A 72,089-nucleotide genomic window follows, 5' to 3' on the forward strand; every position below is an offset into this window, starting at 1 on the left:
ACTCGTTGAGTTGCAGCTGCTTAGCAGACTGTTCTAAAGTCAACTCTTGCTCTTTCTGTTCTTTCTTCAACTTCTTAATTTCTCTCTGTTTAGATTCTTTTCGCCAGTAACGGAAAGAATCAAACATTGCCGGCCGGGCTTTCTTCTTAAACAATCTCACTTCCAAATTATCAAGGACTTCAGGTTCAAAACTACCATGTAGTGGCCAACTAAGGACACCGTCTTTCTCTGTATATCGGATCCATACCTCATTATAAGATATAGGACCCACGCCAAACTTACAATACAACTCATAAAGAGGAGTTCCGATCGGAGGAACCAAACATGAGTCCTCCAACCGGGAATCACTGTTGCAACCAAAACACGACAACATACAATTCTTCCGACTTACCATTTTATAATCCGGAACACAGAACAAACGAAAACACAAACAAAAATGTGCACTCGAACCAAGAACTTAGGCCTACCAAAGCGAACAAATGTATTGATACCCAAACTAAACCAAATGATTATCGTAACCAGAACAACCAGTGATAATCTTACGAAACCAAACCAAACCAAGAACTGGAAAGGATTATCCAAACAGGAGCAACCCTTACGGAGTAACCAACTAGCAACCACTTAATACTTAACTGAGGCACTGAAGACGTCACCAAAGAGAAACCCGTCACGTCTCGCCGTACTAAGGACTGCACCTCGGGTCCAAGACAGGGGGACGGTCAAGGCAACGGACCACTGCAGCCGTCCTGAACGGGAACCCTCGTGGAAGAGAACGTCGGGCCACTTTTGCGATATGCCGGGATCGATGAAGTGGGGCGCCTCCCTCAGGAATCTTCACACGAAGCTTCTCGAACTCTTCAGGCTTTTGGACCGGTACCGAATGACGTCGCCCCACATTGGGCGCCAATTGGAGTTCTGGACTTTTTGGTTCCGTCCAGAGGTGTCAGGGATAACACCCGAAGACCCCTGAGTTCTACCTGTCTCGGTGCACAAATAAACAGAAACACGGGCTTCTTGATGGTGGCGTCAAAGACCAAAGGTTTATTACTGCAGGGACACAGAAGTCACAGAAACTACACACGGGCAGTATCTAGGAGCCTGTTCGATTTGTACAAAGAGGGTTGCTCCTTATATACTAAATATTAGGCTTCGGGCAAATTCTTTACATGTTAGTACATTCCTAAACCTTTGTGTCCTAAACAATAAATATTTGGTGTAGTACAGGAATCGTCAACAATATCTGATGTCAAAACATTACGAACGAGGGGTTCCCACTATTCCATCATAATCCCATGTCAACTTTTCATTCAAGAGCCGGACCGCCTCATCGTAAATTTCGTTACCTCCCCCTAATAAAGGCCCAGAAGGAAAGGAGCTGAGCCAGGTGCAGAAGATAGAAAAGCAGGATAAGAGATATTTGTGGGTCGTAAATGGGCAAGGCTACCAGCTTCGGCCGCCTAATCATGATCAGGCTAACGAACACGAGAACCAGTATAGCAGGACTGGCCTCAGGCAGAGGAGGCAGTTTTTCTCGAATCATGCAGCCATGGCGTTTTCTGTCTTAAGGTGCACGGGTCACTAGAGAGGTGAATCGCCGGCCAAAGCCTACGTGTCCTTAATTGAAATGAAGTAATCAGAGGTCATTACGTGTCCATTGACTATGTGAGGGCAAGGAATACAAAATGGCTGCCGTGATCTAAGATGGATGCCATGGGTAGATCAGAAATGTGTTTGTAACAGAAGTACTCTTGCTCGTAACATAGCGAAAACATCAGGATATGCTAAATGGATCATTTGCGGTTCACTGATACCAAAATTATGTATTTACGACAATGTTGAAAACACGGGTTCAAATCGTCACGGAACCTCATTCCGGGGCAGGTGCGCCTCGCAAAAGTGGCTGAGTGAAATCTATAAGATTTCACTCAGTCACTTTCAGGCCAATGCTGCATCAAAACCCTGCACCTGCTTGAAGCAGGCGTAGGTCTTGACGCAGCATTGTAAAGATGGGGCACCGCCGAGCCTTGCTGGAGCTGCGTGGCGCTTGCGACGCAACTCCAGCAATGCGTCACTTTTACGGCACAGATGCGTCACGCATCTGTGCCATTTTTGCCCAAAGGTGCGCCGCATTGTAAATGCAGCGCACCATGGGTGGCTGAGCAGCGGCGCAAAATAACTGGCGTATCCCTGGGGATGCCCCAGTTATCATAAATCTGCCCCTTAAGATGTATCAGACCACGCACACCTGTCCTACATGCATGTTTCACATTCATACACCCAGACTCTTATGAAGGAGTCAAAAAAGATCGCTAGGGAGAGCACACATGGGTCTCAAGGTCATAACTAAAGTGGTCCTCAGTTTACACGCATGACGGTCCTTTACGCATAGTTTTCAAATGGATGTGACAATATTGAGTTTGGGTGTAAGTTATTGCATGAGACCCTCCCTTCTTAAATTATTTCATAAATGTACGATAATAATCATCACTTGCCGCGAATGATTTTTTATCTTACTCTTTAAACCATGGTAAATTAAAAGTGTCACTAAGTGAAATATGAATTACATTACTTAGCATCCCAGGATCTGTTGTATAATCTTACCCCTGCCTTGTTTAAACAAAAACATGGATTGTTCAACCTGTTTCAAACAGAGGTTAATGAAGGTTACAAGTTGAACATGAAATAATTACTGGAATGCCTTAGTACTTAACGTAATTAACTAAAAGACCAATAATGTGTCATGTAAAGATTTGTCTTTTCGCAGGTTTTTTCTCCCCTTGGTACAGTATGAGATGTAGGAAAAATGCAAAAAGACACCTATTACATTGACGCTGTTGTTAACTCGTGGTGCTGGATAGAAGGTCATCCAAGAGAAAAGAAATAACAAGCTAACTCCTAGGACCACCGGCATGCGATTTATTATCTTGTATTTTATTGCGGCGCGTACTAGGCCCAGGGCTTTGTACATCTTTGCATGAGCTGGCTTTAACCTGGTTCCTCCCATATGTAGGGGGTTTCCTCTCTCATGCCAAAGCTATCTTCAATGAGCTAGCACCAGCATTTTGCTATGGGTGCCCCTTATGCCAAGGAAAAAATGCTGTAGCTCGCATATTAGAGGCAATTGTCAGCTTGACATACATCTGTGAAAAATACTGGTACGTTCTGCTGGATGTAATCAGCATGCTAGTATGAAGCATATTTAACAGAGTTACCTTCAGTATGTCAGGGACAACGGCTGACTAGCAAGCATAACACCACATTCTCACTCACTCAGTCACTCGCTCACACCCATTACCTCCTCGTCCGTCTTCATAGCCCGAGTAATTAACACAAGAGCATTATGCACCCACAGAAACTCTAAGCAATATCAGTTAGCCTACTACTCTCCCATCCCTCCAATATGGCCCCTCCAATATGGCCCCCACCGTCCTCCACCAATCCTCCACCAATAGGATAAAAGGATAAAGCACACACATCTACCACCCCTGTTTTGTTTCTGGACTGCTCAGAGTGCTGTTTTCCATCTTTGTCGTAAGTAGGGATCAAGGTCCTGCTGTAGCAAACACTGGTATCCCCAGGGGTCGATGTGTGTTGGGCATGCTGAGACAACCTCTATGAGTTTTCTGCCTTTGGTTTATTCCGATAACATACTGTGCTGATCCGGTACCGCGCTGTGCCAGTCTTGCTCTGCCTGAGCAGACTTGCCAGTGATGCGCGGTATCGGTCCCTGGCATTTTGCCTGGGACCTGTCCTCCCTGTCTCTTCCCATGTCTGGGTTCCTTTGGCCTTTCCCCTTCCTGCTTCTATTTTACCTAATTATTTAGGGGTAGGACCCTCGATGGGATGCCCACCATCGTGTTTTCAATTGGCGGGCATGATCGCGTCTCCGCTCCTCGTCTTCTGGTGGGGTGCATGGGGGCGTGGATATCGACAGCGCCGGTACCCATTCACTGGCGGTCCTAGTCAGATTTTTCTTGTTGTCTTTGTGGCATGCACGCTTTCTATACCAACCGTGACATTTTTTAAACGGCGTGTGTTAGATTAGTATGTGGTTATGTTTGGCTGTTCTTGCTGAGGTGCTGTGCGCTGATATGGAGTCAGGGGGAAAGGCTCTGGAACAATACCACAATGTGGAGGAGGTTGTACCATCAGAACCTCTCGCTTCACTGGCTATTATTCAGCAGATGATCCAGGCTGCTGTAGCTGTTGCCTTTAATGACAGTGAGGCTGTTCCTTCTTCAAAGAAATCGAGGATAGATCCTGGTACTGTAGTGTAGTTCCTATATTCCCAATAGGCTCTGCGCATTGGAATAATATACACTATAGATTTGACATAGGACTGAGATCAGTATGTCTCTATCGAGTATACTAAACTTAATTGTGAGTGCGAGCTAGCTCAAAGGTCACTAGAAACTTTCATGAATACACAAGAAGGGATTCGTTTCTGACAACCGCATAAACATGACAACTTTGTTTACCCAGGAACCAAAACATATCTTCAGAGTCTTGAAAACAATAGATAACTATTTTACTCAGTCAATTGTGCATGCTTCGTTTCTACAGAGTTGTATAGAAATAGAGAGACGGGCGTTTCAGTAAAAAGGGGTTTATTGAACAGTCTTCTTTCTCATGCAAGAGAGGTGAACTGCTACAATCATTAGACAGAATGCAAAGTATAATGCGTACAGCGTAAACAGTAGTATAAAATAATACTGTAATAGCATTGTTTGTTGCTGTGACATGTAAGAATACATACATAAATACAACAGGGTAAAATACAGGTAGGGTTCAGGTTGAAGGACGCCTTTCTCTCTTTGTAGACAAATGGAGGTGCTCCATTTCGGATCAGTGGGTACTTCAAGTGGTGTTGGAAGGTTTCCGCATTGGTTTTTCAGTGAAACCCCCCTGACAATTTTTTAATCACACCTTGTCCCTGGGATGGGTTGAGAAGGAAGGCACTCCTGGCCGGAGTTCTGCATCTCATTAAAATGGGTGCCATGGTTCCAGTGCCCCCAGTGCAGGTGGGGCTCTGTGTTTATTCCATTCTTTTTCTAGTCGAGAGGCATACCGGAGACCTCAGACCCATGTTGGATCAGAAATGGTTAAATTGGTTTATTCCCATCGTCAGATTCTAAATGATGTCCCTGCAACTGATTCTTTCCTTAATCAATCAAGGGGATTTTCTGGCTTCCTTCAACCTGCAGGATGCGTATCTCCATGTCCCAGTCCATCGGGAGTCCCAGAGGTTTATACTCTTATTGTCTTTTGGTCTGTGTTCCTCTCCTCACGATTTTACTAAAGTACTGGCTCCTCTGATTTTGCTGTTGCATGGGAGGGGGATTAAGGTTTTCCCTCACCTGAATGATCTTTTGATTTCTGCCTCTTCTTTTTCTAAGGCGGAGCGTCATGTCCAGGACGTTTTGCCAGGAACTGGGCGTCAATGGATTTCTGGTGATTTTAAGGAAGTCTTTCTTTGTTCTGACTCTGGATCTAACGTATATTGGAGCTCGATTCATGACTCTGTTGTGAATGGTGTATCTGCCTCAAGTCTGAAAATTGATATTGATGTTGGAGATTCATGCTTTGTTGTCCATGCCCTTTACTCCTGTGAGTCATTGGTTGAGGGTGCAGGGTCTGATGTCCACTTCCTTGTAGGTGGTTCCCTTGGACCGCCTGCCTATGTACACTGTTGAGTACCATATTTTGTCCCACTGGCTCCCTTATGGTCAGGATTTCATTCAAGGGGTGCCGGTGACTTCCCAGGCCAGGGAGGATCCGGAGTGGTGGTTGAATAAGGTGAACCTCTCCAGTTTCTGTGGTTTCTTCTCAATGGGTGACGTCGGATGCCAGTCTGCTGGGTTGAGGTGCTACCATGGGAGAGCCACCGGTCCGGGGCAAATGTTCCAGGGTTCTGATATCTTGTTCTTCAAATTGCAGGGAACTGAAGGTGGTTCACTTGGGTCTCTTGGTCTTTTCAACTCCGCCGGAGGGTCACCATGTGTAGGTCAGAACAGACTACCAAGTTGTCATGTTTAAGCAGCTTGTTTTACCAGAATAACACCTCCTGAATAATGAATGAAAGAGAACCACAAAGTTGTTATGTAAAAATACATATGCATTAATATAAAACGTTCTACTATCCTCTACACGAGGTTAGACTACAAAGCACACAATACTGGATCAATAGAACAGTTGTAAGTAGCACAATACACAGCGGGCTCCAGGGGGAGACGGAACCATATACTAAAATAGTGGTATAACAATCATGACTTGACTAGGCACAGTGCCTAGTGCACGTAGAATCACTGGGACCCCAAGAAACCACCCAAGGTGAGGGCACAGCAGACCCACGGAGGAAGGGTGCAGTGAGGAACCACGACTGCGTACTCCGTACAACGCTATGGGAAAGTCGCTGTTGCAAAGTTAAAGTTTAAGGACCCTTTTAGGAGGACTTTGAGCAAACCCTTTGGAACCTAAGAGTTTAAAGAGCCACCCTACCCATAGATATAATAGTATCGGATTTACCTATCCCACGGAAGCTGGGTGCAGAGGTCTGCAGTGGCGTTGGAAACTCTCATCATACTCTATGGAATGAAGTGAAGCAGCACTGCTGCCGTGAAGGTGAAAAGGGTCCGGTGGAATCCAAGCCTGGATTCTATATGGATGGAACCTGAAAGCAGAGGGGACAGTGTCTGGGTCACTTCAGAGTGACCTGAGGCTAGGTAGACAAATGCCCACCGATGTCTGGTGCTTCAGGTGCAAAGAGGGGATACTTGACTCTGCAGCCACGAGGTCCCAGAGGTGTTGAGGACAACAAGGAACTGGAGGTGAGCATTCCCTTGAAGGATGTTGAGTGCTGAGGGGTGAGTGTTCGGCGGGAGTACCAACAAGCCTTGGCAACAGCAATCCATGCAGGATGACAAACAGGTTAGAGTGTCAACCAGGAAGGTCCAGGCAATGGAGAGTTAGGACACATCTGGAGCAACCAGGAAATCCCAAGAACAATTGAGATGACCCTCATGGGGATCCACAGGCCAAAGGACCAGGAGTCGAGAGGAGACCTCAAGCAAGATTGCAACACACCAGCCCATGGTGCACATGGTGTGAGGAGGCCAGAGTTCTTTGGTGCAAATACTGCACCGGGTTAGGACCACACGGGGTTCAATGCACAAGCTCAGGAATTGCCAACAAGCATATGCACTTGCAAATGGACACAGTGCACAGGGGTTCTTGTTATGCAGCCCCCACGAGGGATACTGGCCTCAAACACAGTGGGAGGGCAACTCAACCCCAGGGACTTTCAGCAACTCACCTCCTGTGTTGGTGAAATCTTCAAAGTCCACGGGAGCTCAGGAGCAGCCACCGGTCAGTTGCGATTTAGGAGTCTACAAAGCAGGGGAGTGACTTCTTCACTCCAAGGGAGATTCTTCTGTTGTCTCAAGTGCCCCTCAGGTCCTGCACAGAGCCTGTATGGAGTTCTTGGGCTTGGCCCTTCTGGCAGGTTCACCCCTAAACTTTTTGCTTTGTGAATGTGAATTGGAGGTAGTGATTTTTGGTTTCTGCGCACTTTCACTGTGTCCCAGTGGAAAGTGCGTGCGCACTCTGAGTCCGTGGAGTAAGGTTGGCCTGCCCTCCCATAGGAATGCATGGGGAATGTATGTGTCCCTGGTAGTTCCTGATGCGTGGGGTGTGCATGCTCGAGTTTGGTATGGCCAAACTCGTGCGCTTGAATGCTTCGCAATGATGTATGTGGCATGATTGTGTCTTGTGCAGAAGTGCCACTTCTAGGAGTTGGCATATTAGTGTAAAATGTGTCTGGCGTGGGATTGGCTGGGGCTGGCTGGGAAGCCAGGCTCCATGAGTCATGATGGGTCTGCCCGGTGGTGAGTGTGAGATTAGCATGCTGATGGCTGGGGAGGAGTGCACCTGGGTCCTGAATAGGGCTGGGCTTTCCCCACACAATGCTGGCTCCACCCCCTGTGGTGCGACTGATGACCCTAGCCCTGCCAGTGAATAGAGTGAGGGGCTGAGCACATCAAGGGTGCTCCAAATCCATCTGTGACTGGTTTCTCCCCTCACCCTGAAGTAAGACAAAGGATTTATTGGTATAAAAAGGGGCTGTCTCCCCATAGAAGTTGTTCTCTGCCAGGATCCTGAGGGGGCTGCTGCTGTTGCTGGGGACAGGAGGACCGCCGCTTGGATTGTCTCCCTGCCTGGAGACCCAGTGAGCTGGCTCTGGGCCCAGCCTTGCCCCCTTGCCCACCTGAAGATCTTTTCTGGACTTTTTGTTCCCTTGAGCGCTGGGAGCGCTTGATTCCTGCTTTGAGGCGCCTGGTAGTGCTGTACCTGTCCGTAGCGCTTGGGAGCACTTCGTGTGCTTTGGCCGGTGCCCACCCGGCATTTCTTTGGCCTGCATTTTGCGTGAGGAGCGGCGTGGGAGCCCGCTCCGCTATTTTGCCAATTTTAAAGCCCCCCTTGCAGGTGCCAACCCTGAAAGGGACATTGCCGCCCTCTTAGAGAGTGCCCAACCTCTCTTTCTTATTTTCTCACGTCGGGAGCCCCCGGATTGCGCAGAGATTGTCCCCTCCGCCCAGCGCCCGAACCGGAAGTCAGGCAGGCCGGGGGCAGGACTTCGGGACCACAGGAAGTGGCCGGGAGCCCACCCGCCTCCTCTGGAAGCTGCCGTGTCAGGAGTGCCCACTTTGTCTGGGGAAGAAAGAGAGCCCCGGCCACCAGCAGAGGAGGGTGCTGTGCCCCCCCCCGGAAGAGCCCGGTAAGGAGAGGGCCTCGGGTGGGTTTCTGCTGTCCCTGGAGCGGCCCCACTGGATAGCGGGCCGCTCCCTCGAGGCTCCACCGCAGGCTGTCCTCAGAGCCCCGAGAGGCTCAAACCGCACCATTACCTCTTCAAGTCCCCAGGAGGGGGACTCCAGCAGGCGGGGCCATTTGTTGTCAGAGCCCCGAGAGGCTCGGTGCCCCATGTGTTGAGGAGCCCTGAGAGGCTCCAGGCGGTGCTGCATTGGTCACGGGTCCCCCGGGAGGGACCCCGCTGGTCTCAGGGAGCCCCGAGGGGCCCAAGAAGTCTCCATTTGTCTTGAGAGCCCAGAGAGGCTCACAGCGCCACATTTGTTTTAGAGCCCACGAGGGCCCCGGGGCACTCCGCTGTTTTTGAGTCCCCAGAGGGGGGACTCCCACAGAAAGATGCCACAGTTGTCCTTGGGAGCCCACGAGGGGCTCAGGCGCCACAATTAACTTTTAGAGCCCAAGAGGCTCCAGGGCCCCACAGTTGTTGAAGAGCCCAGCGAGGCTCCAAGGGGACAGTTGGTTGGGCAGAGCCTGCGAGGCTCCAGTGTAGGCCCCAGCCTTGTCTCACACAGCTGCCCAGCACTTCGTGGGCAGCTGCCACGTTTAGGCCCCCCTGACACTGGGACACAGGGCGTCCTAGCCCCAACAAGGCCAGTTGGCCTAGGGACAATCACAGGTGGTGACTTATGTGAGTTTGGCGCAATTGTTCTTTTGCTGCACCTCTGAATGTGTTTTTATGTGTCATGTGCCATGTTTTTACACCGCTGAATGTAGGTTCTGCATCATGTGTTTTCCTTCCCTACACCTCTGAATGTGTTGTGATGCAGCATGTGTAATGTGCTTATACCCCTACAGGTATTGTGATACTTAGGTGGTTGTTTTTCTCCTAGTACAGGTGTTGCTAGTGAGGTCCTGGTTCCCTGCGTAACCTGTTCCTAAGGTGGTTAGGATTGCGTAGGTGGTGCTTACCTGTTACCAGTGATTACTGTGTGTGTGCCTTATGTTCTATTTTGTGCTACAGTGATTTATATTCTATATTCTAAGTGCTAATTCTACCAAGTGCTAAGTTCTAAAAGTGCTGATTCCTGACAGTGGTCCATGTGGCCCTGTCTTGTACATATCCCCTGTAAATTCTGCCCGTGCCTGTGGCACATTGTAAAGTGTGTGTTTTATCTAAAGTGTTTTGGTATAATACAAAGGCTATTTTTATATATAACCTTGTGTGGAGTTTCCTTTGTGGTGGGCCTGGGTTGTTGTTGCTGGGTGCTTCGCAAACACTTAACCTACATAGCCTCCAAGATTAGCCTTACTGCTCGTGCCACGTTACCTAGAGGGTGAGCAGGGGTTATCTTGGCGTGTAACTCCCTTGCCCTGACTTGGGAGTGGTGGTCTCTGACTGACTTTGGTGCAAGCCCTTGCCAGCCAGGGATCCCATTTCTAACAGGAGTCATGGCACAAACTAAGCTTTGGACAGAAAGAGGGACAAACTCAAGCCCAGTCGAGGTCCAGCAAAGTCCAGGTGTCCAGGTGTTTCTTCTTTGTAGAATCTTGTCCACCTAAAATCTAATGTCCTGTAGCCAGGTAACCTATTGTATACCCACAGGAGAGGGTTGGACAGATTCAGGGAACACTCCTAGGGGTGAGGCATGACACAGGGGTGGCTACACCCATGTCCTTTGTCCAGTTTCGCACCAGAGCTCGAGCAAATGGCTCCCAGAACTGGTTTGAGCTGGACAATGCACAGGGACACCAAAATGTGCCTCCAGTGCAGACTTTCAGGCACTCTCAGAGTGCATCCACCCAGCCCCAGTACACTAAACCCTGTCTGGAAAGGTGGTCACACCTCCCTGTGATAGGATGCCTATTTTGCTGCCTTCCTCTGCTCGAGCTTGGCTCAGCAGTAGGAGGCCAGAAATGTGTCTCTGGCTGGCAGCATCCATTTTGTGCTGTCTGGGTCGAGAATGCTGGCACCGGGTAGACTGGAGACCCCATGAAGCTCACTTCAGAAGGGTGGAATCATACCTCCCACACCAGTTACTTATGTGGAGGTATGATTCCAAGGTGTTTGATAACAAACACAATATGTTTCTATGCAGCCATTTTCGACATAGCATTTACTGCAAGGTTATAATGTACCTCTACCTATATGTCTGGCTGATTCACAGACAACATGGGAGAATGGTCTCCGAAGGTTGAACAGGGCCTCTGCTCATGCAGGGGCACCCTCTCACCTAAACCACAGCACTCTGCTCTCAGGAGCGATAAGGCCTGCTACTGGGTGACATACGTTTTAAGTGTAGTGACCATTAGATATTGTTAACTTATATCTAAAGTAAGTGGTGCAAGCACCATCTTACACAGGCTGCAGTAGCAGACCTAAAGTTCATTTTGCCTGGCTTCTCATGGGTGGCATAATCCATGCTTCAGCCCATGGGAGGACTCTGGGGTTTCTATGCCCTGGGTACATCGTGTACCATATACTAGGGACTGATAAGGGTCCCTGGTATCCAATCTAGAGTGTCATAAAGTACATGTATGTCTGTTTAAGGGAGCAAGCAGATAGGCTGGGTTCCTGATTAGAAGGATCCCAGCCAGACTAGTCAAAAACAGTGAGACATCAAGCAAAAAAGTGGGGTAACCATGAGAAGCAGATCCAACTTTCCTACACCAGTGATATCCCTTTGCTTTACTTTTGAAAACACATGATGGCACTTTCTGTGACACACTTAAAGGCAACTTCATTGGTTGCAATGAGTGCAAGAGGGAGCTGAGCATATATAAAGTACCCTTGTAGAGTAGTTAACATGGATGCTACGTTAAATTGTGAGGTTGATAGGTTGCTACGTTAGATTGTATTAATGAGATGAGCAACTGAAAATGTATAGTGAAAATCGAAGTCTCTCCTCTACTCTCCTTCCCCCCTCCCCTCCCCTCCTCTCTTCTCCTTTTCTCTCCTCTCCTCTCCTCCTTTTCACCTTTTCTTAAATTAGTACTATTCCCTCTCTTATTTCTCCAGCTCTTTTCTCCTACTGCTTCTCCTCTCAACTCTCCATTTGCTTCTTTCCATTTCAATTTCCTCTCCACTTTTTCTCCTTTTATTTCTTCCTCACTTTGCCTCCTTGCTTTCTTTGGTCTCCCTTCTGATCTCCCTTCTGACCTCTGTCTCTCTCTCTCCTTACTCCTCTCCTCTCTTTTCCTCACCCTCTTTTTCTCCATCTTCACATCCCTTACTCTCCCAAATATTTATTCCCTTATATCACCTCATACCAATCACAGTGACATGATTTTCACAATATACTAGTCACGTGAATTTATTTCACACACGTTAACCAGCTCCAATTGCCATACCATACCAAACATCCACACAATACTGCATATTGGACCCCTCTAACTCAGAACACATTGCAGCACCCAGAACTGCAACAAAACACTGTATCAGTCCTCATCTACCCACATTATTATAACAAATCACCACTCAACATAACAGTACATTCCCTATAGACACAACATAACCATAATCCAACACATCACTCCATAGAACAACAATCAGTCCATTAAGAGAATACCTTGCATCTAATACTCAATTGTTTCTGAACAGCAAACCCCACCAATCCTACTCACACTCCTAAAATATGCCTACACCTCATAGTGCCTTTTGTCCCATGTAATATTTTCTGTATACTGACTTAAACAAGTAGTATCCATTTTCTCTATGTGTGTTTGATATAAAGTGCTCAGACGCCATAATCTGGAATGAGAGGTGCTCTAAAACAAATAAAATACATGTGAGAGAGGGGCTATGGAGAGATGAGTGGCACTGTTGGAGGGTGCTAGTGAGGGAATTGAAGAGTCCCAACAAAGATTGTTGTATTCTGCTTCACTGAAAGCCCATCATTTACTATGCTTTTAAAGCAAATACTATTGAATATATAATGAAAAAATGTGTTGTAAGAATGTAGGGGCATATTATCAAGGACCGGTATTAAAATTGTCGCCGTTTTATCGGCAGGAAACTGCTGATGAAACGGCAATAATGGGCTTGATAATTCGCTCTTGTTAATTTCCATAGAAGCCCATGTTCTGGTGTTAACATGGGCTTCTACGGGAATTAACAAGAGCATATTATCAAGCCCATTATTGCCGTTTTATCAGCAGTTTCCTGACGATAAAACAGCGATAATTTTTACACCGGTCCTTGAAAATATGCCCCCCACTATTTTTGCCGTTTTCCCCTACTTTTCTTTGGGGGAGAACACCCCCAAACCCTCCTTGTAGTAGTCACCTTCGCTCGCTGCGCTCGCTCGCTAAGCAGCATAAAGGGGTGGTCTGACAAAATTGCCAGGGCTGCTTTGAGTTCCCAGTCCAGTCCTAGCACCCACATACTTGACTCACAGGGAAAACTGTTACACTATCAGAGCTGAAAGGTGTACCTTACTTCTAAATCTTTACTTATCCTGATACTTTGCTGGCATCCCTCACCGATTGGCAGGGGCCACAGATGCAAAAGCCTGTAAGATCTAAAGGGGGATGAGGATTACAAATGTGAAGGCTCTTTCAGCCCCTGTGGTTACCGGGATCTAACTGGTACGATGTGTGGAATGGACTGACCTCATCCTTTTATATTTTGCTAGGCCATATATATATTTACATTTGTCCTTCTGTACTTATGTGACGCAATAATACTAATGAGATGTGGTGCACCAATGGTATAGAAGGTGCATCTATTGTGTGTTTAGAAAAATATCTGTGTGAATATTAATGTTTTTTCTTTTCAGAAACATCTTGATTGCTGATATTAATCTTTTATAGGTTTAGATTGGAAGGCGGTGACCTAAAATGCATTTAATGTAGTGCATGTGTCAAGGATTAGTGAGAATAAATCATATGTGTATTTAATGCTTTCTTTCTAAATTGTGAGCAGTTGTAGTTTTTGGTTAAAATTAGGCCTTGTCTAGCCGCCTTGGGCCAAACCCCTTCATTGAAATAACCTATAAGAGTACAGTGCAATATAGCTTAATTCATTATTAAATATTACATTTATTGGATTATATGTAGGTTGTAGAATTCAAATGTTTCAAAGAGAAAATATTAAGTTAGCATGATTGTGGGCTTTGAGCTTACAATCGAGACAGTTGATAATGTGATAGTTGTTTTTCTGCATGTTTCTCACTTCTGCAGGTGCAGACCAAAGGCATTCACTACTTAGTAAAAAGCACATTGTATTTCAGAGATAGTGAGGCAAGGAAGAGTTGGCAAGGTCAAATGATTTTAATGAAGAACAAAAGGAGTGTTACCAGTTAGTACTATCCGAAGGGAGGAACCAAGGACGCTTTGTAAGCGTAGACTGGAATACGGGAGAAGTGTTAAAAGTGCCAAATTATTTTCTAGGAACTGCAAAAACATATTATGATATGTATGAGGTTATGTTTTCTCAATTTTTCTTTGTGCATTATAATCAGTGAACCCACTTTGGGTTTATACAGATTCCCTTTAGATTTGGAGAGGTACAGACCTCCCTTGACATCTCTGATTGTGTGATTTTCTTGTAATACCTGACTCCTTTGTTATATAACTTCTACAGAGGTTCTGATGCTGAAACCTTTCTTGCTACCTTTATTCCATAGTGTTTCCCCTAGCCTTGGGTTTGTGCAGTGTTTAGTAGAAATGCTGCAAATCTTTTCCTTGTACAAGGGGAAAGATCAAAACCATTCGATGAGTCATCATATCTTTTTCCTTATTTTTTGTACACTGCTACTGAGATCCTTATATGCCCTATGATGTTGAGGACCAACATTGTAAGATGCTTTAGCCTTCCTTTGATATTTGTATACTTTTACAGTATGTTCTTGAGATTGATTTATATTAGTTTGGCTTGAGTTTCTAATAAACCTTTTTTCACTTCAAGTTACTGACTCAGACGTGTATTATGTGGTCCTAATGATCACACTGTACTTCGAGATTTAAATTGTTGTAAACGGATCACTGAAATAATATCAAGAGACAGAATATCGACCATCAAGAATATTGTTGACAAAATATCGACTGACAAAATATCGAGTTTCTATTTACAGGTAAGTACAACAATATCGAGTTAAAAATATCGTTTACAAAAATATAGTTATAAAAAATATCGACTTTACTAAAAACAATGTTAAATTAAATTAATATTAAAAATTAATTACTAAAATATACTTAAAAATACTTAAATTACCTTGTAATTATTAAATAATTAATGAATGTAAAAAAAAAATCATATTTTTTAAAACATATATCCAGTGGGTGCAACAGTAGGGAAAGCGTTGGATAGCGTAGGGGTTAAAATTACTATTCCCACTCCAGTGGGTGCAACAGTAGGGAAAGCATTGGACAGCGGGGGGGTTAAAATTACTATTCCCACTCCAGAGAATACAACATTAAAGAAAGTAAATATTTCATATATTATTCAAAAATCTAAAAATTAATATCTATTAATAGTTAATTAAAAATAAATAAAAATGTTATCTAATATAATAATTAATATTTTAAAATTACTAATTAACAATAATTATTTCAATTAATCACCTATTAATACAAATTAATTAAACATTAACAATTAATTATTTAATAATTAAAAATTATTTAACAATTATTTCCAAATAAATACATTTTAATTAATTTTATTATTTAATTAATTATTAATAAATTACTTCCCACCCTATTCCGCTATAAACCCACAACCCGCTACAGAAATTACATTAGTAAAATGTACATAATTACCAATTAATCAATTAATAAAAATTAATTAACAATTATAAATAAATTAATTAACTAATATAAAGTAATTAACAATTAATTACTAATTACTATCAATAAATAAATTTACATTTTTAATTAATTATAATTAAATTACTTCCCACCCTATTCCCCTATAAACCCACAACCCGCTACAGAATTAAATTAGTAAAATTTACATAATTACCAATTAATCAATTAATAATAATTATTTTCCAATTACAATTAAATTAATTAACACATATAAATAAATTAACAATTAATTACAAATTACTATCAATAAATAAATGTACATATTTAATTATTTATAATTAAATTACTTCCCACCCTGTTCCCCTATAAACCCACAACCCGCTACAGAATTAAATTATGCAATAATTATAAAAACAAAATTCATGAAATAAAGTTATTTATAACATAAATACACACTTTTCACACATATTATAACATAAAAATACACTAGAAAAAATTCTATATTATAAAAAAATCGATATTTTAAACTATCTATATTATATACTTCGATATTTTAACTATCTATATTTTTAACAGTCGATATTACTTCACTTACCTTAAAAACAATATTTTTGTTATCTATATTCTGTCCTGTCGATATTTTGTCTAGTCTATATTAAAAACTAGATATTATGTCCAATCGATATTTTGGACTCGATATTATGTCTGTGCACCCTTGTAAACCTCTCTTCCTCTCAGGCTTTTTTCAAGGTTTATTGATCAGAGGCGAATTGAAAGAAGCCGCCCAGAGCATTTTCATCTGCAAGGGGAGTGCAAGACAACTATGGAAGATCACTACAAACATTAAAATCCACACCTGAAGGGATCCCCATTTTAGGTTGAGTGGCCATAGAGGAGGACAGGTGCATCGCGTCAGCACATCCTGGGTCTAAAAAACCTGTGCCCCAATGTTCAAGCCCTGCTTCCAAGTAATATTTCTCTCGAATTGTATGTGTAATATGATGCCCTAATATTGACTACTCAGCTGCAACTGTGAACTCTGACAGATTATCTTATTGCTGCATATTTTGCATCAAGTCTGGCGGTTTAGTGGACTAAGGTATCTTAGTGGACTAAGGAGCCTGTGTTAGATCTCATGGTCACAGGTAAAATCCTATTGGGTCCACTCAGCCTTTCATCCTTCTGAGGTCAATAAGATGAGTACCATTGAGTTGGGTTACAGTAAACATCTGTTATTCAGTACCAAGATACTCTTGGATGAATATGCACTTTACAAATATACATGTTATGTGTCTGAGGTAGTGAACATTTTTGTGCTCTAAATCCCCAGGAATCCACATTGACTGTTGTTGGGCATTCTTCCATAAAACAGCTACCCTCGTTTGTGAGAAATTTGCAAATCTATCCCTCCTCTTCAGTTGTTCTCAGGTGCTATGGGGCCTGAAATGTATATGTGATTGCTGGTTTCATATTGTAAATGAGCTGGCTCTTGTCAAGTTGAAACCCCTGGAAAAAAGGACGAAAATTTGATGTGGATACCTTATGTAGAAAAAGGTTATCAAGGTGTAAGATCGAAGTACGCCAAAAATAAAAGAAACTTACTGACCGTTGGGGGTGGAAGAGCTTCAGCAGTGAAGGAGTTAATAAACGTAGCCATAACAATCCATGGAAAACTACTAGTAAACAGGTTGAAAAAGGAGTAATACCAATCGCAGTGCATCCCTTTTGTATCAATTGTTTTCTGTAATTCTTCTCTTGTGCACACTTGAGCTTCCTCTTACACCTTCCCTGGCGATTATCTTAGATGTAAGGGAAATACACTGGAAACTATTGATAAAGGTATTTTGAGGACTGATGGCCTACTGCTAGAAGGAGCCACTAAATTGTTCAAAAGATTAAAAATAGAATTCCAGCTCACACTGACTCAGAACTGGAAACACTACCATTGTCTCACTGACTCAGTTGTTTGCTAGGACCATTCTCTGTTGATATGCGGCAATTGGCTATTCACAGCTACTTACTGAAAAGAAGCACTTTCAGGACAGTGCCTCCAGCCTGTACCTAACACTTCTTTCAACTAGTCACAAGGACGCTTATAGTCTGGAGGGAAAACTGCCTCTCATTTCAACTTTTGGATGAGGACTAAGACTAGGGGCCCCATTAGGATGGCGGGCGGGCTTTGCCCGCCCGCCATCCTATCGGAAATCGGGGCCGCCCGCCCTACGGGCGGGGGTCCCACACGCAGCATTAGGATTGCCCGCCACTGTGGCGGGCACATCCTGTATTTTTAGTATTGTGGCGGGCGGAGCTCTGTGCTCCGCCTGCCACAATACTAAAAATGCTGTGCAGCATTCACATAATCAAAGCGGCAGGCACCACGCGGTGCCTACCGCTTTGATTATGTAAATGCAGGTGGGTACCTGTAGTACCCCCCGTGTGCCACCCCCCTTTGGCCTTCACTCTGGGGGCCCACAGGGGGCCCCCAGAGTGAACACCGCATGCCTTTCCGCCAATGCCGCCACGGAAAGGCATTGTAAAATGCCCATTGTAATAATGCGGGCGGTGTCTGACAGACACCGCCTCCATGTTACTCGTTTTCCGCCCCGGCCGCAAGGCGACCTGGGCGGAAAAGTGGCGGGCGGTGTTTTGCTCCGCCGTGGTCCCCCCCGCCATTCTAATATGGCGGGGGGGGGGAATACAGGGAAGGATGGCGGGCGGATTTCCCCCACCAGGCTGGCGGTGGCTACCGCCAGCCTGGCGGGGTCAATCCGCCCGCCATCCTAACGGGGCCCTATATTTTCACAAATCAAGCCCGAGCAAATGCTTAAAATAAGATTATTTAAAAAATTTACATCAGCGGCATTAGTCCACAACTTAGTTGCAGACGTCAAAGCTGTCCCCCACTTCAGTATGCTGGAGATGTAAACTACGAGGGTGCAACATAGTTCGCATTTTGTGGCATATCCCACTTTAGCAAGTAATTGAACCAAGACTTGGAATGAGATGAAAATTAAATTTGTTAAAGTGTGTTTGCTACATGACCGTTCTGATTCCCCAAAACCTTAATTCCATGTTAGGATATGGTCCTCCTTGTCTCTATCAACAGCCTTAAACAAGCATCTTATTGTAATGGAGAAGGCAAGTCAAAAATTAATTCCCTTTGGGCGAATTAACGTTAATACACAAGTACTTACAGACAAATAAAAAACTTATCAAAAACAAATAACAGGGAAGCAATGACAATAAGTGATAAATTCAGTACACGTGAAAACACTATGGTAAAATTAAGTATTCAAACAATACATTTGATAATGTAAGCCCTAAATCCCCGAAAGGGCAGGGTACATAGTATTCAAAAAGCAGAATATGTATATTTAAAGTTTTACACGTCCTGCCAGTGAAAACCCTCTGAAGTTGTTTTACATTGTAGCAAGGCTTGCTCTCCCAAAAGGAAACACAGGTTTACATGATAACAACTTAAAATGCTTAGTTCTGGTTTGGGAGCAGCTTAAAAAATTATTGAAGGAATTGTTTTAACAGTAATTTAAAATTCAACTTAATGGTAAAATCTTATTATATTGTACTATTTTGAAAATTCCACTTTTAGAAAGTTATCATTTTCATGCCTAAGCCAAAGGTGTGTTTCTGCTAGTGTCTCATGTCACCTGACTGATGTTTGGCTTATCTTTGGATTGCTCCCAGACTGTGAACAAAAGGCTTGGGTTTGGAAAGGTGTTCTCATCCTTGATCATATTGGCCTGGGGGTTGTGCCCAGCCCCTTCCTGAGCTTCAAGAGTTCCTATCCTGCACTGTCAGATGTAGCTCACACCTAGGCCTACTTCTCTTTGTCTTCCTAGTCACTGTGGCTCCAATCTCAGTTTGAGAGAGCTGTCTCAAAACTGGTTTGGCATGACCACAAGGGAGGGCTTTCCCATTATCATAACCACACCTCTGGCAGGGCACAGGGAGCTCTGACCTGAGTAAGAAGGAATCAGCCATGATGGATTTAGGCGGAGAAGCGCACTGTGGCATAGCATACTGTAAAACACAGAAGAAGTGTAGCAAAAGTGGGTAAAGTCTTCTTCCAGCGACGTGAGATCCATTGAACCACTGAGCCGATCTGTCGTGCCATCTAATTGACTGCCGTCACCGCAAGGTAAAGCGTCGGTCCCCAGAAGGTGGAGACTTTGAGCCCATCAAAATCACTCAGCAGGATGATCAGAGCTAAACCAGCACCAGCAGGAGGCAAGGTAGCGTACCAGAGTGCAGTGGTATTAGACACTACTCGCAGAGTGTGAGCCCAGGCCTCCACGAAAGTGGCACATCCAGGTTTGGGGTTGGCCTGCAGTCAGCCCGGTGTGCTCCTATTCGTGCCCTCTCATTCCTGTCGGACTCATTTTCCTGGCAGCCTGTAGTTAGGCTTTCAATTTGTTCTGAGCTCTGTTTTGAGCTTTGTTAAATTCTTTTTAAGCCCTTCCTTTAAGCCCTTTTTCAAATTTTCTTGTGAAATTTCCTTCAAAAATCTAAAATATTCTGAAGTTATCTTTTGAGCTCCTTTTTGAAGACCTTGGCCAAAACAAATTATGTGGATTTGTGGTACGGCAGGCTAAAAACCCTATTTCTATTCACTTTTTATGCTGCAAATGTCATTAAGCTCTTTGAGAATGTTTTACGTTTGTGTTCCAGTGCTACTCCAGCATTTGTTGCCTTTTCATTGAGTGGTGTTTGCGCCCCCCCTCCTTGGGCTATCGCATGGATCTAACTACACAGGGGAGTTGGGGTAGTATTGGAGGGCTATGCAAGAAAGGAGAACAAGAAGAGGATATTGAGTGCTGTCAAGCAGCATACAAGCACACCAAAAAGGCCACCTGGTTCACCACCGACCTCCGAGAATCCAAGCGCCTGTGCCGACGACTCAAGAAATCCTACAGGAACAGCAAAACCCCCAAAGCACATTCAGCCTACAAGACCATCATAATAGAACACCAGCAACTCATAAGAACAAAGAAGAAGAATTTTATTCAGAACGCAATCCTCACCAGCTGCAGCAATTCTAAAGAACTGTCAAGCATCATACAAGAATTCACCAAACCCCACCAGTGAATCATCCGATGTTAGAACCCTCTAGAGCAACTTCGACAAGCAGAACCTAGGCACCGCCTCTACTCCTACAACCGGCAACTCAACCCAGTCCACCATCACCGCCTGGACCCCTGTCACCACAGAAGGCACCTCTGAGACCATGCGTAGTATACACACAGAAGTCCCCACCGACACCTGCCTGCCCCACACCTTCCACAAAGCTGTCTCCACCATAGCAGCCAAACTGTGACGTACCATTAACTGCTTCCTCGAAACTGGCACTTTCCCTGATGACTGGAAACATGCTGAAATCAAGCCCCACCTCTAGAAACCCACTGCAGATCTAATGGACCTCAAGAGCTGGTGACCCATCACCCTCCTCCCCTTCACAGCCAAAGTCACTGAGAAGATCGTCAACTACCAGCTCAACAACTTCAAAGAGGCCAACTAGGTCCTTGCTCCAGATTCCACAGCAACTACAGCACCGAGAATGCCCTGCTAGCTGCCACAAACTACATCTGCACCCTCCTCGACCAGGGCCACATGGCTGCCCTCATCCTACTTGACATCTCAGCAGCTTTTGACACTGTCTCCCACAGCACCCTAACCGCCAGACTCCATGACGCGGGCAGACGAGAAGCTGCCCTTGACTGGATCCGCTCCTTCCTCACCAGCTGAACCCGAAGAATCAGAGTCCCGCCATTCTTCTCCGAACCCACAAAGATCTGCTATGGAGTACCCAAAAGATTCTCATGCTCTTCAACATCTACATGGCCCCTCTTGCCACCATTGTCAGAAAACACAGACTCAGCATAGTATCCTACGCCGACGACACCCAGCTCAATCCTCTCCCTCACTCAAGTACCCGACATCACCAGACACAGCTTCCAGGAAGGAATGAAAGACATAGCCTCCTGGATGAGCAACTTCTGCCAAAAGCTCAACTCAGAGAAAATGGAAGTCCTCATCCTCGGATCCACCCGCTCCGCACCGGACAATTCTTTTTGGCCCACCCCCACGGACCACACTTGGAACCTCAACATCATACTCAACTCCTTGCTCACCATTAACCGCCACATCAACGCCTTGTCTTCCTCGTGCATCAACACCCTGTGCATCCTCCACAAAACCTTCAAATGGATCCCCATGAATCCAGAAAGATCATCACCGACGCACTCATAACCAGGAGACTGGAATACGGGAATGCCCTCTATGCTGAATAAACAAATCCCTACTCCTCAAACTCCAGACCATCCAGAATGCTGCAGCTGGACTCATCCTCTGCATCCCACAATAACACCACATCACCCAGCACCTACGAGAACTCCACTGGCTCCCTACCGCAAGATTTGTGACCTTCAAACTTCTCACCCACGCCCATAAATCCCTCCACAACATCGGACCCCAATACCTCAATGAAAGAATATTCTTCTACACACCAAAGAAAAGCCTTCGATCTACCGATCTTGCCCTGGCCGAAATCCCTTGCATCCATAGAACCAGAGTAGGAGGGCGATCCTTCTCCTACATCGCAGCCAAGACCTGGAACTCCCCCCTCAGCATCAGGTGACCCCCACACTGCAAACATTCAGGAAGAGCCTCAAGACCTGGTTCTTCAGATGAAACACAACTGCCCGAAATATCCCCCCAGTGCCTTGAGACCCTCATGGGTGAATGTTGCGCTTCAGATATTCCTGATTGATTGATTGAAGGATGACATAAGCAGTAAGCAACCGTCAGCAAGAGGGAGGCGTGACGCTGACATGGTGTGTTGTGTGTTGGGGAGGCCAAGGCTGCAGCCCCCCCAATTGTGCGAAAGCAGCTAGTGTTAGACTGTTGTGGTTTGTTGCCTCAGGGTGGCGGTCTGCTACCTGTACACACACTTATTCTTCACTAATAAGCCCTTCTACACTCTCCTGTTCACCCTTGTGTGTCCATCATGAGCCCCTGCTACACCCTCTAGGAAGAGGGTAGCATATATTGTGAAGTTGAAGAGAAGAGACATAGAGTGAACAAGGGAGGGAAAGTTGGCAGCAGGCGTTTGTGGCATCAGTGGTCAAGTAGACACCCTTGGATATCTGTGGACAACCACTTTAAGGTTTTTATATGGGGTTTTGAAGATGCTTTCTAGGTGCCTGCGTTCTGGTGGAGTTTTAGGTCGACCCTTCAGTTCAACTGGTCCTATAGCTAATCACAGCAGCTCCCCTAAACTATTAAAAACTATTCATCAAAAGAAGCTTCAAGCCCATCTGTCCCTCTGAAAGTCTCATTCCTCTGTATTGTCTCTGTTTTCTAAGGGGCAGAGGGGTAGGAAGCAAGGAGTTGGGGATGCCCACAGACACGATTAAAGAAGGGGAGCTGGGTATAGTTACTGTCCTCTCTCAGGGCACAGCCCCAGATCAGTTTAATCTCTTTCTGCATAACCCAGTTCAGCCCAATCCCCAAACACAGCTCATTGAGCCATGTCACACAGAGGAAGCAGTGGAAGAAATTGACATGGAGGATACAAAGGCAGATCCCGGTGCTCTGGTCAGATCACTTTTTGATATCCTTTCAAATTGTCGCGGTCGGTAAGCCTGTGTGTGTCGCCACTTGTCCATCGGGGCAGCCCCGATGAGCCTATCATAAGATCTCCCTTGAAGATTTAGGACAGGCCTGCCTAGACTATCCCTGCCGGTTGTCGGGAGACCTGGAGTCCGACCTTGTCCAGCTGCAAGTTTGGATCAGGGAGCGACTTAATGAACTTGCTCCCGAATCCTCTCCTCGTAAAACCCCTAGGCGGTCCTCGGCACCTTGGTTTACCGAGGCTTTGGCCTCTTCCAGACGCACCTGTAAGAGTGCTGAAAGACGGTGGCGCCATAGGTACGAGGATGCGGCCAAGACGGAATACAAGATGGCTATAAAAGCCTATCATGCTGACATTCTTCGGGAAAAACGGCACTACTTCACGGCCCGAATAGAGTCAGCCTCTAGCTCCAGTAAGGAGATCTTCGCCATTGTGAAGGAGTTTATGTCACCTAAAGCAATTGCTTCTCAGCACGAGTTCTCTGAACTGTGGGTGACCGCATTAGCCAGCTTCTTCCATGATAAGATCAAGCTGATCCAGGACTCTTTCCCAGCCCCTGTCATCGGGACTAGGATGTGCCAGGAGATCCACGGGAATTTGACGGAAGATTCTGAGCGTACTTTGTCGGAATTTCCACCTTTATCGATCACTGCGTCGCTTGATTTGCTTTCTCAGCTTAAATCAGGTTCACCTGCTGACCCGTGTCAGGTTTTTGGCAGGTTTTTGGCAAGGACGGCGGAGGTGGTCAATCCTCTTGTGAATCCTGTGCTGAATTGCTCCTTGACCAGTGGCGTTGTTCCTGGTGTTTGGAAAGAGGCGAGGGTGGTTCCGCTTCTCAAAAAACCGGGCCTTGATCCTGACCTTCATGCTAACTATCGCCCGATCTCTCTCCTACCTGCTTTTGCCAAAATCGTTGAGAAGCATGTCCATAAGGTCCTCTCTGCCTTTCTTGAGTCACATAGCCTGCTGCATGCTACCCAGTCTGGCTTCCGCACCAACTTTAGCACTGAAACTGCGCTTCTCGAAGTCAGTGAGGCTATTAAGGATGTGCTGGATTCAGGGGGTAGGGCCATGTTGGTCATGCTTGATCTGTCGGCGGCCTTCGACACCGTCCCTCATGAAGGTCTCCTCCGCAGACTGTATGAGATTGGTCTGCGTGGGACAGTGTTGAGGTGGTTTCAATCTTACCTGTCTGGTCGCCGGCAGGTGGTCTGGGCCCCCCCTTACTCAGCCGAAGTGCCGCCGCTGGAGGTTGGAGTACCGCAGGGCTCCGTGTTGATCCCCACACTTTTTAATATCTTTCTGACCCCTTTGGCGGTGCTGGCTGAGTCCTTTGGGGCCCAGATAATATCATACGCCGACGACACCCAGCTCCTTTTCACGTGTGCAAAGGGGGCTGAGTTCGATGGAGAGAGTTTTCGTGGTTGCCTGGGAGCGGTATTTGAATGGTTTCAGGGCAATAGTCTTAAGTGTAACCCTGGAAAATCTGAGGTGCTCTTTTTTGGGTGCCAATCTGACCTGAGTTGGCAGGAATGGTGGCCGCATGACATGTTTCCACCGGTATCCTCCTCCACCGTGGCGAAAAATCTGGGGGTCAAAATTGATAACGGCCTGACGATGAAATCCCAAGTTCTTGGCCTTGTGGGCGTTTGCTTTGGCCTGCTTAGGATGCTTCGGAGGTTTCTCCCTCTGCTCTCAATTGACCATCGCAAAATTACCGTCCATGCCCTCATTGGCTCGAGACTGGACTACTCCAATGTTCTCTACCTGGGTTTGCCCGACTACCTGCTGCAGCGTCTTCAGGTAGTCCAGAACTCGGCGGCCCGCGCCATTTATGGTCTTCCCCGCCGTGCCAGTGCCTCTGACCTTTTATCCACCTTGCACTGGCTCCCTGTCAGAAAGCGCATTGCCTTTAAGACCCTTACTTTGGCCCACAAGGCGCTCTATTCTACGGGAGCAACCTACATTCGGAAAAGGCTAGCCTTTTACAAACCTACTAGGGCCCTGAGATCAGAATCTCTCTCTCTTGCGGTGGTGCCAGCGGTAAAGAAAGCCCGGACTGGTGGACGTTCCTTCAAACGGCTTGCTCCTCAGCTCTGGAACACTCTTCCCTTATCACTCCGCAGCACTGCCAATTTGCTTGCTTTTAGAAAGGGACTTAAAACCTGGTTGTTCTGTCTTTAGTTTTCTGTTTTCTTTTTTTGCCGGTCCTTTTTCCTGTTGTGTTATGTGTTAGTTGCTGACCTGTTGGTCTGAAAGCGCCGGGACACTCCTTTGGAGTAGCTGAGCGCTATACAAAACCCCCCTATAACATAACATAACATAACATAACATTCAAATACCATTGGTATAAAGTTGGACTCCGAGTCTGTGCTTATGTCTGGGCCAAGGAGTCCTGTGGCCTTATTTGGTGCCCTAAATGTTAAGTCCCACTTAAAGAGGCATCTCAAGTGACTCACAGTGGATTATGAGGCTTTGTGTGTAGCCGTGAGCTTGATGTATTGGGGGACATTTCTTTGCCGGACATTGCCATTCTCATGGAGAAAAATTGAGTGGTGGAGGCTAATTGAAAATCACCAGTTCATCAGACATGGCCTTGAGTCCATCTTCTGCCTGTCCTTTCAGTCGTCCTCTATTACCAACTTTGTATAACAGTACACCTTCCTCGAGTGTTTCTTTTTTAGGCTCACTGAAATCCTTGAAATCTGATGTCTCTACAAGCACAGGAGCACAAGCCCCATGTGGTCATCAAACGTGGATATCGATGGGAATGGTGGGGGGAGGGCTCACTCTGATATCCTATATTCTTTAGAGAGGATTTTTTCCTCAATTTGGCTCTGTTGGATAATTCAGTGGCTAACTCTGATCCTAATGTTTAGAAGCATCAGAATTCAACTTCTTGGAGTTATATAATATTCAAAACATGTTTTATACTGTTTATATTCATGAGACACCAAAACCAATACCTTTTGTTTAAAATGAAAACCTTCACATCCTGATAAATTCTTTGTTATCTTTATTCAAGAAGTCTTCAAGAGATTAGACAAAACAGTTAGACATGTCCAAACAAACAGCCTACGTGTTTCATCACTATTCACACGGGACTTCTTCAGATTTGTCAGAAAGAAAAAACATTAAAACACCAACCAAAGAGTCTACATTTAACATACACAAATGTACGTTCCTGAAAACTGTATTAATTCTTACATGATTTATATACCATAAATTGATTTTATTCATTGTTCATATTAAAATCTAAATAGGCAGGAATTAATTTTATACAAGCAATAAAAATCTTGAAAGATGTACAAACATTATACAACAAACACTTATTCAAAAGTACAAATGGTAAATTCATGTAATTCTTTGTTTCAATGGGCCATTTGTCCTAGCACCCATTTATACACAAGTATGATATACTTGTATCACAGTATTCTCAAGTATACTGGCTCAAGATTGTCATATTAATCCTATAAGTTCTGTTATACTAAACTCCATCCTAGAATATGAATTCATTCCTGTCCCCCCTATCTATTGTTGTGATGTCTCTTTTCCGATGTTCATAAAGGGCAGTATACTCCTACCTGTATGTCATATGATCAAGTAGACAAGTAAACAAACTCAACCATTGGTTTAGTATGTAATCATAGGTACACCAAGTTCCAAAGTGGAGTTACATACCTCCTCAAATGTATGAATGACAACTTACCAAAGTTTCTTTTATATTGAGGTGATCTTAACTTTAAAAAAACAGGTTTCTTTATGTTTGCCCTGAAGAGTGAGCATAATTCAAACGCTTAGGAAAAACAGTGTGCAGGCGAATCTTAAGCCATAACCGTGTTGCTGCATTTGTATTGCTAACTTCGATCATGTTTTGGATGTGTTGTCCCCCTTTCTTAGAGGGGTGCAGCACCTCACCTCTGTTGGTTTATGTCTAGGGAAAGCAGAAAGGTGTTTTGAAATGAGATCTCAGTCTTTTCAGACTAAGATAATGGTATTAAAAGCGGTGGTAGAAATGGGTGTGCGGGTGGGTAACTCTGATGGTCCAGAGACCACCTCTATTGGGTAACCCAAAGATATCCTTGACGCCATCAATATGTCTTGTGTCTTCTTCCATAACCAGGTACCTGGGGCCCAACGTCAGGCTGCTCAAGGGAAGAATGTAAATGCATCCATACTTAAGAAATCTCCACCTGTTCTCCCGATTTTTTTTAAAGGGGTTCCCATCTGGCCCAGGCTGCAGTCTTACAAAATAACCCTCCTGGTGTTAAACTGTCAGGTTAAACAAGATGATGGCTCTCCCCTGAAGGTGTTTCTCTCCCTTGGGTTTTTAATAGGATTAAATCCTGGAAGAAGAAAAAGAAAAGGATCCAATGCATAGCTAAGTGTACACCTAAAAAACTGAGTTTTTTCAGTGCCCCTGAGGAGTTTGATTCCATTATTAATCCTCAAAAAGTAAATGAGTTGATGAAGGCTGGACCTCTTACTTGTGAGGAGTCTGAGTCCCTAGAAGTAAATAACCTTCCCCCTATTCTATCATATCAGAAGTACCAATTTCAAGGAGAAGGGTATCACAGTTATGGGGGTAACAAACCATAATAACTGTGGTGGGTTGAGCACTGGAACAGTGAAGAATGATGCTGGGATAGGATTTGTAAAACTGGTGAGTACAGAAGTTGAAGTTAATGGAGCTCCCCTAGAGGGAGGGCAGATCTTGGACAGATCTCCCACAGTCCTCTCATGTGTGAATTCTTTCCCTGTACGGATTGATCTAAATAATGGGAGGATTCTTAATGGGGAGGCTGCCCCTTTTTTCCCAGGTCCAGGGCCATGCTATTTATCTAATACCCTGAACTTTGTCTCCCTCTTTGCTAGTAAAGATATTGAGGATTTGAGTCTAGTATCAAGTAGAGACATTCATAGCATGTTCCTGTATCCTCGAAGCAAACTTCCAAGTTCCAGAGTAACATTCAGTTCTAGCATTATTGTAATGCTAATTCTGGCTAATGTTGATTATTTCGGGAAAGAGGGGATTGATCTCTTCCCATTTGAGGATATTGTTGAGGGTCAGTTAGATAACCATAGGGTGGGCATCAAGGTTAGAGTTGTATCTAATAGCAGAGGGACTGTAAATCTGAAGGAAATCATAATCTCTATTGGTAGTGTCACAGGAAGTTGAGTGAAAAATATTGCGGGATATGAGGACAAGAGTGTCACAGAATCTAGACTGGGAGATTAGAGCCGGGACCCCCAGGATGTCCCCTGCCCCAACCTCATGCAATCCCACAATCAAACTAGCCAGTCCAAGGGTGTGGGTAAAATGGCCATATTTAATAACCATCAAAACAATAATAAACATGACAAAAAGAATTTATAAAATTCACATTTAAAATTCAATATTCACACTTTTAATATTTACATGCATTATAACTGATCATAACCAACAGTTATGCAATAGCCACTTTCTCCAGCACCAAGGGGTCCTCTGACTTGCATCCCCTATCTGAGAACCACGCAAGGAGCAACCCACTTGCGTCCTTGAGCGGTGAGACCCTAGCCCTCGGTCGTTGTCCGTCATTTCGGGGGACCCACTCCTCTACAACCAGGCTGCCAAGGAGGCTTGTGGGACCTGGCACCCTTGCCTCCCCAGCCGGTGTCACCATTCTCCCTGTGTAGAGCTTACCATCTCTCCCCTCAGTCCTGGCCTCGGGAGTATGTAAGCAGGCCTCCCGTTAACCCTGAAAATTAATGTTCTGTGGCCTCTTTTCCGCCATTCCCCCTCATAACCTCCCCCCAAACCACTAATCTCAGGGACTAGTGGGTGGGAGATCGATTTCGTTCCACTGATCCAGGAGTCAAGAGTGGGAAAAGACGAAGTGCAGGAGTGGACCCAGGGCCTAAATAGCCCCACCTGGCTCGCCTCTAATGTTCCCTGCTCCGGCCGGACGCGTGTCATGGGTGACCCGGAAGTACTTCTTCCGGCCAGTCGTCAATCAGGCTACTGGAATGGACTATGGGGGTGTGGCGTGGTTCCGGGGGGCCGGGCCCTAAAGGAGCGCTCACTGAGATCTTGTGCTTGTCATTGAGCACAGACCCTCCAGGATGTCCCTCGCTCCAACATCATGCAATCCCACAATCAAACTAGCCAGTCTAAGGGTGTGGGTAAAACGGCCATGTTTAACAACCATCAAAACCTTCAAAAACATGACAAAAAGGGTTTACAAAATTCACATTTGAAATTCAATATTCACACTTTTAATATTTACAAGTATTATAACTGATCATAACCACCGGTTATGCAATAGCTGCTTACTCCAGCACCAAGGGGCCCTCTGGCTTGCATCCCCTATCTGAGAACCACGCAAGGCGCAACACACCTGCGTCCTTGAGCGGTGAGCCCCCAGCCCTCGGTCCTTGTGGTCATTTCCGGGGGCCCACCCCTCTACAACCAGGCTGCCAAGGAGGCTTGTGTGACCTGGTGCCCTTGTTTCCCCAGCTGGTGTCCCCATTCTCCCTAAGGAGAGCTTACCGTTTCTCCCCTCAGTGCTGACCTCGTGAGTATGTAAGCAGGCCTCCCGTTAACCCTGAAAATCAATGTTCTGTGGCCTCTTTTCTGCCACTAGGGTGACCAGGACCCACAGGTCCTTCACCCTTCCCACCTGCAAACACGTTCTGAACAAAAGACCAAATCCCTTTGATCCACACATCTGTGCCAATGTCCGACAGATGCACGCTGTCATGGTGAAACATCAGGTCTCCTGTGATTAGTCTATGTGGAATATGACACAAGCGGGCCGGGCCTGAGCACAACTTGACCAATTCACCGTTGTGGCACCTCACTGACACGTTCATAGCTCGAAATCTGACTCCAGTGGCCCATGTCCCGCAATGTATCATACATGACCATGCAATACGAGCATTAGGAAAAGCTTTCCTTATCCAGGCAAATTCGGTCAATAAGGCTTCCCTGACTGCCATGCGTCCCAACTCTACCATGTCTTTTCCGCCCAAATGCAGGATAACCAAATCCGGGGACTGGTGTCCCTCGTGCTCTCTCGTCTCTTCAATCAGCTGCCGCAACTGCCGAATTCACAGGCCGCCCACGCCTCGCCATAGGAAAGCTGTTCTTTTTAAACCCGGTGGTTTCGACACTCGCTTCTGCCGTAGCCGAACTTTGGCACGCCGCACAAACGAATGTCCCAAAACCCATATCACCTTTAAGGACATACTAGTAGTAGAAAGAGAAATGGAAACGTCAGCATGGTCATACCAATATATCGATCCGTTGTTCTAAAGTAATTCGGGCCGCACATAGCCCTTAAAACAGGCCGATGACCAGCGCCGCATCGTTTTGACCGCCTCAGCTGGTAAGCCACGCCCGCTGCCAGCGTTGCCGCCCCAATTCTGAATGAGTGTGACAAATACCCACTAGAATCCAGACCCAGACACACCAGCGCCCGCTTAAAGACTGCCCTGATTTGGTACTGTCACAAGCATTCACCCTGTTCATGTATGAACAGTGCCTGTCCAGTCCCTGATGGACGAATCACCAAGTATGTTTTTATCCTAGCTACCGGACAAATTCCCTTCCCCTGTGCGGAGGACAAGCAAATCGTGGCTCCCTCCCCAACGGGTCTGTCTTGGATTTCCTCAAAACAACCACCAGGCCCCCTTGGACTAAGTTTGCATCCTGCCACTGGAGCCCCCCGCTTGATCTGATTTGGAGGTCCCTACCAACTCCCCCAGTCGAAACGCACCACAAAAAGCTAAGGTAAATGCAGCCCCAAAAAGGATGTTCTCATAGTAAGAGGAGCATACCAACTGTAGTACCCCAAGAATGTCCCCCAGGGTCTTCACATCCAATGGCCTTCTACTATCTTTTTTGGCCCTTCTAGCCTCGCCCAGCCTGACAGTGCTTTCCTCACTACAAAAGCTGCACCGGGGTCGCGCTGTCCTGCTAATTCCGCAAAGAAGCCTATCGCTGTCACGTGCGCCCTGGTCTCTTAGAGCGAGCAAAAATTTGCAGAGCGCCCCTGTGGAAAAGAGAGCCACCCGGCCAGTGTGCCTAGTAAATATCATGTATGCTTTGAACTCTTGTTGGTAAGTTCTTCTAGTGCATTCGCTCAATGAAGCTCCTACCAGCACAGCTAGGCCGGGGCTCCATTCCTACATAGATGTCGGGAACACAGTCATCTGCTCCTCTGCCTGAGGTTGATACCTTCGGAAATCCTGCAACTTAGAGCGAGACAAAGCATCAGCAGCCTGATTTTCCACACCTGGAATATGTGCCACTTTATAAAGCAGATTGAGCTTTAAGCAAGCCAAAACTAAATGTTTTAACAGCCTCAAAACAATGTTTACTCCCTGCCTATTGATAGCTTCTACCACCGCCATGTTGTCTGTCCAAAAACGTATTGACTTGTTTTTAAAGAATCCAGCCCAAATGTCAACTGCCACTATAATAGTAAATAGTTCCAAAAAGGCTATGTTCCTGGTCAAGCCGCTCTCATGCCAGGATGCCGGCCAATCGCCCCTGCACCAGTGGGACCCCAACACTGCTACAAACCCAATGCTACCTGCTTAGTCAGTGAGCAGCCCAATTCCATGCTGGATATTGCCGGCTCTGGCCAAATTACCTTATCATTGAAGTCACTCAGGAAACTAAGCCATACCCTCAGTTCCTCCCGCACATCAGCCTGCAGTCGGACGTGATGATGCTTTTGCGTCAACCCCCCATTGCGCGTGCAATTGACCTTGAGAAGGGGCGTCCCATTGGGATGATCCTCAGGGCAAAATTCAACCGGCCCACTAAAACCTGAAGCTGATGCAGCGTGACTTTGGGACCCGCCAGAGCAGAATCTATTGCTTATGAGAAAGCCTTTACCTTGTCCGATGGCAACCTGCATTCCCCCACTACTGTGTCAATCGCAATGCCCAAGAAAGACATGCTAGTAGCCGGACCCACCATCTTGCCGGGGGCCAATGGCACCCCCAGCTCTTCAAACATCGCTACTAGCTCGCTCAAGACCTGGCCACATTTTCCTGATGCTGGGGGGCCCATGGTCATAAAGTCATCTAAGTAGTGTACGTTGTCCCTGTGTCCTGTTCTGAAGACAAACACCCACTGCAGCATAGAGTTGAACATCTCAAAGTATTTGCATGACACCGCACAACCCATTGGCATACACCTGTCATAATAAAATTGGGAGTTCAGCTGAAAACCTAGCAAATGATAATCTTCGGGGTGCACCGGCAAGAGCCGGAAAGCTGACTCAATGTCAGTCTTTGCCATGAAGGTGTTGGGCCATAAGTCGCGCAGCCTCTGAAGTGCTGTGTCAAAGGAAGTATATGTCACTGAGCACAGGGACGGATCTATGGCATCATTCGCTATTGCCCACCTTCGTTGCTGATAAGTTATGAATCCTCCTGAACAGGCCTGGCTCCTGTATAGGAACCACGCCCAGAGGTGAACACACAAATCCTGGCAATGGAGGAGCAGTGAATGGGCCAGCCACCCGCCCCACCACCTTTCCCTTATCGACCTTCTGCGACACCACCATAGGTTGCATGCGCGCTGACAATAGAATATTGCAATAATCCACTGGGGGGACCCCTTGTGCTAGAATGTGGAAGCCTGTGGAGAACCCTTCATACAATGTCTTGGCTGCCTTCCTGTCAGGGTACTGATTCAGCCAGAAAATCAGCCTCCATATATCAACAGGCTTGGGTAGCTTACTGTTGAGGTGGTGGCTTAGACTCCCTCCCTTTTTCTTTGGACTTCTTAATATATTTAAACTTGGGATGGGAAGGGTGGCCGCAGTATGCACATGCGTGTTTGAACTTACATGCACCTGTGGGCCAGGTAAACGTCTTTCGGTTAAAAGCCCACCACGTTCCTTTTTTCTCCCTTGCGCCCCCTTGGGAAGTCCAAAAGGGATGTTTCATGGACAATTTATTATTGACGCTCTCTAACCATACATGTACCTCTGTCTGATCCCAGCCCATGTCAGGGTCATTTACCTTGGCCCATCTAAAGTCCCTATCATAATCCAACCATGCTACTCCCCCATACATTGTCTGCGCCTTTAAAATCTTAGTTGCATAACATATCAGGGGTATAGCCAATTCCGGCTTCTTTTCCAACATTAAAATGGAAAAAAACATTGAAACCAAACAACCAGTTAGTGATTGATGCTTCTACCCTTGGTTTTCTATCTCTGAAGGAACCTTCTTTCCCTTCCTTTTCTCTAGACTCTACTTCTCTCCTCTTTGGTCTAATTAAGGAGAATATATCAACAAATTCACCCTTCGAAATCTTCTCTCTTGTTTCCAGCATAACATGTACTGCCAACTTACCACGGATGGATAACAGAGAATCATGACCAACAAGTGCTGCACACCCTTTAGCTACTTCTTTGCCTGAGCACTCCACTGCCTTACCTGCAGTGGAGCCTGTCGTCACTGGTTGCGTTGGGGCCACTTGACCCGCCACCCCAGAGGGGCGGGTTGAAATCCTTTTCCTGTGCTTTGCTCATGAGGGCTACCTGTTTACTTAACTCACTGAGCACTCCCCACTGTGCCCGTCGGCTAAGCCCATGGTGCTACAGTCGCGCTGCCAGTCTGATTCCATACTGTGGGTGCACCCAATTGCGCCAAAAGAGTTGTTACTGTAACCAATATACTAGCTGCGGGTGCTTGCCCTCCCTCCGCTGCTGCTCCCGGCTGTCCTTGGGTGGTGGGAACTACTCCACTCGGTGCTCCCCCCTGCGGGATTGGCACTATCACTGGTACTACTTCTGGTATTATGGGGATTGGGGGATTGGGAGCTGGTGTCAGGGCCTTCAAAACCCCTCTAATCTCTGCCAATATTGTGCCAACATCTTTCCGTCCCTGTTCTGGTAGCACACTGATTGGCTGGCGCTGTACATAAGGAGGAGGCTGAGGAGCCGGTTTGGGCACCGGTTATGAACGTACAATGCTTATGGGCACAATAAGGTCCGGAGCTGGCAGCTCTGGACGCAATGGCAGCACTGGTTCTGTCAGTTGAGTGTTGGCGCTGCGGGCCCACTACACAGCGGGAGTACTGGTGCAGAGGGGTTGCCGGGGGGCAGGAGCAGGAGGTTGCTCATCCGGTTCCCTGCCTCCCTTCCTTTCTTACTCACCCTGGGCTTCTTTACTAGTGGAGGAAAAACAGCCGTTGGCGGGACTATGGTTCTATGAGGGCGAACCCCCGCCACTGTCTCAGGGACCTCCTTACTGTCTGACACCGGAGCCTCCCCGCTGTGCTCCTCTTCACTATCATCACCCCTGCCTAGCACTAGCTTTAGTTGCTGTGCTATTTCTGACTCGCCCTCCTTTCTCTTCTGGTTGCGCTTGGGTGGCATTCTGTGTTTATTCACCACCTCACGAACGGTGCGTGAAGTCTAAGCAGGTCAGCAGTGAGCAACTTGCTGAATCTTTACCAGCACGTAAGGCAGAGCTACTACGGGACCCCGTTGTCCTAAAAACAGATGCCTGGTGTCACTACTGGTTAGCGAAGACAAAACTGCAAATCAACGAGACACACTAGTTCCAAATGCGCTGTAAATCGGCGGAATGCCCAAGACAGCCCACAGCGAGCTAATGCTGGGTCCCGAATAGCTGATGGATACGAAGGACGTCCGGGCCTGAACTCTTCTCTCTGCGAGTCTATACCACTCAAAAACCCGCTGCTAGCATGCTACTCCCAGGAATTACAAGCACGCAAAGTATAAACCCCCACTCACCAGTATCTGCTGCAATTTAAATTAATGAATGCCCGACGCGCGACAGCCCCCACAACACTACCACTGTGATAAAAGCACGTGAACTACACCCCTACTCCGCGGCTCACAACGACTCGCCGCCCACGCTTAGCGCGCCCCAGACAGTACCCCGCACACGAAACCTGGATCACAGAGAGAGGCGTTGAGTCAACGAATTACCAAACACACACCTAACACCAGGGAGTCACTGTACTGCCACCAGGGTCCAGCAGGGGCCAAGGGACCTTATAACACTCACCTCTGGCCACCCACCATGCTCCAAAAGCTGCTCAGCACTCCCCACAACCCCAGACACCTCACCTCCGGATCCAAGACACCCGAGATGCTTCCACGACAGCCGACCGCAATCCGACATTCCACAAGGAGCGATTAACCCTACGCACACAAGCCGACTGCGGTTCGAAGTCCACCAAGATCGATTTCGCTCCACTGATCTCACGCTTTTTAGAGTTGCCTCCCTGAAGTTGAGGAGCAGGTACACTGAACGCCTCCAAAAGAAAAATAAAACTTCCTATGCTGCAGCAGTAGGCCCTGGGGCAAAATTCTCTCCTGGAATATGGCAGGCTTCGGAAAGCCTAACTCTGAGCTAAACTTTTTAATGCAATTCCATCTAATGATAATTTTCTTAAAGGAAATCTGGATTTGTTCCGATTTTAAATATGAGAAGTATTTTGTTTTCACTTGTGCAACAAAACCTACAGTAAACGGTCACACCAGTGGAGGTTTCGATATTTTACTTAGCGTCAGTATAAAGTGGAATCCTCTGGTTTTTGGCCATCCCTCCAAAATTTGCATGTGTATAAAGTTGGCTCTGGGTAATGTTATAGGAGGACTGTATTCATCCTTTCTTTTGACAAATATTTGTATTCCCCACGGGTGGTCATCTGACTCTCTAGTTGTGTCTATGTTCTCTTTTGTTTATAATATAAGTACATTAGAAGAATGCACACTGATAAATGTGGTGGGAGATTGTAATGCTGAAATCTCAAATTGCTCCTTTTCGACCTTTAGTAACCCGGAGCTAGACGATGTATGGAGTGTCCCAGAGGCAATTTTGCATGGCTATAACAAATCAGGCAAGTGAGGTTTACATTTTTGGTGTTGTCTGAGAAGAAATTACTTTGTTGCTTTAAATTGGAGATTCCCAGAGGATTCCTCAGTTTCTTTTACTTTTCATTTCTCTGGAGGGAAATCACTAGTTGATTATATTATGGTATCCTACCAAATTTTTGGTGCTTGTACACAGTTTTTGGTATTGAGGACGAATCTGAGTGATCATAGTATTCTTTATATGGTCACAATTTGAACCTCAAGGTGCCCGAGTACTGGAATCCCAGAAATGGCACAATTGTCTAATATAACAAATGGGTGCACCTTTTGGTCAAATAAAAATTCTATACACTTGACAGGACTTGTTAAAACAGCGGGTTCCGGTCCTACACAAGAAAAACCTATCGCCTGATTTGAGAAGCACATAATTTTATTTAGATCATGTGGGAATAAGAATCGAGCCACTAGCTCTAAACTCTTGGTAGCTACCTCTCAGAAGGTAAAAAAAGCTAAATCAGGAGCTAAACTTTCTAGTTAGGGAACAATTTAGGCAGTCATCACTACTGAGGCAAAGGGAAATCCATTGATTAAAGTGGGGAGAATGAGACTGAAGGTGCCCAAACGTAGAGGAGAGGAGGAATAAAAATGGATTAAGCTGAGAGAGGTTGCACTTTCTGGTGACTCGCGTAAATCTTGGGCAGTAATAGACGAATACTGTGATTGCAGAGTTATGGCTGGAGACATTTTAATATCCGACGCAGAATGGATCCAATATATTTCATAGAACTATGCATCAATTTCAAGTGGCAGGTTTCATTTGGAATTCGATTAGTGAGCCTACCTTACTGAATGTCTATGGCCCTCCTTCCTTTAAGGAGATAGAACGTTTTATTAAAGGTGCAAGGTACTCTGAGGCGATGTGCCATGATGATCTCCTGATATCTCTTATTAAACAAGATATTTCCACACATCCACATGGGCCCTTTTTCTCCAGCCGGTGTTGCAATACTGTTGTGTATATGGGACTATCCCGTCCTCCTGGAAAGGAAGCAAAGTGCCATATTTATACAAAAAAGGATCTTAAAACCTCTCCTGCCAGCTTTAGGCAGATTGCATTATTGGATGGGATTGGGAAACTGTCCGCCAAGAGTATTCTTCTTCACCTTCAGGAATGGACTTTTGTTAATAATTTTGTTCCTGTGGAGCAGGCTGGCTTTCCTAAGCATTGTAGTACTCTAGACAATATCAAAGCCCTCCAAAGTTTGAACGAAAAGTATCCAATAGGTAAGGGTATGCCTTATAGGCTGTTTTCCGCGATTTCGAGACCTGCGAATCTCGCGAAATCGCGGTAAAATCCGCGAATCAGCGGGGACGAATTTTCAGCCAAGCAAGGGTTACAGCAGCAGGTGCGAAAGTTGAACCTAATTTCTTTGTAACCTTTTACAAAAGGGTTACAAACAAATTAACTTCAACTTGGACACCTGCTGGTAATTGCTTCCTGGCGCCTCGTTGCCTACTTGCAACTATTCTCTGACCCTGCTCTGACCCTTGAAGCAGGGTCAGAGAATAGTTACAAGTAGGCAACGAGGCACCTGTCCAAGGAATTAAACCTCATCAGGAAGCACTTACAGATATAAAAAACAGGAAGAAGGGAGAGGATGGCAAATACACCCATTTTGAGTTGTCAGGAGGGGTTAAACTAAAAGAGACCTTTACAGCACAATTTTCATATGCATTTTGCTAAAAATAAAAAGCTGTATGTTCTGTAGGGGCAACTCAGGAATCTGGCCCTTCAGAGATCCGGCCTCTCTTTCTTTCTCTCGTTCTCTCTCTCCCTCTCTCTTTCCCTCTCTTTCTCTCTATCTATCTATCTATCTATCTATCTATCTATCTATCTATCTATCTATCTATCTATCTCTCCCTCTCCCATAAACGACTGCATGGGTAACTTCGCTATGCAAGCGGCTCGCGAAGACGCAAAAAGCCCCGCGAACATGCAAAAAACCCTGCGAACACGCAAAAAACCCCGCGAACACGCAAAAAACAAAAATCCGCAAATTCGCACAAATTCGCGAATTTTGCGGATCGGGAATTCGCAAATCCACAAATTCGCAGATCGCGAATTCGCAAAATTCGCCCATGCTTAATTGCAGTATTTAAATTGCCTAAAGCTGATTGCACTGAATTATACTGAAGTACTGTACTAGAGTTACACTGTTGTCCCTGCTATATTCTTCACGTTGATCAGGTTCCGCATTTCTCGCTATTCAATAGTGATTTTGCACTTTATTAGCCAAGGCTTTTTTATATGTGTGTAGTGTGTTTGTACATTGATTGTTTCTGTCATATATATTACTTTGTATATAATCATCTGTGTGATCTGTATACTGGCTGTTTCAGGCATGTATTTTATTTGAATGTATGACGTTGCATTGCATACATTAACACATCAGTATTTTACATTGCATTCGTTACAACGCAAGTCATTACAACGACTTGCGCTGGAAGGCACTGGACTTAGGAATAGTGGGGCAGATGTATAAAAAAAACATTTTGCGAGTCTTAAATAGCAATTTTTTGTGAATCGCTATATCGGAATCGCAAAATGGTATGTAAGAAGAATTCTGCGATAAAATAGCGATTCCTTAAAAATCGCAGAATATTCTGCGAATTATTTGCGATTTCTAAAATAGCGAAAATCGCAATTTAAGAAATCGCAAAATCGGGAACCATGCAATGCAGGAACAGGCTGATGACATCACAACCAGGAAGTTCCAGTGATTGCTTGCACCTGCTACCCAGAGCCACACCCAGTGGCAGTTGGAAGAGTGTGCCGAGGCAGAGCAGACCTGTTTGGAGAGCAATGGAGTCACAGAAGGCGCATAAGGAGCAGGCATTGGAAAAGAGGAAAAGAAAGCAGAAGTTTTCCGAAAAGGAGCAAGAAGTGCTCATAGAAGAAATGGTGTGTAACCATGAGGACCTGTTTGGGAAAAAAGCATTGAAAGTACCTGACTCCAGGAAAAGAAAAATCTGGCTGGAGATCCAGGAGAAAGTTAACTCTGTAGGAGTCCCCACACGCTCCATTGATGAAATCAAAAAAAGGTGGTATGACATGAGACTCAGATCTAAAGAAAGACTTGCTGAGAGGATCAAGGAGGCAAACCAAACAGGTGGTGGAACTTCTGTTGTGGACAAACCCACACCCCATGAGGAACTGATTGAATCCACACTGTTACCTGAAAGTGTGAGTGGAGTGGCTACCATTGACAGCTCTGAACCCACAGCAAGTCCACAAGGTAAGAGGACTGCAAATTGCATGCATGTGTGTGTACAAAGAATGTGTGTGTGTGCTCTGCATGTCAGAGGAATAGTAGTCCAGTCATACTGTGAAACAAGAACTGAGCAATGCATTATGGGAGTGGTAGTCATTTTGACATAGTAACACTCTCAATCATAGTCACTCATGTTATTTTCATGAGTAGTACTTCGGTATGCTGCAGCAATGCAGTACAAGTAGTAGTCTGCCATGAATTAATTTATTTTGTCATGAACACAAATTCATATTTTGAACTCTACATCCACATGACATACAAGTGAGGCCAGGACTGATAATGAATTAGAATTTTACCTCCCCATGTGACGTCAGAAAATGAAGATGAAGTCACTAATGCCCCTGTGCAACATGTCACCATTCAAAGGAAGCGGCGATGTGTACCACCTTTAGAACCAATGGTACAGGATGAAAATTCAGTTGTTGAATCATTCCCAAAGAGACAGTCACAGTGTCCTCCCAAGCCGCACAACAGGAATCCCAAACACCAAGGCTGGCACGCTCATTCCGTCTGGATGCATCTGGAAATAACACAGGACAAAGTGAAGGAGTCACAGTGTTTGCGGGGCTTGAGCAGAACATGCTTCAGGTGCAACGCCAACAACATAAGGCACTGAGATCCATTAATAGGCAGCTACTGAAGTCAAACAAAAACCAGGAATGCATGGCTGCTTCCATTGACAAACTCTGCGTGACACTTTTAAAAACAGAAAAGGCACGAAACAGGGCTGCACAGGCTGCGCAGAATAGGATGCACACATACACCAAGGCCATCAACAGGCTATGTGCAGTCACCAGCAATTTCACACGTCGCAGCATCAACATGCAGTGTGAATTGAGTGACTGCACACGTGCAGTTGTAAAGAGTGTGGACAAAATAACATTGGTCCTGGAAACCATGCAAACCACTCAATCAGGTGCAAGCGCTCTCCTCTGCTCTGGAGAAAGCGAGGACAACTCCAGTAGGAGTAGTAACAACCCCAGCCCAACTAACATCATGGTGCAACGCAGGAGTGGAAGGCGTTCCACTACCGGACCTGAACAAGAGGCCATTCCTCCACAGGAGCAACATGCTTCCACCCGCCAGCGTAAAAAATGACTTTAGGGGGGCGTGGCCAAGATGGCGGCGGAGTAGGACGCTCTTTCGAGTCCCTCCAGCGCCGAGCCCGTGCTTAGCATTGTTCCAGCACTATTGGCGGCCTGCTTTTCGCCTGCTTGGGTCCCGCTGTGCTCCTGGAGACGAGGGGACAGGTCCGGAGTCTCGGTGATAGCCGCGGAGGCCCGAGAGTGGAATCGGTAGCGGCGGCGACCTGCGGCCCTGCAGCGGCCTTGCAATCCCCGGCCTGCCGTGAGGGGAGACGCCGGACTTCCGGTCCGCGGCGGAATAGCACAGGCCGGGTCTGAGAGGAGACGTGGAGCGGGCGATCGGCCCCACGGAGTAACGCAGTGCCTCAGCACCACGTTGGAGGCCGGGACCGGCGGGGGGAGCGTGGATCGGAGCGGCGAGGCTGGTGAGTGCTGCGGGCTTGCGGCTTCCCCTCCCCCTGGCCCGGTCTCTACGATCTGGCGGAGCGGCCTGATTGTGGTTTCCCTGCCTGCTTCTGCCCTTGGAGAGTACCCGGGCCTGGAGCTGTGACTGCTGGTGGGCCCGCTGACCTGGAGGTGCGTTGAGGGAGGTCCCTGGACCCCTAGCGGCCCGGACTCGGGGGGGTTGTTTGGACTTGGGGGCCAGGCGGACCTGGAATCGGGCGGCAGCACCCCACAGGAGGGGACGAGGAGAAGGCCTGAGGCGGGAGGGCCCTGATCCTTGGGGCCTGAGCTGTCTGGCCGCGCAGTACCTGGGGAGCTGGCCCGAGAGGAGAGCGGGTGGTCACTGTTGCCCGGCGGAGGTAGTTGCTGAAGGCCCAGCAGCTTGTGGGGGCCCGGTTACATAGCTCTTCATCCCTCTGGCTCTGCCCAGGGTACTCCGAGGCGCCCTGGATGGTGGAGGGGCCCTACTGGAGCGCTACTCCTGAGAAGTTGGGCATCTAGCTGGGGTCTGCTTGGCCCTGCCTTGGCGCTGAATACCTGGGTCAACGGAGTGATCGGCCGCAGCCGCGCAAGAGGGGAGCATCAGAGTTTGGCTTTGACTGGAGTGGTGGCGTTTGTGATTCGTAGGCCTGTGATCCCCGGCCTAGCATTGAACCTGGGCCTCTTCTTGCCGCACTGCAGAGCGGAGTACCGAGGGCGCCTGGAGTGGGCACTGGGACCACCTGATGAGGGCCGTTGCGGGGGACTGGATAGCGCAACTTGGGTGACGCACCAGCACTGGGCGATGGTGAGAGGAGGCGGACAGTTGGAGTGCCGGAGTCGTCCATAGCAGCGAAGGGCTCACTGCGCCCCACGAGATGTGCCGCAATGTCGAACGCATCCCGCAACAAAGGGAAGGCGGGTAAGGACGGCGCGTCAAAGTCTACCTTGCACCCGGCATCCCCGGGGCCAGCGCATCGCCTTAGAAGTCGGATTCATGACGGAGCTTTTTACCTCCATCAAGGAAGACATTTCGGAGCTGCGTGCCCAACTTGCATCGGACCTCCGAGAGGTGCGGAGGGATGTGGATGGTATCGGGAAGCGGGTGGCTACTCTGGAGGAACATGATCTGAGTGTGGCAAATGATGTGCACCAGTTGCAGAAAGACATCATCCGACTCACTGAACGAAACCTGGACCTCCAATCCCATACGGAAGACCTGGAGAACCGTTCTCGAAGGAACAATATTCGCATTCGAGCTGTACCGTGCAACGGGGAGGCGGGGGACCTCCAGGGCTATGTCCAGGCCCTTCTACTGCAGATGCTGGGCAATGACGACGTCCAGGAAATCAGGATGGACAGGGTGCACAGAGTTGGATTGCCAAGGAGAGGGGGCCGCCACGGGACATATTAGTTTGCGTTCATGACTTCCAACTGAAAGAACGCATTCTGCGGAAGGCCTGAACCATCGCTTCACTGCAATTTAGGGAGCACAGGCCGCAGCTATACCAAGACCTGGCGGCAACGACCCTCCAGAAGAGGCGGGAGTTTCGCCCTGTGACTACCTTTCTTCGGGAGTGTTACATCTCCTACTCTTGAGGCCATCCATTCCGCATTATTTTTCGGTGGGAGAACAGGCTGGCGCAGATCCATTCCCTCCAAGTGGCGAAGGATCTACTTGGCTTGGATGATGTGCCTCCATCACAGGCCGCGGGTGGCTCTCCGTCCAGGAGGCGCAGGCGCTCCTCCTCTTGGCAAAGGGTGGGCCCGGATTTGGATACCAGACGGCCTGACCGCTCGACTAGCCTGCAGGAGAGGGGGGCGGCTGTAGCTTCAGTGGCCTCTGCGACTTTGGCGTCCTCCCAACAAAGCTCAGGAGCTGCTTAGTCTTTGACCAACAGCAGGCAGGCGCCGGATGGGCACGTGACTTCGGGTACCGTGGGTTTGAATGTACTTTTGGAGAAGACACCCCGGTCCGTGGTCCCTGGGGGCGCCTGATGTGGTCTCCCGGCCCCACCCCAAGAGGATTCTTCCGTTCTACCTTCTACTGGGAGTGTTAAGTACACTGGGTTGTAGTGCCTTGAGTTCTTTCCTATTGTTTTTTTTGTTTCAGGGGGGGTTGGTGGGGTGGGCTTGGGGGGGTTGCATGGGGGTTTCATGGTGGCGACGTGAATGCTCTTTGGCTTCTATGGCCGGGATGGATGTGGGTGAGTGTGGCGTGCGTGGAGTGGGAGGGTACGGTGCCACAGTTAATGAAGGCTATTTGCCAGGATGACGGTGCCGGGGGGGGGAGAGATGAGTCGCCCTTCTGCATTGCCTTTGACTGATGGGTTCTCGAATATGGGATGGGAGATTCATGAGGTGGCTGTAGAGCGTCCTGATCTGTTATTCCATATGCCTGTTAGTATAGGGACTTGGAACGTTAAGGGCCTGAATTCTCCGCAGAAGCGACAGAAAGTATGGAAATATGTGACTGATCACCAGTTGGATGTTGTAGGGCTCCAAGAGACCCATTTAGCGCGCAAAGACGAGCTGCGCCTTAGGCATAGGGCGTATCCCCTTATATACAGATCTTCGGCATCCACGAAACATAGGGGGTTGCGCTCCTCTTCCGCGCTGCGCTGCACTTCCAGCCTGTTGCAGTGCGCAATGATAAGGATGGCCGCTGGCTGATGGTGAAGGGGCTCCTTCAAGGGCGGCTATGTACCTTTGTGGTAGTGTATCTCCCAAATGCTGGCCAAAACAAGTTCCTACAAAGTCTGCTGCAGAGAGTGGGTGATTTTGCTGAAGGGCACTTGTTCCTTTTGGGGGACTTTAACTTGGTATGGGACAAAACAGTGGATAGCTCTGGGGCCATAGGGCTGACACGGGATGTTTTCTGTCTCATCGCAGCAGTTGGTGGGGGAGCTAGGGCTGGTTGATGGTTGGTGCTTTTTCCATCCTACCTCTCGGGACTACACATTTTTCTCTCATGTACATCACTCCTACTCCCGACTGGATCACATTTTCCTTATCCAGGCTCTTAGAGGGGATGTTCTTGATTCCACCATTCTTCCACTTTCCGTCTCTGACCATAGTTTGCTGGTGCTTAGCCTTCGTTGGTCGCCGTCCGGTGACGGGCAACGGAAATGGTACTTCCCAGCCTCGGTGGTAAGGGATGATACCTCTAATAAGGCGTTACGGGAGGCTATCCGGGAATTTTTTTAGCTTAATCCAGCGTCCGACACCTCGGTTTCCAAAACTTGGGACGCCTTTAAAGCGCCCGTCAGGGGCACATGCCTGGGCCTCAATCCACACCTCAATAGGTTGCGGCGAAAGGACCGGGAGGACCTGGAGGCTGAGTTGGCGAAACTCGAACAGGCTCACAAGCTCAAACCCTCGAGAGTGACCTTCCGACCCCTGACGGCAGTCCGAGGGAAATTGTGAGCCCACTACAATAATAGGGCCGAATTCACACTATTGAGGTTGGGAAGACAAACTTACTCTTGTGGGAACAAGGTAGGCAGACACCTGGCGCATCAACTACGAGACAGGAGGGAACGAGAATACATCGGTGGGATTCGAGATGCGACGGGTGTGGTACAACATCGGGACGAAGCGAAAGCGGCCATTTTTGGCTGCTTTTATGCGGACCTCTACACGGGGGACAGGTTGGACACGGGAGCTCAGAGGGAGTATTTGCGGTGCTTGCCCCTCCCCCAGATATCTAACGAGTGGAACGAGCTTCTGGGGGCCCCGATTACCAGAGAGGAAGTGCTTGAAGCTAGCAAGAATCTAAAATGACACAAGGCTCCTGGGCCGGATGGCTATACCGCCGTTTTTTACAAAACCTACGCCACCGACCTCTGTGATTTTTTGGTATCCCTCTTTAATAGCATGGCCGAGACCGGCTCTTCAGTCGGTTCCCTGGCGGAGGCGATGATAACGGTTTTGCCGAAGCCTGGGAAGGACCCCGCCCAATGTACCTCATTTCGCCCCATAGCGCTCCTCAACATAGACGCTAAACTATATTCGGCGATCCTGGCGCATAGGCTGCAAGACTTAATGCCGGCGATCATACATCCTGACCAATCCGGATTTATCAAAGGGCGCCAGACTCACGATAATACGCGTAGGGTGGTTCGCTTAATTGAAAAGGCAAACAGGTTTCGCATTCCGGCGGTCCAGGTGGGGTTGGACGCCGAAAAGGCTTTCGATCGTGTGGACTGGAACTTCCTGTTTAATACGATGGAGGCCTTTGGTTTTTCAGAAAAGTTTATTACCATGGTGAGGGCTAACTTCGGCGGTCCTAGGTATCGTGTAGCGGTAAATGGCCACATGTCGGCGTTCTTCCCGCACTCCAGAGGCACTAGGCAGGGGTGCCCTCTTTCCCCCCTCCTGTTCGCATTGAGCATTGAGCCCTTGGCGGTGGCGGTGCGAGAGCATGAGGGGGTTTGGGGCCTTCCGTTTACGGGAGAGCAACATAAAATCACGCTCTTCGCGGATGATATTTTATTTTCTGTGGCAGACCCGGAACACTCGCTGCCTTGTATCAGGGAGATCCTGCTGCAATATGAAGAGGTGGCCGGCTTCAAGGTTAATTATAGCAAATCGCATATCCTGAATCTTACTCTTTCGCAGGCTGAGATGGAACGCGTGCGGCCCTTGACACCTTTGGCCTGGGCCGATGGTTCAATTGTCTATCTGGGGGTCCACCTGACTCCAACAGTGGGCAAGCTATTCTCGGCCAACTTCCCGCCCGTGTTAGCAAAGACCCGAGCGGAATTGGACAGGTGGAAACCTAAATTTTTGTCAGGGCTGGGTAGAATTCATGCTATAAAAATGGTTCTCCTCCCTAAATATCTGTACTTATTTCAAGCCCTGCCCATTCCTCTGGACAGCGATTATTTTCGGCGTCTCAAGACTCAGATATTGCGTTTTGTATGGCAAGGGGGTCGGGCACGCTTTTCCTTTGTGGTACTGCGTAGGCCGAAGTCCAAGGGCGGAGTGGGACTCCCTGACTTACAGCTCTATTATAAAGCGGCGCAATTGAGGGTGATGGTTGAGTGGTCGCAGCAAACAACAGAAAAACATTGGCTGCACATGGACCGGAGCGTGGCTGGCAGATCGGTCTGGGACTTGGCTTGGAAGCCAAAGAAGGATCGCCCTCTGAACGCTTATATCAGTACCCCCACGGGTACCACTCTGAAGGTATGCGACACCCTGGCCTCGGACGAACACTGGACTACGTTCCCCTCGCCGTTCACGCCCTTGCACTTTAACCCGGCTTTCCCGCCGGCATGTCGAGAGGGGGCCTTCAACGCCTGGAGGGAGGGAGGCTGCAGGGCCTTGACTCACCTGTTTAACGGACAGGATCCCCTCACTTTTGCTAACTGCGTGAGGGACTACGGGGTCCCCTTGTCCGACCGGTATCGTCATGCACAACTGCTTCATTGGGCCACGTCGCCTGGTGTACTGGAGGCAGCTACGAGACCTCCGTCGCCATTCGAGGCCTTCCTTCTGCGAACATCTGCCATGAAGGGTGTCATCTCCTTCCTGTACCAGCTCTTGCTCAAATCGGTGGTGTCACCTAGGCCTCGCTACATGGGGCAATGGGAGGAGATGCTAGGGAGAGATATCTCCGATATTGAGTGGTCGGCATTGTGGCGGGACCTGACGGCGTTTAACCATTCGCTACACCTAAGGGAAGCCCATCTCAAGACCCTTACGCAGTGGTATCTATGCCGAACCAGGCTTCACCGCATCTTCCCGTCTACCTCCGATAAATGTTGGAAGGGCTGTGGGTTCCTCGGGGACTTCCGCCACATTTGGTGGGACTGCCCAGTGATCTGGCCGTACTGGGAGGAAATCCTCTCCCACATCAGGGATATTCTCCACTACCCCGTAGAGGACTCTATGGCTTCTGTCTTGTTAGGCCTGCGTGAACCCGGCCTGGAACATCAGACTCGGACAGACAAGAAGATTTTGTGGCTTTGTCTAGGAGCTGCCAAGCTTACGCTGGCCGCTGCCTGGAAACGGAAAGAGGCACCAGCAATCTCTCTGTGGCACGCAAGACTTTGGAAACTCCTAAGCTTGGAAAGAATGGCGGACATCTTCCTCGGCAATTTCAAGAACTTTCAGTATCAGTGGGGCCCCTTGGTTACCTTCCTCTCTAAGGGGTTGCCATCAGCTGTATGCACTGCGTCCTTAAGGTCGCTACACCTGTTTCAAGTCTAGTCTGAATGATAGAATGTGTGTTGGTATGACTGGAGTTGCCACCATGGGAGGGGGGGAGGGAGTTTTATTCCCTGGTTCATGGTACACTGAGGTGCATGTAGCTGGGTCCAGGGCTTGATCGACTTGGACATGTGGGAGCTTGGGCCTGACAGCTCTCCTGCGTGGCCTTTATAGCGCACAAGCCCGTTGAGAGACTCACCGAACTGTTGCTATATAGCTGTATGGATACGGGGACGTGATCTCGAACTTGATATGCCTATGTCATTATGAGATGTTGATGCTTCATGACTCCGGATTATGCCCACTGCATGGGGAAATGTGCGGCACCTCGGTGGCCTCCCTGTGTTTTCTTGTTTTTCTCAAAATTAAAATTTTACAAAAAAAAAAAAATGACTTTAAAGTGTTCAATTTACTATGCAGCAGTAATGCATAGAGACAATTTCTTATTTTCTTTAACACTTATGTCTTTTTTAAGTTCACAAAAATTAGAAGTAATGAGTCAAACATATAGTACTTGTTGCATGTTCAGAATTAAAATAACAATAGCAAAGTGATATTGGTGTGTAGTATTTTTTCTTACCTAAAAATAGTTACGTGTAATCTCTGCCCTTCTTTGACGACCAGCCATGGCTCCTACTCCTGCCACTGCCATTCTTTGTGGAGGGTTGTCATCATCATCAGATGTGTCAGAGTCACTCACTTCTATTTCTGTGCCTTTGTGAATAGCCATATTATGCAGCATTACACATGCTGTCACAATTTTGCAACATTTCTCTGGATTGTATTGCAATGCACCTCCACTTTTGTGTATGCATCTGAAACGGCTTTTCAGGATTCCAAATGTACGTTCAATCACCCCACGTGTAGACCGGTGTGCCCTGTTGTGCCGTTTTTCACTTGCATTTGCAGGATTCAAGTATGGGGTGAGTATGAAATCACGCACTGCATAGGCACTATCACCTGCATATTATGGAGGAATTAGTAATTGTATGTTCCAGTCCATATTGGTGGATGGATGGATGGATGTATGGATGGATGTTTGCATGTGTATTACTTACCTAGCAGGTATCCATCTCGGTATGTCTGAAGATGTAAGTTTCATGTGTACTCCCTGGAAACTTTGCAACAATGTCATTGATAATGTATTTTTCATTGCATATGATCTGGATGTTCAGCGAGTGGTAGCTTTTTCTATTCCGGAATACATATTCTATGGCTGCTGGTGGAGTGATGGCAATATGGGTTCGGTCTATGCATTCAATGACATGAGGAAATCTTGCAATATGATAGAAATCCAACTTTGTTTCCTGTATGGCTTGCTGTGTATTTGAGAAATATATATGATATTGGAGTCTATTTATCATTGCGTCCAGGAAGCGATGGAAAAAATGTGATAGGCCACTCTGTGACACTCCACCAACCTCTGCAATTACAGTTTGAAAAGAGCCAGATGCCAAAAGGTGCAGTGAGCACAATGTCTGCACATGTGTTGGTATTGATTGTGTTCTGGCTGTTTGGTGTGCCAAAAAACGTTCCAATTCAGTAATGAGGTCAAGAATGGTGTGAGGATGTAGCCTGTATTTTTCATAGATCTCCTTCTGAGTCTGCTGAAAAAGTGTAATGCGTAATCGGAAAATTCTATCCTGCCTTTGTCTTCTCTGGGCAAGAGCGTGGATGCGCAGCCTCCTGGTGTTATTAGCGATTTTATAAAGTGCGTTTTTTGGAAAATCGCTATTTGCGATTTTTTCTTACATCTCGATGCGATTTCTTGCCTTGCGATTTTCGCTAAAGTGCGAAAATGCTAAATTAGAAATCGCAAAAAATTCTGCGAATATTCATTTCTCGCACATTAAGAATTTGCAAAAATGCGATTTCTTATTATGCGATGCGATTTTTTTGATACATCCCAATTGCACTTTTGCATGTCGCAAACACTGCGAAATTGCGATTCGCAGCATTTGCGACATGCAAAACACTTGATACATCTGCCCCAGTATCATTTACTTTTCCAACTCCAAACTACATAACAGTAGGGAAGGTATTGGAATAGTAAATCATACTGTTTCTTAGCTTAGACTGCCATTCAAGCAAGTCGTTGTAACGACTTACGTTGTAATGACCGTGATGTAATCATACCGCGGTGTAAAGACCGTGCTGTAAAGGTCGTTCTCCATTTTATTTTGTTTATTATCAATTGTGAGATCTGGTTTTGTAGATACTAGTGTCTTTTTTATATGGACCTGTATGAATTCCAAATCATCATACACATTTTGACATGACTTGGGTATGGTCACCCATGGAAGTCGATTTACCAAAATGCCTCGGGTAGTGGCTGCCACAAGTGCACCAAGCACACAAGGAGAGAGAATTGCACCATATCCTTGTCTCTCTTTGATGCAAAGCAGTGCATCAGCTTTGGTGCAGTGTTAACTTGCATCAAAAAATAGTAAATCTTGGCCTAAATCTCCATCAATCCCACTCACTACCTGTCACTGACTCTCACTCATGTTCACTCATACATATGTGCTCACACATAGACACATGCTCACACATACCCACGGTATCTCTAACACATAAAAACACTCTCACCCACAAACATGCACACAACATTCATTTAAAGCTATTATTACTTACCACAGCTGCCAGCAAAGGTCCCATCCCAGCTAAGTGTGCTCTATTTGTTTACACTAATAGTGAAAAATAGAACTTTATTTACTATTAGGATAATGAAAAATGGGTAGAAAATAAGGGATATGGAGCCCTTCCTGTGTTCTTGGCACTGGTGTTGCCACCTCTGAGGCCAGGTGTTGCAGAGGCAGGGTCAGGGGTCACGTGGGGCAAGCCAGGGGTCTCAGCTGCAACACCTGGTGACCACCAAATGGTGTCCATTGGATCAGCCCTGGGAACTTTTACCTCATGGATTAGGGAGTTTCCCCAACCTCAGTCTGGCACTGGGCATAAGAGTGCCATCCCTAGTACTTCTCTCAGAACACTCTTGAAGCTGTGAAGATCAGAAGAAGGACTGTCGTACTGTAGGAATCCTAATTAAATTGTGGACCTGCTTACCTTGAACCCGGCACCCTACAAGGGGCTTTTAATTTGAGCTACAGGGCCAAAACAAGCTTCCAGAGGCCTTTCCTGCAACGTCCTACTTGACCAGTTCACGCTGGACGTACTCTGTACCCTGGCTTTTGTTGATGATGGTGCGGGGACCGGATTTTTGACAACCTGCCATCATTTAGTTCTGCATCAGATCAAACTTACAGCTTGTCCCGTCAACTACTTGACAATGACCAACCAGTTTCCTCCAGATAAACTTTTAAGTCTGAAGGCAAACTTTCAACTGGAACAAACGTGGTCCCTGCTCTGACCTGTGCTCCTCTGCAGTCATCCTTAACTTTTCACTTTGAACCGGACTAGCATGACCTGATACATGCATTTGGAGCTTTGTACTTTTTAGAGCTAGCTTAAATTCAAACTTAAAAAGTTCATATCTCTGGTTCCACTGAAAGTATTTTTGTTGTTTTGGTGTACTTTTTTTAAAATTAAAATAGTTCCATGAGTAGTGGAATTCTGGTCAGTCATGCTGCTGGCAATTAGTTTTTGCACCGGGAGCTTGTCTTGTGTTGTAAAATCAGCGTGAACAGCACCACGTGGAGCACCAAACAGTTCTGCTTCTTTCTGCTGCTGGAGTAGATTTTCTACTCGAGCAGCAGCTTTCGCAATGTTGGCGATAAGCATGGGCGAATTTTGCGGATCTCGCGTTCGCGAATTTTGCGGATTTGCGGATTCGCAATCCGCAAAATCCGCGAATTCCCGCGAATTTGCGGATTTTTTTTTTTTTTTGTGTTCGCCCGTGTTTCTGCCAGTTCGCGAGGGTTTTTACAATTTCGCAATTTGCGAACTTACCTGTCGGGTCGCAAGTTTTGCGAACTTGTTGTTTCTACATGTCCAGCCTGTTTGGGACACTCTTCTTCATCACTGCCACTCTCTGTCACCACTGCCACTCTCTGACTACTCATGCCACCCTCTGGCCCACCCATGCCACCCTCTGTTTCATCACCACACCCTCTGGTTGTCCAGTGTACATTATTTTCGGCAAAGCAAAGCACACCTTCCCTGCCTCAAGTGACCTGAATTAATTTGGGGCTGATTAATGTGTCACAGAATATTTTTTTAGCTGGCACCTGCTTCCTTAGTGCGCCCTGATTAGTGATCTTTTGCACTTGCTAAGTGCTTTCATTGTTGCAAAATTAGTTACAACACCTGCCCTGCCCCAACTGACAATAATGAATTAGGGGCTAATTAATGTGTCACTGAAAGAATTTAAAGTTCCAGCCTGGCACCTGCTTGTCTGCTCCTTTAGCTGTAAATCAGGACCTTTGTGGCATACAGTTAAGGTCAGAGCAGGGTCACACAATAGTTGCAAGCAGGCAACCGAATTCTGGAGGGCCCCCTCAGGAAGCAATACAAAGAATCGTTACAAATCATGAGGTTGACCTTTTGCACCTGCTCATTGCTTTTGCTTTTGCTGAAATCGTTTTGCGGTTTTTTTCGCGCTATTCGCGGGGCGCGGCGTCGTGCGAAACCGACCGCGGAAGCCGCCAATTCGTGCGAATGAGCATTTTATTTTTTTGCGGCTTGTTGTTTCGCGAGTTTTTTTGCAGTATTCGCGAGCCGCTTGCAGCGCAACACGCGAATTTACCCCAAGGTCGAGTACGGGCGCGGCCATTTTGTTTGCGTGACGTATTTCCGTTTCCGCCCGCTATGTATAATCTCGCACAGTAAGCGCATTGCGAGTAGAGGTTCGCACGAGATCGCGCGGGAAATCTAGAGGTTCGCACGAGATCGCGAGGAAAATCTCGCGCGAACTGACTTTCGCGCTCGGAAACGGGCGCCGGCCATCTTGTTTTTCATTCATTTCCTGTGTCTGGGCATGGTGTTTAATCCTCTTGATATCTTTCCCATCCTTTGCTTGTTTTCAGTTTTTTTTTTACGATTTTGCTTCTTATCTATCCCTCTCTTTTCCTAGCTGTATATTTTTGTCTTTTCTGCTATTTTTCTTTACTTTTAAACTACTTTTGTAAACTCTTTTCTTTTCTTCTTCCCTATCCTATTCTTTCTTAATTTTCTACTTCTTCCTACCTTACCTGCCCAGACCATGGTCAAGCCAGGCGCCGTGAAGCTGCCCAGGCACTTGAGGGCCGCAGCGGCGGCGGGGAGTAGTGCTGGACCCAGTGGCAGGACAGCAGGCGTGAGATCGAGGGGGGAGCAGGTGACGCGCCGGGAGATATTCAGCCCGGAGGAAGTGGGCGCGCTGGTCTACTTCGTCCAGCGCCGCCTGCCCAGGACCATCGCGGGAGGCGGCAGGATCGCGGCCGGCGGCTACAACATGCGGGAGCGCCGGAAGCGGTGGGAGAAGGTGTGCTGGGCCATATCCCACCTCTACGGGGTCCAGCGCACCTACAGCCAGGTCACCCATCGCTGGACGGACCTCCTGGACCGCGAGCGCGACCTGCTGGACCAGCTCGGCTTGGAGATCCCCGGGCTTGGTGAGTAGTAGTAGCCATTGGCATTTAATCACTCACTACTATGATGTTTTCTCCTGCTCTGTGTTGTTGTATTGCAAATATTTGTTTTTTACATGGAGCAAGCCAATAATGCCGCTGATGACGATTACATTGTAGTTAAATTATATTTCAAAATCTTCTGTGCATTTCAGGTGCACTGCTCTCCTTCTCAGTGGGGTTGCTACTATGCTTATTTGTTTTCTATTTCGTGGTCTCATTGGCCTGAGTAACTATTATGTATGAGTGTACTTAACAGAACTGCGTAATGCTAGACACTAGGGGGCAGATTACATTTACAAGCCCCTTGCGCCACGTTTACGTTGCCTTGCGTGACGCAACAGCGGCGTAAACGTGCCGCATCCCTGCAAGTCATTTACAGCATGACGCATCTAGGGAGATGCGTCACGTTATAAAGCCATGGGCCTGCACCACAATGGGTGCGTTCCTAGTACGCAGGGTGGGCGGTCCAGCGGCTGTGCGCCTCGCAAAATTGCCTGCGTGAAATCTACAAGATTTAACGCAGGCACTTCTGCGACGCTGCTACGTCAATTCAATTCCTTATGTCTGCTCGAAGCAGGCGAAAGGACTGACACAGCATGTAAAGTATTGGGTGGCCCTGAGCATTACTGGAGTTGCATTGCGTTGGCGACGTGACTCCAGCGATGCGCCGCTCTTACGTGACGAGATGCGTCACGCAAGTGCCTACCCTTGCGCCAGGGCGCGCCGCATTGTAAATGAGGCACATCTGCCGTGTCGCAAGGGTAGTTTTGCGTGACGCATTTGATCTGGCGCATCTCTGGAGATGCGCCAGAACGCGTAAGTAAGTATGCCCCTAAGGGGCAGAATTGCAATTACCGTCGCATCCCTGCAAAGTAGCAGGGATGCGCCATTAATTGTGCGGCCCGCTACCACCACCAAACATGGTGCGCCGTATTTGCAATGCGGCGCCCCATGGGCCCAAAACGTCACCGAAGCTTTACTGCTGGAGTTGCGTCGCAACGATGACGCAGCTCCATCAATGCTCTGGGGTACCCTATCTCCCCAATGCTGGGTCAAGCCGTACGTCTGCTTCAAGCAGGTGCAGGGTTTGTGTGACGCATCATTGTCCTAAAGGTGACTGATTGATATTTTGTAGATTTCCCTCAGCCACTATTAGGATGTGTTCCAGCGCAGGAATGCCCTCCCTTGCGCCGGAACGCCCCCTGATGGCGCAGGGCTTTATAACGGGATGCATCTCCCAAATGCGTCACGTTGTTATAATATTATACGCCGCACCATGGCGCCCTTTTTTGTTTAGCTGCTGCGTCACAAAAGTCACGCAAGAACGGCGCAAAAGAGCCGCAAGGGCTTAAATCTGCCCCTTCCTTTGTAACCCTGACAATAAGAAAAATAGTGGCGGTGGATTGATAGTTTGACTATTTAAATGACTGGTAATGTAGCAGGCAACTGTTAGTGTTGTCACTGATCTGACTGAAATCACAATGGAGTTTGTCTGTCACTTTGCGTCTTGCCTGCGGACTGCTGCCTGCCAGTCCTAGGTGAACGTTTCAGTACTTTGTTTAGTGAGTTATGTGACTTTCGAAGTCACAGGTCCGCATATAAATGAAAAGTAACCATAATCAATATAATTTCGCAGAAATATTTTGTTATTGTTCTTTTGAAATGTTTGATTTGGTTGACATTGACAAGCAACAATCATCCATGTTTTCTGTTCTTTCTTTCATGTTGTACGTCAGCTCCCCCCAGGGGCGAGAGGAGGACACAGGAGCAGCAGGCGGCGGATGCTGTTCATCAACAGGGCCAGGATCGGGCAGGCGAGGGCTCCTCTGCTGGCCCCAGTAAGTTTTCATTTTAGACTAGTACCTATTTTTCCTAGCGTTCCTCATTTGACTTTTTTCAAAATTGTCTTTGCTCTTCTTGTAGACTGTATCTAAATTCTTATCCTGCCTCTACTATGACTCCCTGTGGTATTACTAGATTATTCTTATTAGTCTGTCTGTGTAGCTAACTAAGATTGCACGGTTGGCGAAACTCCCATGATTCTAGTCAGCAATAGCTCTATCAACTTAGTGCAGTCCTCTGGGATTGTCCATAATGTCTTTTGAAGTGTTCTATCTGGACTCATGCTTGCAAAAATTGCAAAACCTTTCGCTCAGTCACTCTAGTCTGGACCAAAAAACACAGATTGTATTTAAGTTTAAAAGCTTTATTAAAAGTAAACACATTTATTAAAATGAAGTCATAATAAAACTAAACGTTTAACTGATAATGGAAAAGTGGTTAGTGCTGACGATTAATTGAAGACATTTCTTGTGGTCGAGCCGAGCTCTCACCTGGTTTCAACTTGATCTTGTTGTTAGAAGTCCATCTTCTGTCTGTGTGGAGAAAAATGGTGCGTGTTAAAAAAACAGCCTTCATCAGTTGTGCCAAAAAGTGCAGCAAGACAACCTTCCCTGGAAAAAGGGACATTTTTTTTTAACTTTAACGACAGTCACAAATTACATTGTTTTCACATGTCTTCATTCCTAGACCAAATACTAGTGACTGCTTTATTCTAACATTCTTAAATGTACTTTGTAGGTGGAACATCTGGTGGCGGGGCCAGTGTGGAGGTGGTGGTGCTCGACACCGAGGCGGAGGGCGAATCGGGCGATGCTTCAGGGGAGGAGGCGGCGGCGGCAGCTGTGAGAGTTGAGACGGTGGTGGTGGCGGCCAGAGGTAAGCTCTTATATATTCCTTACTTATTGAGATTGAAGACTAGCTGGGAAGGCAAGAATATGAGATGCATGGCTGGGTGAATGATGAAGCAATGATGGGTGGAAGGACAACAGCCTGGGTGGGTGACACAGAAACTGTATGTGTCCATATACCTGGATCATGCTACTATCTGACTCTTAGATAGCATATGTGTATCTAGAGCAGGGGTACTCCTAGTACGGCCCGCGGGCCGGTGGTGGCCCGGCAAGCCTTCGTTGGCGGTGCGCTGACCTTGCAGACAATCACTGCTCCCCCGGCCCCCACAGAGCAGAGGCTTTTTTGTATTTCACCTGTTAGCGCCCCTGCATCTCCACTCTGACAATCACTGCTCCCCCGGCCCCCACAGAGCAGAGTGGAGATGCAAGGCCACAAAGAGGTGAAATAGAACTAAGCCTCTGCTCTGTGGGGCCGGGCAAGCAGTGATTGTCAGGGTGGAGAAGCAGGGGCGCTAAAACAAACAAAGCCTCAATAATATGTTAATGGTCTTTTAAAGACCTGTTAAGTACTTTGGTGTTGTTGTCTGTGTGTGCGCGTTGAGGAAGCGGTCTCAACCTGGGCTGAAGGCTGACACAGATAGACACACACACAGTGAGATGACAGAGGGGGAGGGAGAGGGAGGGCAGGAGGGAGAGAGAGATGGAGGGAGGGCAGGAGGGAGAGCAGGAGGGAGAGAGATGTATGTAAATGCTGGGTCTGGTGGCTCAGTGGATGAGGGCATCTGCTGCAGGGACCTGTGTGCAACCTCATGGTCACAAGTTATCGTTTTGCTTTAGCCCCGCCCCCTCTGACTCCGCCCCCACCAGTGCGGCCCTCGGCCCCAAACTACACTGTAAATGTAGCCCCTGAGAGAAAGTTTGTGAGTACCCATGATCTAGAGAGAGTAGACGGTCAGTGGATGAACTAAGTGTAACTTTGAAGAGCATGTAACACTAACACTGCACCCGCACGTCCGTTCCAGTGTAGGAAAGGCAAGGAAAAGAACTTTTAATTTTGTCCAAATACTACCATAAATAGTAGCAGTAGTTTGTATTGCAAGCACTGCATAGATCCGGTTATTATGGTGGCCACTCCCTACCTCTCTTAATAAGTTTAGTAGTACTCAGTCATTCATGTGTGGATGTATCACTGGTCACTCAATAAAAAGCAAAGCACCTAAAGTCATCCCATATATAAGCAAAAACATCCCATGTGAAGTGATAGATAATCAGATTATTTATCTTCTTCAATTTTCCATTTCTAGTACTCATTTCCACTGTAGGGTGAAAGTTAAATTAATTAAGCAGTAGCCCTTGAGTTGTAACAGAGTATTCTCAGTGCCACCCGTACTAGAAAAGTAAGAGATTCACCACCTGCATGTACTGGACGGGTACAGTAACGCAACGGCAACGCAAGTCTAGGTCACTCCTCATGGCGTGCGTCTCTTTTTCTCGGGTGCAAGTTTACCGCGCTGGCATTATGCCGGCTTGCAGAAAATAACGTACCAATTTTCCAAAACAAGAGATAAGAAGAAGAATAAGACTGGTGTACTTTCATAGTCGACTCCAATGGAAGTCCACAGTGCTCGTAGACTTTGTTCCTTAAACTCCCACTAATGTTAGAGCAAGGATGAAGAAGTGTGAGGTTAGATAGATACTGGCCTCAATAGTTATGTAATGCGCTTGCAAGTTGCTAGTTGTACTGCAACACAAATTTCTGCTGAATGATTGAGTTAATCTAAAAGAGCATTGGTTACAGACTATGTCTTTCTTTCTTCATATAGGTTCTCCTTCCAAACGGACAAGGAGGAAGGAGCTGGCTAGAGCGGCCCGGCAACGGAGGATCGAGGCCACTGTTGCGGAATATCGGCGGCTGGTGGCCCTGGAGGACGTGGAAAGTGTGCAGTCGACAACTACAACAACGTCGTCTGCATCGGCCTCCGTGGCCCCACGGGCTGCCACCCAGCACAGTGGTCCACCCAGACTGAGCCGGGCTGCCAAAGGCAAACGCCACCACCGAGCAGCAAGGCCAACAGCTGCCTCTCACAGGCATTGCACCTGCAAGGCAGTGAAGGCACGCCTGCGCCGCACCACCCTGATGGTGTCCCGCCTTCAGCAGGAGCTCGCCTTGCTCCGCGAGGAGCATGATGCCCTGGCCCAAAAAGTGAACAGCATCCACCCATAGTGTCCCTTGCCCCTTTTTTAGAGACTTTTGGGGGGTGGGAATTGGGAGTTGGGTTTTTGGGGACTTTTGAAGGACAATCGTTGGGGTTAGGGAGGGTCTTGCGGGAGATTATTTTGTTAGGGATATAAATATACTTTTTCAAACTTTATCTGAGCATACCTGTTTTTTACTGCTTGCCTGGTGGGTGGGGGTTTAACGTTGACTGTTTTCCTGAAAGTTTAGTTCCATTTTCTTCCTTTAAGTGTAAATGCCCAAATGTTTTCAACACTAAGTGCCTCTCACAGACTCAGTGAAGTGAATCCAAGAGTCCTAGGACTTTAGTAGTACTACCTTCAGTCTCTCGTCTCTCGTACTAATACTCCATTATACCCCCAAACCACCAAACGCTTATCTTACCTGTAATTTGTGTTTGAAAGTAGGGCTAGACCCAGGGCTGGCTCCACGGGAAACACCGAATAACGTTGGCAATCTTGGTCGGATAAAATTTCCTCATAGCGGTGGTACTATTGTTGTGACACAGTGGCAGTTGCATGCCTATGAAAAAAAAGAAAATGAAATCTGGTTTGTCCTCCTGAGCAATTCAACGGTACAACTGAGAATATAGCATGTGACAGAAGTACAGTAGAGCAGTGCCACATTGTAGCCTAACAAATGGTAAAGTATAACTACTAATTCGGTTGAAGTTCTTTCACATTAGCAATGGTTCTTTGTCAAGCTGAGTAAGAATATATCATCGACAACTGTGGAAAGAAAGAATGCGACAGTACAGGGCCTGTGTGGAATTATTGATAACGATATTCAACATAAGGTCTCTGTAGCCAGATACCCGAGAGCCTTGCTGGTCACTATAAATCCATTCACAACAACACTCAATGGGGTTGGTCTGGAAGGTGTCCGGTTTACTCCCCGTGATCCAGTCGATGCAAATATGGTTCCACTTCCAAATGTCACCAACACCCAGAAGTGTAAACACAGGGTGTTCGAGGCATTAGGCGGGGGAGAAAAATAACAAACTAAAATAAAAAATGTGGGATGGGTAAAGGTAGGGTCAGCAGGGAAAGGATACCTGTAACAGAAGACAAGACAGGCATCAGTGAAGTGCTGTCCTAACATACAAGAAGAAGGTATAGTAGATAGAAAAGGAGAAATTGCTTTTTTTCTAGGTGTCCCCTCACTCACCAGGGTTGCCCCTTGGTGACATGCTTCATCATTGGGGCCATCCCAGTCCTCTACGGCCTGGGGCGTGCTGCGACTTGCGAATTACGTAGGAGCACTTACAAATGACTATGTGTGGTGCAGATGTGATAGTGGAGTGGACTAAGTGATGTGTTAAGGGATCAATGTAGAAGCAGAGAGAGAGCCAAGAAATGCAGTCACAGTCAGAGAAAAAGGCAAGGGATACTGTATCTATGTGGTTGTAGTGGTCCTGTTGGAAGTGGTAAGTAAGTTGCCCGCAGAAAAAAAATCCTCCTATTAGCGGCACTCCTCCATTGCAGCCGACGCTTCGTCCATCGATGTTGGTCACCAGAAGACACCCTGTCCACTGCCTGCCTGATGCTGAATTGTGGCTCGCTACTGTGAAGCCTGACTCCATCCTTTTTTCCCCATTGCAGAGACTGAAACCCGGCCTGTAATTATTCAACGAAAAACAGGAAGTGATATAATATTACAACACCACTGATAAATAAATATAAGGCATGTAGGCTGTGGAGTGCAAAAAGTCACAATTTGTTTTTCCTAGTAGACAGTACAATGTTTTTGAAAGTGCGTACTCTGAGTCACCTTTTGAAGGATGTATGGGCAAATTAATGTATCGGATCTTGCCCCTCAAGCTAGGTGTACTGTAAACTGTGTTTTAGAACAAAATTAGATCTTCCTAGCAGTGCTCCCACCCAGACCCTTACTAAAGCCAGTCGCAAAAATGTAGAAGACCCCCAATCAAATCTCAAAAAACGAGGCCTAGCAGAAAACTGGTGACAAAACTTACTTTGAAAGTAAAAGTAGGCCGAAGTACCCTAATTACCCATTACCCACCGTGGATTGCATTCAAACCACTTGCAAGCAACCAAGCAAAAGTAGCCATAGCCAGCATCGCTCCAAGACTCGAAATCCCCCCCACTCAAACACATGCAATAGAAATACTGCTAACCCTAACGAACCCTAAGTTAAGAATAGTGGCAAAGGCTTTCTTTAACTATGCCAAATCCCCCCTTTCCCACCATGGATTTTCTTCAAATGACTTGCAACCAAAATTACACATTCTCACGAGTGCTCTAAGACCCCAGAACTCAGTTTGAAAAATCTAGAACACCCCGAAACACATGCAATCCTGCTGCTAGGGCTAACCCTAACGAACCCTAAGTTACAAAAAGTGCCAAAACTAAAGGCTTTTCCACGCGGATTTTGTCCCAACCACTTCTACCCGGTATTAGACCTTCCCAGGAATGCCCCAAGACCCGGCAACCCACCCGCCAAGAAGCGTAACACCCCCAAACAGGCCAAAAGCAAAATCTCATACTTGCAATATTTCTGGGCCTTCGGTCCAAACGCGCTGCGTAGCTAGGCCATAAGTCGGGGTTGGCACGACGGATTTCCTGAAAAGCAAATGCAATCAAGATTAGAGTGTCCCAGCAGTGCTCCCAGATCACGAAACTCACCCGCAAACAGACGGAACCCCCCCTAAGAGCACCTCAAAGGCAAGCAAGTCATCAAAAACACAAAAAAAATTCCGCCTGGGATTTGGTCCAAAACATTTTTATCCGGTATTAGAGCTTCCCAGCAATGGCCCCAGAGCCGTCAACCCAGGAGAAAACGAGTAGAAGACCCCCAAACAGCCAAAGAGCAAAAGTACAAAAATGGGGACTTAGTCACTTTTTCACAAATTTCCCAAATCACTCCGCGCGCGCTCTGCAGCTAGGCCCTAAGTCCCCTCAGCCACCATGGATTTGCTTCAAACCTCTTGCAAAGTAAAGTATATATAGCCAGCAGTGCTCCCACACCACGAAACTCACCCGCAAACACCAGGAAGCCCCCCAAACAGGCCCCCGAAAACGCTACATAGAGCAAAATGTCTGAAATAGCCCAAAAAAAAAATCGGCCTGGATTTTGTCCCAACCCCTTCTACCCGGTATTAGACCTTCCCAGGAATGCCCCAAGACCCGGCAACCCACCCGCCAAGAAGCATAACACCCCCAAACAGGCCAAAAGCAAAATCTCATACTTGCAATATTTCTGGGCCTTCGGTCCAAACGCGCTGCGTAGCTAGGCCATAAGTCGGGGTTGGCACGACGGATTTCCTGAAAAGCAAATGCAATCAAGATTAGAGTGTCCCAGCAGTGCTCCCAGACCACGAAACTCACCCACAAACACCAGGAAGCCCCCCAAACAGGCCCCCGAAAACGCTACATAGAGCAAAATGTCTGAAATAGCCCAAAAAAAAATCGGCCTGGATTTTGTCCCAACCACTTCTACCCGGTATTAGACCTTCCCAGGAATGCCCCAAGACCCGGCAACCCACCCGCCAAGAAGCATAACACCCCCAAACAGGCCAAAAGCAAAATCTCATACTTGCAATATTTCTGGGCCTTCGGTCCAAACGCGCTGCGTAGCTAGGCCATAAGTCGGGGTTGGCACGACGGATTTCCTGAAAAGCAAATGCAATCAAGATTAGAGTGTCCCAGCAGTGCTCCCAGACCACGAAACTCACCCACAAACACCAGGAAGCCCCCCAAACAGGCCCCCGAAAACGCTACATAGAGCAAAATGTCTGAAATAGCCCAAAAACAAATCGGCCTGGATTTTGTCCCAACCACTTCTACCCGGTATTAGACCTTCCCAGGAATGCCCCAAGACCCGGCAACCCACCCGCCAAGAAGCATAACACCCCCAAACAGGCCAAAAGCAAAATCTCATACTTGCAATATTTCTGGGCCTTCGGTCCAAACGCGCTGCGTAGCTAGGCCATAAGTCGGGGTTGGCACGACGGATTTCCTGAAAAGCAAATGCAATCAAGATTAGAGTGTCCCAGCAGTGCTCCCAGACCACGAAACTCACCCACAAACACCAGGAAACCCCCCAAACAGGCCCCCGAAAACGCTACATAGAGCAAAATGTCTGAAATAGCCCAAAAAAAAATCGGCCTGGATTTTGTCCCAACCACTTCTACCCGGTATTAGACCTTCCCAGGAATGCCCCAAGACCCGGCAACCCACCCGCCAAGAAGCATAACACCCCCAAACAGGCCAAAAGCAAAATCTCATACTTGCAATATTTCTGGGCCTTCGGTCCAAACGCGCTGCGTAGCTAGGCCATAAGTCGGGGTTGGCACGACGGATTTCCTGAAAAGCAAATGCAATCAAGATTAGAGTGTCCCAGCAATGCTCTCAGACCACGAAACTCACCCACAAACAGACGGAACCCCCCCTAAGAGCACCTCAAAGGCAAGCAAGTCATCAAAAACACAAAAAAAATTCCGCCTCGGATTTGGCACAAACCACTTTTAGTGCTTCCCAGCAATGGCCCCAGACCCGTCAACTCACCTGCAAAGAGGTAGAACAACACCCCCACAAGTGCTGAGTCTTTCTTCATTGGGCGTAAACCAGCCCTCTGCTTTGATGGAAATAGGAGTCTGGAGGAGGAGGATAGAGGAGCATGTTCTTCTGAACTTGTGAACCTGAGGAATGCAGACTGCGGCACCTTCAAATAAATTAGCAAACAAGTGAAGACAGTTCTGCTGATGGGCTTGTCTTTGTGATTATCTGATTAAAGTTTGAATTATATTAACTGTGCACAACAAAGAAAGACAGACACACAGGAATAAAAGTGAATAAGGATGAAAAAGAAAGTTATTGATTCGTTGTCTCATTTTCAGGGCTCGAAGTCGGTATCACGGTCCAGGAATAAGAATAAGGCTTCGTCATCATACTCTGCGAATTCAGCCCGGGTGAGGTCAGTGCCACCTGACAGAGTAGAAATTCCCTCATCTATGGTGCTGGCCACCTCCTCTTCATCCGGCACGCTCTCTCGTACTCTTATATCTGGTGGTATGAGGTGCTGATTCATCTTGATCATTGTTAACCTCTCCACATTTTTGGGCGAGAGGCGGCTCCGTTTGGGAGTTACAATCCCACCAGCCGCACTGAAAACCCGTTCAGAAGACACACTTGCGAGTGGGCAAGACAAGTAGTTTATAGCCAGGTTGGTGAGCTGTGGCCACAATTCTTTTTTCCCATGCCAATACGCCAATGGGTCAGAATTAACATAGACCTCTGTGGAGTCATTCAGATAGTCCTTCACCATCGACTCAAGGTCCTCCTCCAAGGTTCCTCCACTTTGCGTAGCTCTTGCTGTGCCTCTGACCTTTTGAGAACCAAACCCACGCAGAGCTAGCCAATCCTCTTCAGCCTCCAATGTTTCTGTTGTCTTTCGTGCAGATGATCCGGTTGCCGGTGTCTTTAACGGCTGAGAGGTCACTTGTGCCACAGCCACAGGTGCAGAAGTGGATTGTTTTGACTGGGGATGGCCTGCTGATGTACTGCCATTTCCTTCAATTTCCAGCCGTTCTGTTTCAAACTTCTTGGCTGACAAGGCTAGCCAACGTTTGTACTTTGTAACATCTTCATCACCAAAAGGAAAGAATGCTCTGCCTGCCAGCGCCTTTTTGTAGCGTGGATCCAGAATAGTAGCACAAATGTAATGCTGTTCTGAGTGGATCTTTTGAAGACGTTCATCACCTTGTAGGAGCTCTAATAATTGCTCAGCCAGAAGCAAAGAGTCTTTCTTTTTGTCATCTTTTCGAAACACAGAACACACCTCCTTCAGTTGGTCCTCCAGCATGTACAACAATGGGATAGCTTTTCCCAAATTAGAGTCCTCCTTGCTGACTGCACGCGTGAAGACCTCAAAAGGACGAAGCATGCGTGTTAGGCTTTCAACTATGTTCCATTGCGGCCCACCCATCCTCAGCTCCTCTATACCCTCTTTCAAGAAATATTGATCGAGTTGCGTATACTGCTCATACAGACGCTCAAGCATGTAGAAGGTTGAGTTCCAACGTGTTACCACCTCCTGGATGAGTGCTTTCACTGGCATTTGACATTGATATAGCATGCTCCTCAGCTGCTTCCGGGCCTTAAAAGAATGCCTGAAATGCTTGCAAATTTTTCGGCAGTTCTCCAATACACTGTACGCTGCACTGCTTTTATTACCCAAGAATTTTTGGACAACCAGGTTTATACAGTGCGCCAAACACGGCACTCTGAAATAGTAACCGTCCCTCATGGCCTTAACTATATTGGAGCCATTGTCCGTGGAAACATAACCAACCTTGCGTTTTAGTGGGGACAGACAGTTAAGGACCTTTGTGTTAAAGACATCCAAAATGTTTTCTGCTGTGTGACGTTTCTCCAAACCAAACATGGCTAGTGTTGCATGTTTCCGAGCACCTTTAAAAACAATGTTAGTGTCAACACCTGAGTTTAGCTTTGCTTTAGCCCCTGAAAAAGAGACCCAGTGTGCAGTGATGCACATGTAATCAGCGCCTGCGCCACTGGTCCACATGTCTGTTGTCAGATGTATAGTGTGAACAGCACTCTTCTGCAAAGCTGCCCCAATCACCTTCAGAACATCTTCATGTAGTGCTGGAACCGCAACTCGGGCAAAATAGAACCGGCTAGGAACCTTCCATTTAGGGCAGAGCGCTGTCACTAATTCTAGAAAACCAACCCCTTCTACAAAAGAAAAAGGGAGAAGGTCCAGAGCTAGCATTTTAGCCAGCTTAGTGTTATACAGACGGGTCATTGGGTGGTTGCGTTCATATTGCGCTTCTGTAAACAACATCTTTTTAATGTTGCCCTGGACCAATGATTTACGGGATGATGATGATCTCTTCGACCCAGTTACGCTCGCTGATGAACTTTTCCGCATTGATGTCTCACTCTCTCCCACACTCTTAGTGTGGCTCCCATGGGGTGTGCTGCTGACATGGGAACTGGGTGTAAGTGAAGTGTTTGAATCGTCTTCTTCTACCTCCTCGTCATCAGCAGATGACAAATCAACGTTTTCATTACGTGCAATTCCGGCTTTCTTGATCGCCTCTAGGTGCGGAAACCATTGGACAGGGTGCCTTCTCTCAAGATGACCTCTCTGGCCTCCGGTACCATAGTTAGAACCAAGCTTACCACGACTAAATCGAAGCTTACAAAGGCTACAAATGGCTACGTTTTCCTTTTTTGGGCAAACACTAAAGAAGTCCCAAACTGGAGACTTGAAATGTCTTCGGGGGCCGGAGGAGGCGGCGATACTGGTGGTGGTGGTCCTGCTGCTAATGACAGATGAAGTGGAGGATGTGGATTGCCGAACTTCAGTACGTTTTGCACTTTCACCACCACGAATTGAGGTCGAGGACGAGGTGGGTACCTTCTTGCGAAGAAATATGGAAGCGGTAGGTTTTGGTGTACTACTTAACTCCAAATCTAATGATTCCATTTCCATTGCCTCCTCGCCGACATCATCATCACGCTCAGCAGCTTCTCGGGATAGGGTCAAAATGTCTCTTTGCTGCATGCCCGGTGGGGCTGCAGTGACCTTTGTGATGACTGGCTCGTCGTCATCGTGAGAGGCTTCATCACCAGCAGTATCTGTCACTTCTTGTTGAGCCTCATCACACTCCATAGGTTTGAGTTTTTGGACGACCTTCCTTTTACGCTTAGGTGCCGGTGTCAGATCATGGTGTGCCTCTGCCTCACTGTCAGACCGCAGTTGTGGTTCCCAAGACAGATCACTTGCACCAGAACGAGGTGGGCTTGAAGAAGATGTAGACACCCCCCTTGATCTTTTCCTTGCTAGGGATGTGGAAGACAATGAATGATCATCAGGAGGAGTGGCTTCCAATGATACCTCAGCTTCAATGTCGATTTCCAAATGTGCCCCTACTTCGGGAGGAACAACTATTGTGGGCACTTGTGAACCTCCATGCACCTTTGCTTGCGCATCTCCTTTTGCTGCCTCTCCTTCCACATGTACTTGGGCGTGTACTTGCACATGGTGTTGTTGCGGCTGTGGTTGTTCAACACTTGTCAGATGAGTTACAACAACCTGTGTTGATTCAGGGACATTGCTGCTACTTTCTTGCGATGAGCCAACATCACTGGTCGATGGTGATTGGAGAAGTACACTGACTGCCTCTGAAGCACTCAAGGGCTTTGACTTAAGTTGGCGTGGTGGTGGAGGCACTGAACCCAATGGAGCAGGGGTGCTGCTCTCAGCTTGGTCCCCAGCAGATCCTGCTGCTGCAGGCGTACTTTTTTTTTTGCTCCCAAAAAAAGTGGCGGGTGGCACACCAGCCTCCTTGGTAACTTGCTTCTTCTGCTCCTTACTAGCAACTTTCTTGCTAGAGGAGCTACGGAGAACTTTCTTTGGGGCCATCTTCTTCAGAGCAGGTCAGACAGCAGGCCGCAGTTGCACGAATTGTAGAGTTGTCTGAGGCCAGACGTGACGTCGCGTGACGTTATGCTGCACACACACACCGCTGCAGGACTTCTTCCTGGCACTGGTGGTTCTCTTGAGTCTTGTGCACCTAAAAAAAATGGAAGACAGAGGAACATCAGTTCAGTTATAGAGCACAAAAAAATCGAAAAACACTGCAAAATCAGCACAATCCCAATCCATCCATGCCCTCCATAATGTTTAAATTCAAGACAACCCACAGAAAGACTAGGCCCATGCAAGACTCACTACCCCTGGGCATAAATAAAGGTTGAAAAGTAGGCAAAATGGTTGGAGGCCTAACAACAAAGCCTGCATTTAAAATGGCCACTTGCCTGCCAGCACATGGCCAGTGCCTGTAGCTGCACTCAAAATGGCCACCGGCCACATGGCATGTCCCTCCCCATGAACAACCCCAAAAATCGAAAAACACTGCAAAATCAGCACAATCCCATTCCATCCATGGCCTCCATGATGTTTAGATTCAAGACAGCCCACAGAAAGACTAGGCCCATGCTAGACTCAAATACCCCTGGTGAAAAGGCCACAAGTACAGGCCCAAAAATCGAAAAACACTGCAAAATCAGCACAATGCCATTCCATCCATGGCCTCCATGATGTTTAAATTCAAGACAGCCCACAGAAAGACTAGGCCCATGCTAGACTCAAATACCCCTGGTGAAAAGGCCACAAGTACAGGCCCAAAAATCGAAAAACACTGCAAAATCAGCACAATCCCATTCCATCCATGGCCTCTCCATGATGTTTAAATTCAAGACAGCCCACAGAAAGACTAGGCCCATGCTAGACTCAAATACCCCTGGTGAAAAGGCCACAAGTACAGGCCCAAAAATCGAAAAACACTGCAAAATCATCACAATCCCATTCAATCCATGGCCTCCATGATGTTTAAATTCAAGACAACCCACAGAAATACTAGGCCCATGCAAGACTCACTACCCCTGGCATAAATAAAGGTTGAAAAGTAGGCAAAATGGTTGGAGGCCTAACAACAAAGCCTGCATTCAAAATGGCCACTTGCCTGCCAGCACATGGCCAGTGCCTGTAGCTGCACTCAAAATGGCCACCAGCCACATGGCATGTCCCTCCCCATGAACACCCCCAAAAATCGAAAAACACTGCAAAATCAGCACAATCCCATTCCATCCATGGCCTCCATGATGTTTAAATTCAAGACAGCCCACAGAAAGACTAGGCCCATGCTAGACTCAAATACCCCTGGTGAAAAGGCCACAAGTACAGGCCCAAAAATCGAAAAACACTGCAAAATCAGCACAATCCCATTCCATCCATGGCCTCTCCATGATGTTTAAATTCAAGACAGCCCACAGAAAGACTAGGCCCATGCTAGACTCAAATACCCCTGGTGAAAAGGCCACAAGTACAGGCCCAAAAATCGAAAAACACTGCAAAATCAGCACAATCCCATTCCATCCATGGCCTCCATGATGTTTAAATTCAAGACAGCCCACAGAAAGACTAGGCCCATGCTAGACTCAAATACCCCTGGTGAAAAGGCCACAAGTACAGGCCCAAAAATCGAAAAACACTGCAAAATCAGCACAATCCCATTCCATCCATGGCCTCTCCATGATGTTTAAATTCAAGACAGCCCACAGAAAGACTAGGCCCATGCTAGACTCAAATACCCCTGGTGAAAAGGCCACAAGTACAGGCCCAAAAATCGAAAAACACTGCAAAATCATCACAATCCCATTCAATCCATGGCCTCCATGATGTTTAAATTCAAGACAACCCACAGAAATACTAGGCCCATGCAAGACTCACTACCCCTGGCATAAATAAAGGTTGAAAAGTAGGCAAAATGGTTGGAGGCCTAACAACAAAGCCTGCATTCAAAATGGCCACTTGCCTGCCAGCACATGGCCAGTGCCTGTAGCTGCACTCAAAATGGCCACCAGCCACATGGCATGTCCCTCCCCATGAACACCCCCAAAAATCGAAAAACACTGCAAAATCAGCACAATCCCATTCCATCCATGGCCTCCATGATGTTTAAATTCAAGACAGCCCACAGAAAGACTAGGCCCATGCTAGACTCAAATACCCCTGGTGAAAAGGCCACAAGTACAGGCCCAAAAATCGAAAAACACTGCAAAATCAGCACAATCCCATTCCATCCATGGCCTCTCCATGATGTTTAAATTCAAGACAGCCCACAGAAAGACTAGGCCCATGCTAGACTCAAATACCCCTGGTGAAAAGGCCACAAGTACAGGCCCAAAAATCGAAAAACACTGCAAAATCATCACAATCCCATTCAATCCATGGCCTCCATGATGTTTAAATTCAAGACAACCCACACAAATACTAGGCCCATGCAAGACTCACTACCCCTGGCATAAATAAAGGTTGAAAAGTAGGCAAAATGGTTGGAGGCCTAACAACAAAGCCTGCATTCAAAATGGCCACTTGCCTGCCAGCACATGGCCAGTGCCTGTAGCTGCACTCAAAATGGCCACCAGCCACATGGCATGTCCCTCCCCATGAACACCCCCAAAAATCGAAAAACACTGCAAAATCAGCACAATCCCATTCCATCCATGGCCTCCATGATGTTTAAATTCAAGACAGCCCACAGAAAGACTAGGCCCATGCTAGACTCAAATACCCCTGGTGAAAAGGCCACAAGTACAGGCCCAAAAATCGAAAAACACTGCAAAATCAGCACAATCCCATTCCATCCATGGCCTCTCCATGATGTTTAAATTCAAGACAGCCCACAGAAAGACTAGGCCCATGCTAGACTCAAATACCCCTGGTGAAAAGGCCACAAGTACAGGCCCAAAAATCGAAAAACACTGCAAAATCAGCACAATCCCATTCCATCCATGGCCTCCATGATGTTTAAATTCAAGACAGCCCACAGAAAGACTAGGCCCATGCTAGACTCAAATACCCCTGGTGAAAAGGCCACAAGTACAGGCCCAAAAATCGAAAAACACTGCAAAATCAGCACAATCCCATTCCATCCATGGCCTCTCCATGATGTTTAAATTCAAGACAGCCCACAGAAAGACTAGGCCCATGCTAGACTCAAATACCCCTGGTGAAAAGGCCACAAGTACAGGCCCAAAAATCGAAAAACACTGCAAAATCATCACAATCCCATTCAATCCATGGCCTCCATGATGTTTAAATTCAAGACAACCCACAGAAATACTAGGCCCATGCAAAACTCACTACCCCTGGCATAAATAAAGGTTGAAAAGTAGGCAAAATGGTTGGAGGCCTAACAACAAAGCCTGCATTCAAAATGGCCACTTGCCTGCCAGCACATGGCCAGTGCCTGTAGCTGCACTCAAAATGGCCACCAGCCACATGGCATGTCCCTCCCCATGAACACCCCCAAAAATCGAAAAACACTGCAAAATCAGCACAATCCCATTCCATCCATGGCCTCCATGATGTTTAAATTCAAGACAGCCCACAGAAAGACTAGGCCCATGCTAGACTCAAATACCCCTGGTCAAGGCCCCAACAACAGGTCAAAAATCGAAAAACACAAAATTTTACAAAAAAAAAAAATCGAAAAACACAGAAAAATCAGCACAATCCCAATTCATCTATGGCCTCCATGATGTTTAAGTTCAAGACAACCCACAGAAAGAATCAGTCCACCCACCACTGAGTACCCCTGGAAAAGGCCCCAAAACAGCCCAAAAATCGAAAATCCCAAAATTTTAGTTGCAGCAACTGTAATGCCCCAAACAAACTTACTTGTAAAATTTCTAATCCAACAGTGATCCAAAGAAAGTCAAAAAGGCCTCAAATCCAAAGATCCAGCAGCATCCACAAAAGGTAATCCTTCCAGGTCCACATCCGAATGAAAAGTGACCAGGAGATGGACAAAGCACTGGGAGGAGCCTGCTGAACAGGAACAGGAAGTTGAAGACTATGGGGCACTTCCTTCCTCCCACCCCCCTGCCCCCCTCCCCAAAATGGACTCCTCGCTAAAAAAGTGCAGGCAAATGTCAAACTAAGGAGTTATTCACATAAAAATCATCATTTCTAGAAGGTTTATGCTGCTTGCTGGTGGATTTCTTGTGCAGAATTGCAAATTTATATTTTCGCGCGCCGCATCTCAAATCTCGCAATTGCGAAGTACCGCGAGACGTGATCTCGTCGTACTCGCGTTGACAAACTATCGCTGGCAAGCCGCGATGACGTAATCGCGCTCGCCAATTCCCGCGGGATCACACAGCAAGATCCAAAATGGCGCAGCACTCGCAAACTATCGAAAAAAACAACTCGGCAAACGATGATAAACGCCGCGCGCCGCAAAAATTGTATCACCAACGCCGCGCGCCGCCAAAAAAATCCGCTGCGTGCGAATTTGCGGATTTTGCGGGAAATCCGCAAATCTCGCGGATTGCGGATTTCCCAAAAATCCGCAAAATCCGCGAGCGGAACGGATTTTCCGCCCACGCTTAGTTGGCGAGCCACACACGAATTGTAGGAGGTTTTGCTGAACTCTGCACTCCAAGTGTAGTGCAAAGTAGGCAAAACTCTTCGAACTCTGCCAGCTGAAAGGGATTTTCTGTTGACCCCTAAGACCTCATATCTTATTTAAGGACACAGGTCTCCTAATCCAGAACCTAGTTTTGTCTGCCTATCCACGTTTTTAACCTCAATACAGGTTGGCCCACATTAAATATTTTGTTTGGGTTTCAACTGTGTATTTTTTAATTCTGCACTCACACTTGTTTTGCACATATTGAGTTAAATCACTGTTACACTCACCACCAACCCGCTCCGCTGTAAATCAGGCGTTGTAGCTAAGGGTGGGCGTAAAATCCATTTTGCAGGCGAATTTGCAAATTTTCCGCGATTTCGCGATCCGCGAATCTCGGAAATCGAGGTAAAATCCGCAAATCAGCGGGGACGAATTTTCAGCCAAGCAAGGGTTACAGCAGCAGGTGCAAAAGTTGAACCTAATTTCTTTGTAACCTTTTACAAAAGGGTTACAAACAAATTAACTTCAACTTGGACACCTGCTGCTAATTGCTTCCTGGCGCCTCGTGGCCTACTTGCAACTATTCTCTGACCCTTGAAGCAGGGTCAGAGAATAGTTACAAGTAGGCAACGAGGCACCTGTCCAAGGAATTAAACCTCATCAGGAAGCACTTACAGATATAAAAAACAGGAAGAAGGGAGAGGATGGCAAATACACCCATTTTGAGTTGTCAGGAGGGGTTAAACTAAAAGAGACCTTTACAGCACAATTTTTATATGCATTTTGCTAAAAATAAAAAGCTGTATGTTCTGTAGGGGCAACTCAGGAATCTGGCCCTTCAGAGATCCGGCCTCTCTTTCTTTCTCTCGTTCTCTCTTTTCCTCTCTCTTTCCCTCTCTTTCTCTCTCTTTCTATCTATCTATCTATCTATCTATCTAGCTATCTATCTATCTCTCTCTCCCTCTCCCATAAACGACTGCATGGGTAACTTCGCTATGCAAGCGGCTCGCGAAGACGCAAAAAGCCCCGCGAACTCGCAAAAAACCCCACGAACACGCAAAAAAGGCCCGCGAACACGCAAAAAACAAAAATCCGCAAATTCGCACAAATTCGCGAATTTTGCGGATCGCGAATTTGCAAATCCGCAAATTCGCGGATCGCAAATTCACAAAATTCGCCCATGCTTAGTTGTAGCACGCTGGGGGGGCATTCGGCCACCCCAGTTGGGACCCAATGATGAAGCATGTCACCAACTAGTGGTGAGTGAGGGTCCTTCTAACAAAGAGGTATACTTGTCCATTCCAGTTGTGTGTAATCACACTAGCACACTGGGTTGCTACCTCCTGGTTGTTAGGATTGGAATTTTCCAATCTTGCAGTTTCCTTAACCGGGTAGGGGCCTCTTTAAAGTCTGACACACTTATATTTTGTTACACGTATTATACTTTTCACTGAGTCACTCCTTAGTTGTTTAAGATATACTTGTTGGGGTACAGGAGTGTTTACTCGCGCCCTAT

The 72,089-nt window shown here is 47.1% G+C and overlaps 1 protein-coding gene across 1 annotated transcript; it reads left to right on the forward strand.

The window, feature by feature from the left end:
* Positions 1 to 38,779: 38,779 nt before the first annotated feature.
* LOC147659625 (myb-related transcription factor, partner of profilin-like) lies at positions 38,780 to 39,996 on the forward strand. Its single transcript, XM_086951596.1, has 2 exons — positions 38,780 to 39,344; positions 39,695 to 39,996. Exons 1-2 carry the CDS (start codon positions 38,780 to 38,782, stop codon positions 39,994 to 39,996), a joined length of 867 nt encoding a protein of 288 aa, XP_086807722.1.
* The last annotated feature ends 32,093 nt before the right edge of the window (positions 39,997 to 72,089 follow it).

Source organism: Lissotriton vulgaris, unplaced genomic scaffold (assembly GCF_964263255.1).
Source record: "Lissotriton vulgaris unplaced genomic scaffold, aLisVul1.2 SCAFFOLD_3071, whole genome shotgun sequence".
NCBI lineage: Eukaryota > Metazoa > Chordata > Amphibia > Caudata > Salamandridae > Lissotriton > Lissotriton vulgaris.

What these genes read in the sequence shown, in the direction of transcription:
- LOC147659625 (XM_086951596.1), top strand. Translation starts at nt 38,780, where the DNA reads ATGCAATGCAGGAACAGGCTGATGACATCACAACCAGGAAGTTCCAGT. An exon ending in ACCCACAGCAAGTCCACAAG is followed by an intron (nt 39,345 to 39,694) that starts GTAAGAGGACTG and finishes ATGTGACGTCAG; the next exon opens with AAAATGAAGATGAAGTCACT.